Source organism: Dendrobates tinctorius, unplaced genomic scaffold (genome assembly GCF_039654945.1).
Source record: "Dendrobates tinctorius isolate UK_male_01 unplaced genomic scaffold, ASM3965494v1 ptg000430l, whole genome shotgun sequence".
Lineage (NCBI taxonomy): Eukaryota > Metazoa > Chordata > Amphibia > Anura > Dendrobatidae > Dendrobates > Dendrobates tinctorius.
Window position 1 is genome coordinate 141,631 of NW_027362093.1, and position 72,089 is coordinate 213,719.

General features: G+C 47.6%; 1 protein-coding gene across 1 annotated transcript; it reads right to left on the minus strand.

Annotated features, from left to right (window-relative positions):
* Positions 1 to 26,536: 26,536 nt before the first annotated feature.
* Positions 26,537 to 44,262, minus strand: LOC141076801 (uncharacterized). The gene is made up of 4 exons (XM_073564111.1): positions 44,253 to 44,262; positions 36,418 to 36,515; positions 35,092 to 35,182; positions 26,537 to 29,107 (listed from the first exon to the last, which is right to left on the minus strand). Exons 1-4 carry the CDS (start codon positions 44,260 to 44,262, stop codon positions 26,994 to 26,996), a joined length of 2,313 nt encoding a protein of 770 aa, XP_073420212.1. The 3' UTR covers positions 26,537 to 26,993.
* Between the last annotated feature and the right edge of the window lie 27,827 nt (positions 44,263 to 72,089).

Consider the following 72,089-nt stretch of genomic DNA (forward strand, 5'->3'; position numbering starts at 1 on the left):
TGGCCCTAACGATCTGATCATCAATGGAGGTGGAATGGTACAGTACTGAACTTTGGGGCAGGGCTGTGGAGTCGGAGTCGGTGCTCATTTTGGTGGAGTCGGAGTTGGAGTCGGTATAAAATGGACCGACTCCGACTCCTAAAATATATAATAAATTGGGTACAGTAGTTCAATGCAGAATGTGCTGAATATTTTTTCATAGGAATTTGGGAAAGTTATGAAATGTCCTATAAATGGCTGTTCTATTCCTGATCTAAGGCTACATTCACACACAGCATTGTTGCTGCGTTTTTTGAGAATACGTTTTTCAGCTGCAAAAGCAGATCAGATTTTTAAAAAAAACGCATCACCTGAAAGCTTTTTGAGCTCATAGATAATGTTTTCAATATCAAAAGCAGATTAGAAATCTGCTCTATCTATATATCCATTTATCCATATCTGTCTATCCATATCTTATCGGTACCAAAAAGAATGAAAGCCGGGTAGCACACAGACTGACACTTCCTGCCAGGAAAAGGAGGAGGAAAGAGCGTCTCAAACATCATTAACAAGATATTTTGTAAGTGACAAAGTTACTGTAACAATGACAGCAGATGTGTCTAAAAGACAGCTCATCCAGCTTGTTGTGAAGGACGGTGTACCATTATCATTATTTGCACGACCAGCTTTTACAGCTCTTAATGGAGAAATGGCCACAAACTTGGTGTTTCTCTGGAAAGAGAAAGTATTAGAAAATTAGTGATTGAAGAAGCCCTTAAACAAAAGGAAGATCTTAAAAAGACTCTCAAAAGACGCTTCATGTTCCTTACACTGGACGCCTGCACACGTCACAGAGTGAACTATTTTGCCATCAATATTCGATAGGTTTGTGACAACAAAAATTGTTACCAACACGCTGGCAGTAAAAGATACTAGAGCTCATCACAGCAGCCAGTTTCTCCAGGCCTTAGTGGAAAAAGTTCTGCAAGATTACGAACTCAAAAAAGAACAGGTTCTTGCTATTGTAACGGACAATGCTTCAGACATAAGTACAATTACACTGATGAATGAGAGTAATGAACAGCAGCTAGAGGAACATTTAGGATTCAGTATGTTTGAGATGGAAGGCCACAGTGCTGTTCATGTAACTGAGGAACAAACAGATATTACTACAGAAGAACAGCAAAATTATACTGTAGAAATAGATGATCTTGTTGAAGCTGCTTCAAAACACTTTCCTATTCATCACATGCGCTGTGTTGTGCACACGCTGCAGCTGGCAATAAGAGACAGTCTGCAAGAGGGACATGCTGGAAATCTGATTGGAAAAGTGAGGAAATTGGTTATTGCCGCCAGAACCCCTAAAATTGATTCCATCTTGAAGAGACGTGCTGGAAAATGGCAATTGTTGATCAACTAAAACCGTTTCTTATAGATATGGTGAACCCTCAGGTAACCCTAAATGAAGGTCAATGGACACAGGTGGCTGAATTGAAGGAATTGCTTAATCACCCATTTAATGTGACTAAAAAATTACAAGCTGAGGATTTAACTCCTGGCATTTTCATGAGGGAGCGGAAGAAATTGCTATTTTGCTGTTTAATCGCAGATGGCATTTCTGCTTCAATGAAATGGAGAGACACAGCTATTGGAAAATACAATTTTTCTGGCAGCTGTTTATGTGGACCCAAGTCATCGCATATTGCTTGATGATCAACAGCTTACTAAAGGAAAAGAAGCTCTGACTGAGGTAGCAGTTAGGAAGAGTGGCCTACAGGAGGACTGCCAGGCGCAAGAGGACTCGGGTCCTGACAGTGCTACTGCTGCCATATCTTCATCCTCATCAGATGAGGAGTTTGACTTTGGCAAGTATTTGTATGACATGGAGCAGGCAAAGCATTGCCGCAAGGAAAAAGATTTCACTCTGTCTCCTATAGCAGCAGATTGACCATATTTCAGCAAAATGTTTCACTTGCTCTCAAAGAAAAAGAAAAATTCAACCGTTCATCAAAACTGACTGTGCATGAGGCAATTCCTTTACACCCGGAAATTGTTAGAGATGTTGCCCATGTGGTTACGGCTTTGCCTCCAACCCAAGTTACTGTAGAGAGGTTGTTCTCTAGCCTTAAAATTATTAGGTCAGATTTGAGGTCATCTATGAAGGAGGATCTGATGGAGGCAATTCTTTGTCTTAGAACAAATTCATAGACTGCACAAATGTTATTTAGTATGTTTTTGTTGAAAACTGTTTTTTCCACTTATAGTTTACTACATAGTGTTATATATATATATATGTAATCGATATGACATAGTGTATTACATGTTTACAATTTATTACAATTTTTTGTGTTCTAAAGTTGTATTCCAATAAATATTATGTTCTATCTAAATATCTTGATTATTGTATCATAAAAATGATTTAATGTCTGATGTTCACATTGTACTAGAATACATTTTTCACTTAAATATAAGCAATATATGTGGGAGTCGGAGTCATGGAGTCGGAGTTGGAGTCGCTGTAAGGGAAATTGAGGAGTCGGAGTCGCAGGTTTGGCTTACCGACTCCACAGCCCTGCTTTGGGGTACATGTTTTTTCTATTAGTCACCTACTGACTAACCTTCAGGGGGTGAATTATGGGTATAGTTTTATATTTGGAATTAACCCTCAACTGGTGAGGTGGGTTTTTTGTCACGCAACTGGTGATGTGGGGTTTCCTATACCCCAGTGTTTAGAAATCTCTTATTTTTACAGAAAATTCAAGGATCACGTTTGTTTTAATCGTTTTCATTTTGGCGATTGATTACACATGAGTAGTGTTGAACTTTCCGATACCGCAAGTATCGGGTATCGGCCGATATTAGCTGTATCGGAATTCCGATACTGACTTCCGATACTTTTTTCATATCGGATACCGGAATCGGAAGTTCCCATAATGCTATCAGCCCGCTCACTTTGATTCAGCCAATGGGAATCCTCAGAAGTGTGGGCACATCCTGTTAGGCATGTAGGCATGTTAACTATTGGCATGGCTGTGATTGGCTGCTGAAATGATGTCATGATGCACTATAAAAGCCACCGCCGCCGCCATTTCTGGTCACTCTGCTGTGAATTCAGTTAGGGACAGGCTGCTGTTGAAGACTGTGAGGGACAGTTAGAAATAGCGATTCTCAAAACAATATTGTGCTTTACCCAGGCTACATAAACCACCACTGTAGCTTTCTTTTGCCTAGCAGCAGTGTTCACAGCTATCTGCAAGGGCTGTGTGAGTGCAGCTCACGCTGTGGAGTGGGTCCTTCAGCCACGTCTGGTTGTAGGCCGCCCAGCGTGCCTCACTGCTGCCTCATACATATTTTTCTTTTTGAGCTGCTTATTTAAAAAATTCTATCTAGTGTGCTTCCATCCGTATCCATATACGTTGGTTGCAAACAATAGTAGTAGACAGCGGAGCCTTTCTGCAGCCTTTCAGTGCTAGTGCCCACTTAGCTGCACTCTTCACCGCTGTCTGAGAGGTCTCTGACTGTGTGTGAGTGCAGCTCACGCTGAGTAGTGTGTCCTGCAGCTACGTCTGGTTGTAGGCCGCTCACTGCCTCACACATATTTTTCTTTAATTGCAGCTCATTTTTTCTTCTCCTATTAGTGTGCATCCATCCATATCCATCTACATTGGTTGGTTGCAAACACTATATAGGAGTAGATAGAGGATCCTTTTTTCTGGCTTGTGCCCTTCAGCTGCAGCCAGATCAGTATTACCCAATTTTTCTGGAGCCTCATCTTTTGCATTGTAGGTTACCTGCCTGCATTGTAATAGCTCCAGAAAGTTGGTGATACTCTGACTTTCAAATCATTGGTCACATCCTTTTAGTTTTTCCCCCCCCAAAAAAAAACAACAAAGTTCACCAAACACTACATTTGAAAGTTGTGTAGGCCACATTAGCTCCCATTAAAGTGTAGTCAACACACACACTTCATAAAATTAGTTTTTCTTATACCTGTAACCAGCTGTTCTGGAATAAACACACTAAGGCCCCCCTTTGTACTTTTCTGCCTATCTTTCTCAGTCTAGCAAGATGAAGAAGGCAGAGAGTAAGGCACGTGGCCGTGGAGTTTCATCAGGGAGAGGACTTGGGGATTCTACAGGGATAGGACGTGGGGATTCTGCAGGGAGAGGACGTGGGGATTCTGTGCCTGCTGTTGGCACCAGTGAGTCAGCATCCCCCAGTTTTAGCAGGCAACAGTCCTTTATGCGCAACTTTGTAGGACCTCACCGTACCCCACTGCTGCGGGAGGAACAAATTGAAGCCGTTGTCGGATGGATGGCAGCTAACGCATCGACTTCAATTACTTCCACATCCTCACAGGGCCAGAGCACCGAAGAGCAACCATCTGTCTCTTCACCACCTGCCAAAGTGCCCAGGCAGTCAGAGAGCCCTGGACAGGAGCCATCACAGTCGCTACTTCTGTTCTCGGAATCTGTTGGTTTGGAAAGAGGGGGCCAGCCAAGCAGCATTCCAGAATGTGAAGAAGAGGGAGTATGCAGTGATGCGCAACTTCTTTGTCCCTCTGAATCTGAAGAGGCGGGTGGGCCAGTGCCTATGTTCAGCACACCTCAGTACGCATCAGATGATGACGAGACTCAGTTACCACTTTCTGGTGCATACGGTGCTGGCGAGACAACCCAGGAGAAGCAGATGTTTGAAGAGGGGAGTGTAGATGATGAGGTCCTTGACCCATAATGGCGTGAGGAACAGGAAGGTGGTGGGAGCAGCTCTGAGGAAGAGATTCCCCGAACGGCCAAAACCGGAGGGAGAGGGAGGGGGAAGACTTGGTTGCCTGTAGCCTCCACTTCGGCACCCGTTAGGAGCATTCCACTTTCAAAAGGCAAAACGGGCGCTCCCAAGACTTGCAGTGCGTGGTCCTTTTTTGACACAGTTGCAGATGACATTTGCTTTGTCAAACGCAAGCTGTGTCATCAGAGAGTCAAAAGAGGAAAAAATGTCAGCAACCTCAATACCACTAATATGTAGAAACAAGTGCGGACCAAGCACGAGGTGGAGTTACACAGACACACTGAAGACGTAGGCCAACGTACAGCACCACCTACCACCTCTTCAGCTCGTGTTGGGGCCTCTTCCTCCAGCTCACACACAGCTGGTTCGGCTTCCTCACAGGATCGCCAAGGAAGAACCTCTGGCACTGTTGTCCGGAGACCCTGTGACATTCCACCCACAGCACCACGTTCCAAGTCATCCTCACACTCCCAGGCCACTCGGCAGCCATCGGTAGCACAGGCATGGGAGAAAAGGTGACCATACTCGGCAAACCATCCCCGAGCACAGGCTCTGAATGCTGGCATTGCCAAACTACTGGCCCTTGAAATGCTGTCATTCAGGCTGGTGGAGACTGACACCTTCTGGGACTTCATGGCATTGGCAGTCCCACAATACACCGTGCCCATCCGCTTTTATTTCAGCAGGCGAGCCGTCCCTGCCCTGCAGAAACATGTGGAGGCAAACATAAAACATGCGCTACTAAACGCCGTCAGTAGCAAGGTCCACCTGACCACTGATTCGTGGACCAGTAACCATGGACAGGGACGATACCTTTCCCTCACTGCCCATTGGGTCAATGTTGTGGAGCCGGGTACAGATCTGGAGAGTGGCACTCTACATGTTCTGCCAACTCCACGGATTGCAGGAATCCAGTCTGTACATATTGACTCCTCCTCCTACTCAAGTTCCTCTGAAACAGCGCAGCAGGAGCCTGTTACGACCGATATGAGCACAGCCATGGCCAAACGTCAACAGGCCGTACTCAAATTAATTTCTTTGGGGAATCGAAGCCACACAGTGCAGGAGCTCTGGAATGCCATCAAGCAGGAGAGCGACGTGTGGTTTGTGCCAGCGAATCTCCAGCCGGGCTTGGTAGTGTGTGACAATGGCTGAAATCTGGTGGCAGCTCTTGGCCTAGGCAACCTCACTCACATCCCATGTCTGGCACATGTGCTCAACTTGGTCGTGCAGAGCTTTCTGAGGGACTATCCGGATCTTGATGCACTGCTGCACAAGGTCCACATAGAGTGCGCTCACTTGCGTCGTTCCAGCACGGCAAGATCGTGCCTTGCTGCTCTGCAGCGCCGATTACGCCTTCCGGAACATCGCATCATATGTGACCTACCCACCAGGTGGAATTCAACATTACATATGTTGGAGCGGTTGTGTGTGCAGCAGGCAGCAGTCATGGAGTACCAGCTGCATCAGGCACAAACAAGTCGCAATGTGCGCCGGTCACACTTCAGCACCACTGAGTGGGCCTCTATGAAGGACATCTGCCTCGTTTTGCGTGCCTTCGTTGATTCCACTTGGATGGCGAGTGCAGATGATGCACTAGTCAGCATGACTGTCCCCCTTATCTGCCTGCTTCAAAAAACACTGCAAGCACTAAGGGATGAGGTTTTGGAAGAGGTGGAGGATGAGGAGTCCCAAATGCCATCTGCTTCTGGACAGTCTGCGCTACGTGCTTCCTCACAAAGGCCTAGGCAGGGGACACTTTGTGAGGAGGATGAGGAGGAGTCGATGGAGGAGGAAGACATCTCTCCACAGGAGGGAGGTACACAAAGCTCTAGTCAGTATGTACAGCGAGGGTGGGGTGATGCAGAGCAGTCAGAGATCACGCCTCAAGCAGGGGACAGCGGTTCTTTGGCAGTTGGGAGTCTGCAGCACATGGTTGACTTCATGCTGCAGTGCCTGAGAAACGACGGCCGCATCGCCCACATTCTCTACACGGCTGATTATTGGGTGTACACCCTCCTAGATCCTCGCTACCGGGACAACTTGCAAACCCTCATACCAACATTGAACCGGGAGCGTAAACTGCGGGAGTACCAAGACACACTGGTGCAGTCCATCATGTTTTCCATTCCACCCGACAGCAGTGGTGCTAGTGCTTTACAAAGCACCTCTGTGCGTCGAGCCAGTGGAGGAAACTCGGCACAAAGAGGGAGCAGAGGCAGCGCCTCAGCACAAGGCAAGACCAGTATGGCCCAAATGTGCCAAAGTTTTGTGTGTCCGCCACAATTGTCTACACCATCACTGACGGCTCCAGTCAGCAGGAGGCAACGTTTCTGTCAGATGGTGACAGACTACATGTCTCGCCCTGTGACTGTACTCCCAGATGGCTCTTCCCCCTTCAAGTTTTGGGTCTCTAAGCTGGATACATGGCCAGAGCTTAGCCAGTATGCATTGGAGGTGCTGGCTTGCCCTGCTGCCAGTGTATTATCGGAACGCGTCTTTAGTGCCGTAGGTGGTGTACTAACAGACCGTCGCACGCGACTTTCTTCCGATAACGTCGACCGGCTTACTTTTCTGAAAATGAACAAGGCCTGGATCTCCCCAGAATTTGCCAGTCCTCTTCCCGACTAAATAATTGGTTGGTAACTGTATCCAGGTCTCCTGTTGTGTTCATGTTTCTACCACCTGAACTATAATCCCTGGGCTTCAACACAGCCAGTTGTCGCTCAGATGTGTCGTCTGCACAGAGAAAAACACTAGCTCCTGTGTTAGTGGGGTTCAGTAACGCCAGCTGCTCCCCTGCTGTGTGGATGGCAAAGTCTCCTGCTCCATCCACATTCAAACTACTACTGATTTTTAACCCTGCTCCACTTAGGCCTCTGGCTCCACTGTCTCTAGTATTTCTCCTGGCCTCCAACCCCGCCAGTGACAGCTCTTAAGTGGCGTCTGCATAATCCACACTTGTTCCAGTGTTACTTGGCCTCAGTCACGTCAGTTGATTCCCTGATGTGTGACCGGCAAGGTCTCCTGCTCTGTCCACATTCCCATTACTAGTAGTGTGAATGAGGACAGAGCAGGAGTCCTTGCCGGACACACATCAGGGGATCAACTGACGGGAATGAGCCCAAGTAACACAGGAACAAGTGTGGATTGTGCTGACGCCACTTCAGAGCTGTCACTGGCGGGGTTAGAGGCCAGGGGAAATACTAGAGACAGTGAAGCTGGAGGCCATAGTGGAGCACGGTTACAATCAGTAGTAGTCTACTACCTCTATAAAACGTGCTGCAATTGGCCTTAGCCTGGGCTCCAACAACGTCAGTTGGTGTTGAGAAGTGCCGTCTTCGCAGAGAAAAACACTCGCTACTGTGTCTGTGGGGTTCAGTAATGCCAGCTGTTCCCCTGCTGTGTAGACGGCAAAGTCTCCTGCTGCCTCCACATGCCAACACCATCAGGCCTCAGCCTGCTCCATGCCTCATCCTGGGCTCCAACAACGCCAGTTGGTGTTCAGAAGTGCCGTCTTCGCAGAGAAACACACACTAGCTCCTGTGTTAGTCGGGTTCAGTAATGCCAGCTGTTCCCCTGCTGTGTAGACGGCAATGTCTCCTGCTCCATCCACATGCAAACTACTACAGATCTGTAACTGTGCTCAACTTAGGCCTCTGGCTCCACTGTCACTAGTATTTCCCCTGGCCAACAACCCCGCCAGTTACAGCTCTGAAGTGGCATCTGCACAATCCACACTTGTTCCTGAGTTACTGTGGCTCAGTCCCGTCAGTTGATCCCCTGATGTGTGTCCGGCAAGGTCTCCTGCTCTGTCCACATTCCCATTACTAGTAGTGTGAATGAGGACTGAGCAGGAGAGCTTGCCAGACACACATCAGGGGATCAACAGACGGGACTGAGCCACAGTTACACAGGAACAAGTGTGGATTGTGCAGACGCCACTTCAGAGCTGTAACTGGCGGGGTTGTTGGCCAGGGGAAATACTAGAGACAGTGGAGCCGGAGGCCATAGTGGAGCACGGTGACAATCAGTAGTAGTCTACAACCTCTATAAAACCAGCTGCAAGTTGTCCTCCGCCTGCTGCATGCTTCATCCTGGGCTACAACACAGCCAGTTGTAGCCTGGAAGTGCCGTCCGCACAGATATAAACACTCGCTCCTGTGTTAGTGGGGTTCAGTAACGCCAGCTGTTCCCCTGCTGTGTGGATGGCATAGTCTCCTGCTGCCTCCAAACTCACACAACGCTTTTTCTCCTCGCTCCAAGTAGGCCTCAGCCTGCTCGGAGCATTGATCCTGGGCTACAACACAGCCAGTTGTAGCCTGGAAGTGCCGTCCGCACAGATTTAAACACTCGCTCCTGTGTTAGTGGGGTTCAGTAACGCCAGCTGTTCCCCTGCTGTGATGATGGCAAAGTCTCCTGCTGCCTCCAAACTCACACTACAACGCTTTTTCTCCTCGCTCCAAGTAGGCCTCAGCCTGCTCTGAGCATTGATCCTGGGCTACAACACAGCCAGTTGTAGCCTGGAAGTGCCATCCGCACAGATTGAAACACTCGCTCCTGTGTTAGTGGGGTTCAGTAACGCCAGCTGTTCCCCTGCTGTGTGGATGGCAAAGTCTCCTGCTGCCTCCAAACTCACACTACAACGCTTTTTCTCCTCGCTCCAAGTAGGTCTCAGCCTCCTCGGAGCATTGATCCTGGGCTACAACACAGCCAGTGGTAGCCTGGAAGTACCTTCCGCACAGATTGAAACACTCGCTCCTGTGTTAGTGGGGTTCAGTAACGCCAGCTGTTCCCCTGCTGTGTGGATGGCAAAGTCTCCTGCTGCCTCCAAACTCACACTACAACGCTTTTTCTCCTCGCTCCAAGTAGGCCTCAGCCTGCTCGGAGCATTGATCCTGGGCTACAACACAGCCAGTTGTAGCCTGGAAGTGTCGTCCGCACAGATTGAAACACTCGTTCCTGTCTGTGGGTTTCAGTAACGCCAGCTGTTCCCCTGCTGTGTGGACGGCAAAGTCTCCTGCTCCATCCACATTCAAACTAACTACTGATTTTTTTAACCCTGCTCCACTTAGGCCTCTGGCTCCACTGTCTCTAGTATTTCCCCTGGCCTCCAACCCCGCCAGTGACAGCTCTGAAGTGGCGTCTGCACAATCCACACTTGTTCCTGTGTTACTTGGCCTCAGTCACGTCAGTTGATCCCCTGATGTGTGTCCGGCAAGGTCTCCTGCTCTGTCCACATTCCCATTACTAGTAGTGTGAATGAGGATAGAGCAGGAGACCTTGCCGAACACACATCAGGGGATCAACTGACGGGACTGAGGCCAAGTAACACAGGAACAAGTGTGGATTGTGCTGACGCCACTTCAGAGCTGTCACTGGCGGGGTTGGAGGCCAGGGGAAATACTAGAGACAGTGGAGCCAGAGGCCTAAGTGGAGCATGGTTACAATCAGTAGTAGTCTACAACCTCTATAAAACGTGCTGCAAGTTGGCCTCAGCCAACTCCATGCATCATCCTGGGCTCCAACAACGCCAGTTGGTGTTCAGAAGTGCCGTCTTCACAGAGAAACACACATTAGCTCCTGTGTTAGTGGGGTTCAGTAATGCCAGCTGTTACCCTGCTGTGTAGATGGCAAAGTCTCCTGCTGCCTCCACATGCCAACCCTAGCAGGCCTCAGCCTGCTCCATGCCTCATCCTGGTCTCCAACAATGCCAGTTGGTGTTCAGAAGTGCCGTCTTCACAGAGAAACACACACTAGCTCCTGTGTTAGTGGAGTTCAGTAATGCCAGCTGTTCCCCTGCTGTGCGGATGGCAAAGTCTCCTGCTGCCTCCAACATCACACTACATGTTATTTTCCACTTGTTCCAAGTAGGTCTCAGCCTGCTCGGAGCATTGATCCTGGGCTTCAACACAGTTGTCGCTTGGAAGTGCCGTCCGCACAGATAGAAACACTCGCTCCTGTGTCTGTGGGGTTCAGTAACGCCAGCTGTTCCCCTGCTGTGCGGATGGCAAAGTCTACTGCTGCCTCCAACATCACACTACTACTGACTTTTAACCGTGGTCCACTTAGGCCTCTGGCTGTACTGTCTCTAGTATTTCCCCTGGCCTCCAACCCCGACAGTCGCTGCTCTGATGTGCCATCTGCACAATCCACACTTGTTCCTGTGTTATTGGGACTCAGTCACGTCAGTTGATCCCCTGATGTGTGTCCGGCAATGTCTCCTGCTCTGTCCCCATTCCCATTAATAGTTGTGGGAATGTGGACAGAGCAGGACACCTTGCCGGACACACATCAGGGGATCAACTGACGTGACTGAGCCCCAGTAACTCAGGAACAAGTGTGGATTATGCAGACAACACTGCAGAGCAGCAACTGGCGTGGTTGGAGGCCAGGGGAAATACTAGAGACAGTAGAGCCAGAGGCCAAAGTGGAGCACGGTTACAATCAGTAGTTGTGTACAACCAACATAAAACTCCAAGTTGGCCTCAGCCTGCTGCATGATTGACTGCTGGGCTTCAACATCGCATGTTGCTGCTCAGAAGTGTGTTTGCCACGGGTACTCCCTCCTGCCCAGCCGGGTTCCAGCACCGTCAGCTGTTTCTCGGCAGAGCCTTTCCCTAGGTGCCTCCTTCTTGGTATCCGAGTTCCAGCAACGTCTGCTGGTCCTTGGTAGTGCTTTTTAGCACAGGTAACGCCTGCTTAGAAACCGTGTTCCAGCACCGTCAGCTGGTCCACGGTTGTGCCATTGGCTCTTGTTCCTTTTGCTGCCCCTCCGGGTTCCAGCACCGTCAGCTGGTTCTCGGCAGTATCTTTGGCATGGGTACTCCCTCCTGCCCAGCCTGGTTACAGCACGCCTGCTGTTTCTGGGTAGTGTCAACGTCACTTTGCCACTGATACGTTGTCCTGTCGTGTTGCGGTCGGGTTAGCCGAGTCTATGGTGCCTGCAGTTTCAGTGCTTCCTATATGGGCTGCGGGTTCTGGTAAAAAAAGGCTGGTTCCATAGTGCCAATAGGACAAGCACCCCCTGTAGGACTGTGGTTTTCGGTAACTGCGGCCGGATCGCGGCATTGCAACTTTGTTTTTCATAGGTATCTTCTGCTACCCATCCGGGTTCCAGCAAGATCAGCTGGTTCTCGGCAGTGCCTTTGGCTGAGGTGCCTCCTTGTCGGTATCCGAGTCCAAGCAACGTCTGCTGGTCCTTGGTAGTGCTTTTTAGCACAGGTACCTCCTGCTTAGTAACCATGTTCCAGCACCGTCAGCTGTTCCACGGTTGTCCCATTGGCTCTTGTTCCTTCTGCTGCCACTCTGGGTTCCAGCACCGTCAGCTGGTTCTCGGTCGCTCCATTGAGTATTGTAGCTTCTGCTACCCATCCGGGTTTCAGCACCGTCACCTGGTTCTCGGCAGTGCCTTTGGCCTAGGTGCCTCCTTGTTGGTATCCGAGTTCCACCAACGTCTGCTGGTCCTTGGTAGTGCTTTGGAGCACAGGTACCTCCTGCTTAGTAACCGTGTTCCAGCACCGTCAGCTGGTCCACGGTTGTGCCATTGGCTCTTGTTCATTCTGCTGCCCCTCCGGGTTCCAGCACCATCAGCTGGTTCTCGGCAGTGTCTTTGGCAAGGGTACTGCCTCCTGCCCAGCCTGGTTACAGCACGCCTGCTGTTTCCGGGTAGTGTCAACGTCACTTTGCCACTGATACGTTGTCCTGTCGTGTTGCGGTCGGGTTAGCCGAGTCTATGGTGCCTGCAGTTTCCTATGTGGACTGCGGGTTCTGGTAACAAAGGCTGGTTCCATAGTGCCAATAGGAAAAGCACCCCCTGCAGGACTGTGGGTTTCGGTAACTGCGGCCTGCTCGCGGACGCGACACTTTGTTAATCATGGGTACCTTCTGCTACCCATCCGGGTTCCAGCAACGTCAGTTGGTTCCCGGCAGAGCCTTTGGCCTAGGTGCCTCCTTGTCGGTATCCGAGTTCCACCAACGTCTGCTGGTCCTTGCTAGTGCTTTGGAGCACAGGTACCTCCTGTTTAGTAACAGTGTTCCAGCACCGTCAGCTGTTCCACGGTTGTCCCATTGGCTCTTGTTCCTTCTGCTGCCCCTCCGGGTTCCAGCACCGTCAGCTGGTCCTCGCTAGTTTCATTTGCTCTTGCAGCTTCTGCTACCCATCCGGGTTCCTGCACCGTCAGCTGGTTCTCGGCAGTGCCTTTGGCCTAGGTGCCTCCTTGTCGGTATCCGAGTTCCACCAACGTCTGCTGGTCCTTGGTAGTGCTTTGGAGCACAGGTACCTCCTGCTTAGTAACCGTGTTCCAGCACCGTCAGCTGGTCCACGGTTGTGCCATTGGCTCTTGTTCATTCTGCTGCCACTCCGGGTTCCAGTACCATCAGCTGGTTCTCGCCAGTTCCTCAGCCTTCTTGTAACTTCTGCTACTTTTCAAAGTTCAAGCTTGTGGAAATGGTTTTTGATTCTCACTCTGGATCTCCCTGACAATGACCCTGAAGACGACGACCCTGAAGACCACACAGAAGAATACCTAAAAGATGACCCTGAAGATGACCAAGAGGACAAAGAACAGGAAGACAACCACCAAGATGCAGAACAACAAGAGACAGAAGACCAAGAAGCATAAAAACCAAAAGCAGAAGAACATTAAGCATAAGACTAAAAATCTGAGAAAATGAGATTGTCAAATTTATAAGCAGAAGAAGACTAAGCAGTGTATGGTGGTGAGTCCGTTCCTCCTCGTGGTGCCCCTGGAAAAGGCCTGCTGCTGCAGGCCAAACTGAACGCGGACAAATCCTGTTGTAAATCTTTTGTGACAGGCTGAACGGAAGGTGTAATCTTCAAACTTTTATAGATAACTACAGGAATGCCTGACACAAATAAGAATATGATGAAGAAGAATAGGAAGAAGATGAAGAAGTAGAATATGAAGAAGAATAAAAGAAGAAGATGAAGTAGAATATGAAGAATAGAAGAAGAAGATACTGCTGCTGCTGAAGATGATGAAGGAGAAAGTGTGGGAGAAGTAAAAAAGAAGGTGAAGAGCATGGAAGTAGTGAAACATACATATCTGACAAAAAATTAAAGACTTTAACATAGTCAATATCTTTTTAACTACGAACGTCTTTAAAAAAAAAAAAAATTCCTGCTATTCCATTTGATTGGGCTAAACCTCTATGGCTTTAATGTCTCCTACACCTCCCACAATACATTCTACATTATTATGTTGTTTTTCTTCATGTAGAATTAACCAACAGGGAAAGAAAGGGTTTTTTTTATTCCGATATTTCTGTTCCATTGACTTGAATGGGACTTCCGGGATCGGAATCGGCGATACCCGATACTTTTTTTAGATCGGCCGATCCATTCCGATCCGATATTTTTCAGTATCGGGTGGTATCGCTCAACACTACACATGAGTATAACAAATTTTCGACACCAAGTATCACGAACAATCAGAAACTCAGTTATAAATTTGTGTAAAAATAAAGTTTTCAAACTTTGAAAATGTGTAAAAAGAATTGCATGAGTGGTGATGTGGGGTTCAGCAAGGCCAAGACAACACTTAACGACAGCTAGCTCTGTTGTGTGGCCAAAAGAGAGAGGCCTTGACGACATCCTGTTGACAAGGAAATGGATGGTAGCTAGTGAGACATATCCTCATACCCGCATTTTTCAATGAATGTCAGCCGAACAAAAATTCCCTGGGGTGTGTCAAACCCCACCTCACCAGTTGAGGGTTAATACAGTTTAGTTTTATCCTTTTGGCAGCAAACATGAGGAATGACAAAAGACAATCCATTTAAGAAGATTCAAGTTTGGTTAAAACTGATCCAACATTCAAGACTCTATAGAAACAGGGTCTGTTCCTTTTGATTGGCGGCAAGCAAATGTGGTACCAATATTCAAAAAGGGGTGTAAAAGGGAACCTGGAAACTATAGGCCGGTAAGCTTAGCATCTGTTGTGGGTAAAATTTTTGAAGGTTTTCTAAGGGATACCATTATGGAATATCTCAATGTTAATAAATGTTTAACTCCATATCAACATGGATTTATGAAGGATCGCTCCTGTCAAACTAACCTGATCAGCTTCTATGAGGATGTAAGCTCTGAAATGGACCCAGGAGAATCATTGGATGTCATTTATCTCGACTTCTCTAAAGCATTTGACACTGTCCCACATAAAAGATTGGTAAGTAAGATGAGAAAGCTTGGGCTAGGGGAAAATGTGTGTAGATGGGTAGGTAGCTGGCTTAGTGATAGAAAACAAAGAGTGGTTATTAATGGGGCATACTCAGACTGGGCAAGGGTTACTAGTGGGAGACCACAGGGTTCTGTATTGGGCCCCCTACTATTAAATATATTTATTAATGATCTAGTGGATGGCTTACACAGTAATATATCAGTATTTGCAGATGATACAAAACTATGTAAGGTAGTTGCAACTACAGACAGATTTGAGTAAATTGGAGAATTGGGCTGAAAAATGGCAAATGAGGTTTAACACAGATAAGTGTAAGGTTATGCACATGGGAAGGAGAAACAGATGCTACAATTACTTACTAAATGGGAAACTGCTGGGGATATCAGACATGGAAAAAGACTTAGGCATCTTAGTCAATAAGAAGCTAAATTGGAGTGCCCAGTGTCAGGCAGCTGCCACCAAAGCAAATAGGGTCATGGGATGCATTAGAAGAGGTCTGGGGACACAAGATAAAAACATAATTCTCCCTCTGTACAAATCACTCGTCAGACCACACTTGGAGTATTGTGTGCAATTTTGGACGCCGATGCTCAAGAAAGACAATACTGAACTTGAAAGGGTTCAAAGGCGGGCTACTAAAATGAAAAAAGGAGTTGGTTCACTACAATACCCAGAAAGGTTATCAAAATTAGGTCTATTTACTCTAGAAAAGAGAAGACTTAGGGGAGACTCAATATATATGTACAAGTATATCAGAGGGCAATACAGAGATCTCTCCAATGAACTGTTTGTACCAAGGACTGTGACAAGAACAAGGGGGCATTCTCTTCGTTTGGAGGAAAGACAATTTCTGCACCAGCATAGAAGAGGGTTCTTCACGGTAAGAGCAGTGAGGCTCTGGAATTCTCTTCCTGAGGAAGTAGTGATGGCCAACTCACTGAATGAATTTAAGAAAGGAATGGACGCTTTTCTTGTGAATAACAGTATAGAAGGTTACGAATAACAGAATATTATAGGTAGATAGTTGACCCAGCTTAGGGGAAGGAATTTTTTTCCCTATGGAGAAAATTGGCTTCTACTCTGTGGGTTTTTTGCCTTCCCCAGGATCAACAATGCAGAACAGCTGCACTAAAAATAGGCTGAACTAGATGGACATAAGGTCTTCCTTCAGCCTTCAAAACTATGTTACTATGTTATTATGAACATAAAAAAGGCTTCTCCCCTATGTGACGTCTCTGATGTTTATTAACAGTTGATTTCCAAGTAAAATATTTCCCACATTAAAAAAATGAAAATGGCTTCTCCTCTGTGTGAGGTCTCTGATGTCTAACAAGAATCACTTTCCGGTTAAAACATTTCCCACATTCTGAACAGGAAAAAAGGCTTCTGCCCTGTGTGCGTTCTTTGATGGCGTTCAAGAGCCATTTAAAACATTTCCTACATTCTGAACATGAATATGGCTTCACTGCTGTGTGAATTCTCTCATGTGTAACAAGACTTGAATTCTGAGTAAAACGTTTCACACATTCTGAACATCAAAAAGGCTTCTCTCCTGTGTGAGTTCTTTGGTGCTTAACAAGATTGACTTTCAGGCTAAAATATTTCCCACATTCTGAACATGAAAAAGGCTTCTCCCCTGTGTGAGTTCTTTGGTGCTTAACAAGATCCCCTTTCTGGTTAAAACATTTCCCACATTCTGAACAGGAAAAAGGCTTCTCCCCTGTGTGAGTTCTATGGTGATTAACAAATTGTGATTTACGTGCAAAACATTTCCCACATTCTGAACAGGAAAAAGGCTTCTCCCCTGTGTGAGTTCTATGATGAGTAACAAAATGTGATTTACGTGCAAAACATTTCCCACATTCTGAACAGGAAAAAGGCTTCTCCCCTCTGTGAGTTCTCTGGTGCTTAATGCAATTTGATTTATTGCTAAAACATTTCCCACATTCTGAACAAGAAAAAGGCTTCTCCCCTGTGTGAGTTCTATGGTGAGTAACAAGCAGTGATTTGTGTGCAAAACATTTCCCACATTCTGAACAGGAAAAATGCTTCTTTCCTTTAGGAGCAGTTTGTTTTTTAATGCCTCTTTTGTGACTTTGATTTTCCTTAGTAGTCAGTAATGAATCAGAAGATGGGACCTGTTTCATAGGATCAGATGACAGATCTTTGCTGTGAATGGATGATGAGATATCTGGACTAATGGCATTCACTTCAGTTGTATCCTGTGAGATCTCAAGATCATCAGATTTACAAATTGAAGATGTCAGCTGTCCCTCCAATCTCCTGGTACAGTTATCTGCTAAGATAAAAAACAATTTTCTTTAATAAAATATCATTGAGTTTTATATTTTTGAACATTTCTACTTAAAGAAGTTGCCCACTACTGTAACTTTGTTTTTCATATATCTTGCTATTATGTGCCACTAAAAACCCACTGTGTTTATTTTAGCAATATTATCTATTATCATCCTCTCGCAGCACATTTTCAGTGCTGGCTCCAGCTCTCATGGGGTAAATCGACAACTTTCTTTCTCCCGACTTACTGTGCTCTAATACTACAAGTTCCATGATGCATTGCACTGGCCTCTAAGCCAGCACCTAGCACACCCACTCCAAAACACACCCAAACCCCTCCCTCCTCTATCTTCAATCTGAAGCATCTTATTGTAAGGGTCTGTGAACACGTTGTGGATTCTACTGCGGATCCGCAGCAGATTTGGCCCTGCGGATCCGCAGCCGATTCTCCTGCGTTGTACAGTACCATTATAGTCAATGTAAAACAAAAAACGTTGTGCACATTCTGCAGAAAAACTCACTCGAGAAGTTCATTGTGGATCTCTGAATGATCCATTGTTGTCCTAAATGACTAATAGTGATAAATATAATCATATAATTTGTAATGTAAAATGTCTATGTTTCTGGAACATTCTAGAAAATCCCTTTGTCACACAGCTGCAGCCCCCCTCCTTTTTGGTTTCTCACTTCTTAGCAGCTGGCTGTGTGTGTGCTCTCCGCTTGCATCTTAAACATGATACTGTCCATTTCCTCTCAAAGTCCCTCCATCCCCCCTCCCTGCAGCAGCTAAGTGGAAAAGATGTTCCTTTGTTTAAAACCAGGGGCTTGAATGCAGCTATGGGAAGTATTAAAACAATTCATATTGCGGAAACCATACGCAGCAGAGATATAAAACCCACATTTCTGCGAAGGGCACAAGGCCAGCTTACTAATTCCTAATTTTGACAGTTATAACCTCTCCAGAACCTGAGATATGGATTGCTCCCAAACGGAGTGTCTTAAGTATGGCATGCTTGGTGTCTTCGGATTCTATTTGGTAAATCACAAACAGTGATGCCCTATGTGTGTTGGTACGGGTTTTTCTCGTTTATAGTTATTCTAAGTTTTGCAGCCAAATCATAACTTGGAGAGAGGGAGGTTGGACCTCTCCAGACCGCCCATTTCATGAGGTCACAGACCCTAGTCTATAGGTATTCCCTAGCAAATTCCAGTCAGTTGGAGCTACAGAGTCCGTGCTGACAAGAACCCCCAGATGAGTGGAGACGTGTGGCTCCTCCTTCTCCCCCCACATGGTCTGCCTGATATCGACTGAACACATGTGAGTGTTACTTTCTGCCATTTAATCCCTTTGTTTTATATTTGTATTGTACATATTTAATGTCTCAACTTTATAGCAACTTTTATCTGTATAATTACTGCCCTTTCGGGAATAAATGATAAAATTCTATTAGTTTTCCTCCATGCTCTAAGAAACGAACTATGCGCCTTTTTTAGATATTCGCTACTAATTTGGGGTTTGCCGCGGACCCTCTTAATTAACTCTTTGATTAAGTAAAGCGTGGCTGGTGGCAGTGTGGTGTGCACGGCTGGCTAGGCTAGCTGGCAGTACAGACGGGTCTTACATGCTGAATGAGGGGCTGCAGCCACAGCATTGATAATTCCCTTACTGCAGTAGTCCAGTGGCCCGTGCACAAGCAGCCCGTCCAGCGACTAATTATCCTAGGTGCAGTTCCCTGACTGACCTGAGGGTAAGGAGGACGCTGGAGAGCTGCGAGTTCCGAAGTGTAACTGAGAAAGTGGGATATACATAAATCCCCACAGTTCTTGGAAGGTTGTTAGCAGTGGTGGGGCATCCAAAATACCCCCCTGCGGTAAATTGTTAGAGCAAGATTAGCTTGCTGCATTTTTGTCACGTGGTGCCGGTGGTGGGATAACTAAGATAAGCCCCCACTGTGCCTGTGATAGCCGTGTGTCGGCAGTGTGTCACGTCCCTCCGTCCGCTGACCTGCTGGTGCCAGTGGTGGGATCGTGACGTTTTGGTGGCACCGGCCGCACCGTTCGTCACAATTTGGTGGCAACGGCGTGCCTCCTGCTTGCTGTTCATCACATATTGGTGGCAGCGGTGGGCTGTTCATCACATAATTTTTAAGAATTCAGCTGGAAACAGCCATGTATAAGGACATTGTTCTGGCATAAAAGGCATGGAATCGCATCATAAGAAAAAAACAGACTTGAAGGAATGGGGAGGGAACAGAATGAAAGCTGTTACCAGGCGCCAATCAATAGGATTATATGTAAATAAAATTGTACAAAGTGCTGAGTGCCAGAGTCGGTGAATAAAAGTTATTAATGTGCACATACATTATGGTAAGGACTTGTGGAAATATTTGCAATTAATATGTAGATGAACGAATACCGACACTGTGTGAAAGGGTGTCAGGACAAAGGGAGAAATAATGAGGAGAAAAAAATAAAATGTGAAAAAAATGAATGAAAAAAATAAGGATAATGTAAAAAGTGAAAATGCAAGTACAAGTGAGTCTAAGAAGATGAGATACAGTAGGACTGTCAAATACTGAGCTCAATTCCCTCAATATCCATGGGTGAATGCCATCTGGGCCAGAGGATTTGCCACTGTTCAGTTTGCTCAGACGCTGGCGACCATCTCTTGTGTTACACTAGCTACAGTAGGGTTCAGTATAACAGCAGTCCAGTATGACTAACCCGATTAATCCCTGCTTTTGGTATAAATTAAATTACGTGTCACACAATTTACCAGTTGGTGCAGTAATAATAATAATAAATTTTATTTCTATAGCGCCGACATTCCGCAGCACTTTACATTTCAGAGGGGATTTGTACAGACAATAGACATTACAGCATAACAATAATCACATAGATTATAACAAATACCAAGAGGAGTGAGGGCCCTGCTCGCAAGCTTACAGTCTATGAGGAAAAAGGGAAACACGAAAGGTGGGTGGCAACAGTTGCCCTGATTGTATGGACCAGCCATAATGTTAAGTGGGTAACAGTACGGATGCAGAGGGATAATGGATGCATAAAGCATGTGGGAACATGATGCGGGAAACCTGGTTATGGTAAAACTTTTGGCTGTGCCACACAGGGATAGATTAGGTTAATGTGTTGAGGCGGTAGGCCAGTCTGAATAAATGCGTTTTCACGGCACACTTAAAATTGTTATTCTAAGAAAACCACCAGACTCCGAATTCATGATCTGCGGGTTTTTGAGTCTGTGTATTAGAATGATGATCACAATAATAGCTGTGTGGAGATCAATCAGTGAGGGCAATCATTCTGTGAAGAGACAGGTGGGAATCCGGTGGCCCTTATCTAAGGGTGAGGCCAGGACATGTTGTACATGCATTTCTCCTTGAAAGCCTGAGAAATATGGGTCGTTCGAGACATTGTTCAAAAGAACAGAGTACTTTGATTAAAAAGTTGATTGGAGATGGTAAAACTTATAAAGAAGTGCAGACAATGATCGGCTGTTCAGCTAAAATGATCTCCAATCCTTTACCATGGAAAGCCAAACCAGAGAGACATGGAAGAAAACGGAAGACGACCATTCAAATGGAAGGAAGAATAGCCAGAATGGCAAAGGTTCAGCCAATGATCGGCTCCAGGATGATCACAGTCTCATGTTACCTGTGAGGACTGTGACAGAAGTGCAATGCATGCCGTAAAGAAGAGGAGGTCAGGTTGCGCTGTACGTCACAGACACGAAGTGAGGCAGCCACGACGAGCGATGCATCCTCAGCCACAACTGTACCCCTGACCAGCAGCCGCGGGTCAGCAGTTCACAGAGGTGGCAGGGGCTACCTGGCCTGGATTACGGTGTTTAGCTATTTGCAGAGGTGGTGCAGAGTTTAAAATCTAATTTTTTGTTGCTAATACTGTGCTCCTACACTATCTGAGCAACATGACTGCGAAAAAGGGAAACCGTGATGGAAGGGGAATTAGACTTGGTGTTCACGGTGTACGTCGGGTAGCTGGTAATGTTTGTGAAAGCACTAGTGAAGCAACATCACATCCTATTCAAAGACAACTGATAACATGTTACTGGACAGGCTACACCACTACCTTTCTTTGGCAGACGTCCAGCAGTATGCCTTAACGATGATACCCAGAAAGAGCATGTACTCGAGTGGATGGCAAGTGTAGATTCAATTGGCCTCTCCTCCTGTTCCTCCTAAATCACACCCAGTACAGTGCACAGATGTGGCACCAAATTTCCCCTTGCTTCCCCCCGCATCCCAACTATCCAACTGTTCAACTGCCTGTACGGAACCACAGATGGGTGAGTATGAAGAGCTGTTCACACATTCTATGCAGTTTTCATCAGAAGTGTACTCAAAAGCTTCGCAGAGTCAAGAGGAAGGAAATCTGCACCGATGCCCAAAATTTTTTTAGCTGGATCCGGGGCAGGGCAAAATAGGGTCCGAACAGCATCCTGACCCTCATCAGCAGATGTTAACCCCAGGGGGGCATGGTCCTGATGAGACTCATATCTGAGGTTCATGTGGACTGTACTGTGCTGTCAGGGCAAGAAGAGGAGGAGGGTGACTCCACTGGCGAGGAATGTGATAACACAGAGGATGATGATGATGATGATAAGGTGTTAGATCCCAGTTGGTGTGAACAAAGAGATACACAGGTGAGTAGGTCATCTGAGGAGGAAAAAGAGGTTAGGTTGCGCTGTATGTCACAGACACATAGTGACACGGGTGAGTAGGTCATCTGAGGAGGAAGAAGAGGTGGTTAGGTTGCGCTGTATGTTGCAGACACGTAGTGAGGCAGCCACGACGAGCGATGCATCCTCAGCCACAACTGTGCCTCTGACCAGCAGCGTCTGCGGGTCTGCAGTTCACAGAGGTGGCAAGGGCACTGCAAATTATGAGCCAACTCACGTAATCTGCCAACTTTGCAAAAAACATTGAGCCGAGGTAAAAAGTGCAATAATTTGGCTACTACATGTATGAACTTTCACATGCGCAATCAACATAAGGGCTCTAAACGTGAACCAGGAAATTATAGGCCAGTAAGTCTAACCTCCACTGTTGGTAAAATATTTGAGGGGTTTCTGAGGGATGTTATTCTGGATTATCTCACTGAGAATAACTGTTTAACTCCACATCAGCATGGGTTTATGAGGAATCGCTCCTGTCAAACCAATCTAATCAGTTTTTATGAAGTAAGCTATAGGCTGGACGTGGTATATCTTGATTTTCCAAAGCGTTTGATACCGTGCCACACAAGAGGTTGGTACACAAAATGAGAATGCTGGGTCTGGGGGAGAATGTGTGTAAATGTGTAACTGGCTTAGTGATAGAAAGCAGAGGGTGGTTATAAATGGTATATTCTCTAACTGGGTCGCTGTGACCAGTGGGGTACCGCAGGGGTCGGTGTTGGGACCTATTCTAATCAACATATTTATTAACAATCTGGTAGAAGGTATACACAGTAAAATATCGATATTTGCAGATGATACAAAACTATGTAAAGCAGTCAATACAAGAGAAGATAGTATTCTGCTACAGATGGATCTGGATAGGTTGGAAATTTGGGCCGAAAGGTGGCAGATGCGGTTTAACAATGATAAATGTAAGGTTGCTGTGCATTACCATTGTGTGAACAGCGCCACATACAAGTCTTCATTGTGCATTAATATACCAAGCATCCGTCCCTCCATACATTGGTAGTTTGTGAACGGTTGTCTCATCGGTATTCTTGCACCTGTGTTGCCCCCATCCTAACTATATGGGCTCACTCACCCTGATAGTGCATTTGTTTGGAGGTCTGGGCAGGTCAGCATCTCTGCCTTTTTGCTGTGGTTTTGAACATTTGACATTTGCCTGAATTTTTATATCTACACGATTTACACAAATTATATTTTCTTGTCTTAACTCTATACTATTTAACATTATAAGTTGTGTATTTCTGTAATTATCTGTATGTATACATGATTAATTACCTCTTCTGTCTCTGTAAAAACAATCCCCTTTAACCCCTTTCTGACATCGGGTGTAAATGTACGCTGATGTCGGTCTACTTCCTTTGATGTGGGCCCTGCCGCTTTTCTCGCTCATGATGGGCCATAAGTGGTCAGCGCTCATAGCAAGTGAGCAACTCTGCTACATACAGGTGATCTGATCATTGCATGTATGTAGCAGCGCTGATCGGGTTATAGCAGCTTCTAGCCTCCAATTGAGACTATAGAAGCATGCCTGTGGAGACATGGGGTGGTCAGCGGGCGCCCCAGTCCTCTGGCCGAAACCACATGGATCAGGGATCATCCCACTGAACGCTACTCAGACAACACACGGTGAGGGTAAAACAGTGTGGCAATGCTTTATTGAACCACAAAACAGGCAGATAACACATAGAACAGTCCCAGCAAAATACCCAACAGAGTGCACATTACAGAGTCTTATCCTTCCGCTGATTCGCTCCCAGGATCGCTACCCCACCTGTGGCACGCACAGAGAGGAGGTAATGACAAGCGTAGGAAGATGACAGTCCATACAAGGTAAAAGGCCAGTTGATCCGAGGATGACAACCTGGCTTCTCCAAACTTATCTATGGTTTAGCGATGATCAATGGAGCAGATCTGTATTCTTCCAACCAAGGCTGAAAATCCCTAGGTTGTTTCCTATAGAATGATAATTCCGTGTCCCTCGTAATGGAGCCATGATGTAAAATGGCTGCTGTCCTGTCTCTGGTCCTTTTGAGATGTATAGATGTCTTGGCAGAATCTCTCTGACTGTTTCTCTCAGTCTCTTTATACAGAGGCATGTAACCTATTTTTAGACTTAACAAGTGTCCCTCATTCAGTATTTACATAAAGGGTAAGAATGGAGATGAGATTATTATAGCATTACTTGATTATTTAAACTATTTGCATAGTTTTTCCCTCTCTGCTTTAGAAGTCAACAAGCTAGCTCCATAACACAATGCATAATTAGCATATCAGCAAACATCACTAGTGATCAAGGATAAGCGCACAATAAAAGTCAATATTACCGGCTTACACAAAGAAAAGTCTGCTTTCTTGACCAACCAGAAATCAACTCAACACTTAATTTTGAAATTATTCACACAATTGGATACTCCAAAAAATTATTTTTGACTCCAAAATATGGTATAAGAATTGTTTTATTATTTATTAAACAACATATTAAAAATATATATTAATACATTAATGAAAAAGGGAAGGTACATCTAAAATGAGGAACTAACAGAAGCAATAGGTTTATCCACAAAAACCACCATAATTCAATATTAATGATATTAACATATGCTCCTAGACCAATATGGTGCAATGCAAGAAATCATATAGATTTGTAACAGCCTAAGGCTAAAGCGGCTATAATTACTATGGACTTCAGTGCAATACTCAGAAAGCTACCAGTTAAGCCCTCTTGACCGCCACTTAGTGCACTAAAAAGAGGATTAGACGCTGATCTTATAAACACATGTATAAGGCTGCCAAACCGACATGCCACAATTAGTATTAATGTAACAGCATACTATCCTCCCCAATCGAGCACCAGCCTTAAGCACAGTATCCTAAAATAAGCATACCTAATGGTGTGTGGAATCCCCCGGGCATTCCTCTGCCCCGACGCGCGTTTCGCTACCGCTTCTTCGGGAGGCGCGGTCATGATGGGGGTGTGCTAATTTAAATAGTCAATATCTCTATCATGATTGGAGGAATGATGTGGGCTACAGCGCATGTCCAAATTCTTCGATATCACCCAGGGCTAAACGCCCAATCATCATTTCATATCATTACGGCGCATGCGTCAGTTTACCGTCCCTGCTCTCAAACAGGGGAGGTATCCGGCGATCACGTGATCCGTGATGCCGCGTCATCAATTAAGATGACGCGGACCTCACCTAAGAGCACTAAGGAACGCCTTCTACCTCTCCAGCTAGGATCCGAACCACGCATGCGCATCACTAAGATGATGATAGATGGACAAGTTTTCCCTGAGTGGTACATATTGGACCGTCTGAAAACTGAGTTTAGTCTAGGACAATTTGTCTGCAATTCTATTTACCGTATATACTTGTGTATAAGCCGACCCAAGTGTAAGCTGACCCCCTAGTTTTGCCACAAAAAAGTGGGAAAACTTATTGACTCACGTATAAGCCTAGGGTGGAAAATGCAGTAGCTACTGGTAAATTTCAAAAATAAAAATAGATACCAATAAAAGTAAAATTAATTGAGACATTAGTAGGCTAAATGTTTTTGAATATCCATATTGAATCAGGAGCCCCATATAATGCTCCATCCAGTTCATGATGCTCCATACAAAATACGCCCCATATAATGCTGCAAAAAGGTTAATAAAGGCCCCATAAGATGCTCCATAGAATAATATGCCCCATATGCTGCTCCATAAAAGTTATGGCCCCATAAAATGCCCCATAGATTATGCCCCATATGCTGCTCTATAAAGGTTATGGCCCCATAAGATGCTACATAAAGGTTGTGGCCCAATATGCTGCTCCATAGATTATGCCCCATAAGATGCTTTATAGATTATGCCCCATATGCTGCCCAATAAGATGCTCCATAGAATACGCCCCATAAGATGCTCCATAGAATATGCCCCATATGCTGCCCCATAAGATGCTCCATAGATTATGTCCCCATATGCTGCCCCATAAGATGCTCCATAGAATAGGCCCCATATGCTGCCGCTGCTGCAAATAAAAAAAAGACATACTCACCTCTCGTCGCTGGGGGCCAGGTGCTGGTGTGCTGAGCAGGCAGGGACACTGGCAAACTATGGGGAACATGTGCCGGTGTCACCGCTGGCTCAGGACCCGGCACCTGAGATGTTCACCTGTCCCCGTTCCAATGCTGCTCGCTGCTGTCTGCCGAGTACTCTGTCAGTGGCGTTGAGGCAGCAGAGGGAGCGCAATAGCTATGACATCACGCCCTCTGCTGCCTGAACGTCACTGACAGAGGATTCGGCTGACAGCGTCAAGCAGCGTTGGAACGTGGACAGGTGAATGTAGCATATACTTACTCCCTTGTGGCGCGGTCTCTGCAGCCCCGTTCTCCCATGACTGCCTTCAGCGGTCACGTGGTACCGCTCATTAAAGTCATGAATATGTGCATATTCATGACTTTAATGAGCGGTACCACGTGACCACTGATGGAAGGCGCCTGAGAGCGTGGGACAAGCAGGGGGGCTGCAGAGACACGCCAGGGGGGTCAGTATGATCTGACACCACCCGCTCCCCCTTCTCCGCTGACCCCCTGGCGTATATGACTCATGTATAAGCCGAGAGGGGGACTTTCAGCCCCAAAAAATGGGCTGAAAATCTCGGCTTATACGCAAATATATACAGTAACAGCAGTTACAATACCAAACTAGACAACCAAACAAGAGACAACCCATTTAAGAAGATTCAATTTTCGCTAAAACTATTCCAACACTAAGAACATAAAAAAGGCTTCTCCCCTAAGTGACACCTCTGATGTTTATTAACAGTTGATTTCCAAGTAAAATATTTCCCACATTAAGAAAAGGAAAAAGGCTTCTCCTCTGTATGACTGCTCTGATGTCTAACAAGAAGCGCTTTCCGGTTAAAATATTTCCCACATTCTGAATATGGAAAAGGTTTCTCCCCCATGCGAGTTCTTTGGTGCCTAACTAATTCTGATTTGTTGACAAAATATTTCCCACATTCTCAACAGGAAAAAGGCTTCTCCCCTGTGTGAATTCTCTGGTGATTAACCAATTGTGATTTCCGGTTAAAACATTTCCCACATTCTGAACAGGAAAAAGGCTTCTCCCCTGTGTGAGTTCTATGGTGACTAATAAGATGCTCTTTCTTGTTAAAACATTTCCCACATTCTGTACAGGAAAAAGGCTTCTCCCCCGTGTGAGTTCTATGATGATTAACCAATTGTGATTTTTGGTTAAAACATTTCCCACATTCTGAACAGGAAAAAGGCTTTTCCCCTGTGTGAGCTGCATGGTGATTAACCAATTGTGATTTCTGGTTAAAACATTTCCCACATTCTGAACAGGAAAAAGGCTTCTCTCCTGTGTGGATTCTCTGGTGCTTAACACAATCTGATTTATTGTTAAACCATTTCCCACATTCTGAACAGGAAAAAGGCTTCTCCCCTGTGTGGATTCTCTGGTGCTTAACACAATCTGATTTATTGTTAAAACATTTTCCACATTCTGAACAGGAAAAAGGCTTCTCCCCTGTGTGAGTTCTCTGGTGACAAATAAGATGCTCTTTCTTGTTAAAACATTTCCCACATTCTGTACAGGAAAAAGGCTTCTCCCCCGTGTGAGTTCTATGATGATTAACCAATTGTGATTTTTGGTTAAAACATTTCCCACATTCTGAACATGAAAAAGGCTTCTCCCCTGTGTGAGTTCCATGGTGATTAACCAATTGTGATTTTCGGTTAAAACATTTCCCACATTCTGAACAGGAAAAAGGCTTTTCCCCTGTGTGAGTTCCATGGTGATTAACCAATTGTGATTTCTGGTTAAAACATTTCCCACATTCTGAACAGGAAAAAGGCTTCTCTCCTGTGTGGATTCTCTGGTGCTTAACACAATCTGATTTATTGTTAAAACATTTCCCACATTCTGAACAGGAAAAAGGCTTTTCCCCTGTGTGAGTTCCATGGTGATTAACCAATTGTGATTTCTGGTTAAAACATTTCCCACATTCTGAACAGGAAAAAGGCTTCTCTCCTGTGTGGATTCTCTGGTGCTTAACACAATCTGATTTATTGTTAAAACATTTTCCACATTCTGAACAGGAAAAAGGCTTCTCCCCCGTGTGAGTTCTATGATGATTAACCAATTGTGATTTTTGGTTAAAACATTTCCCACATTCTGAACAGGAAAAAGGCTTCTCCCCTGTGTGAGTTCCATGGTGATTAATCAATTGTGATTTTCGGTTAAAACATTTCCCACATTCTGAACAGGAAAAAGGCTTTTCCCCTGTGTGAGTTCTCTTGTGACTAATAAGATTCTCTTTCTTGTTAAAACATTTCCCACATTCTGAACAGGAAAAAGGCTTCTCCCCTGTGTGAGTTTTTTGGTGCCTAACCAATTCTGATTTATTGATAAAACATTTCCCACATTCTGAACAGGAAAAAGGCTTCTCCCCTGTGTGAGTTCTTTGGTGCCTAACCAATTCTGATTTATTGATAAAACATTTCCCACATTCTGAACAGGAAAAAGGCTTCTCCCCCGTGTGACTGCTCTGATGTCTAACAAGAATCGCTTTCTGGCTAAAACATTTCCCACATTCTGAACAGGAAAAAGGCTTCTCCCCTGTGTGAGTTCTTTGGTGCCTAACCAATTCTGATTTATTGATAAAACATTTCCCACATTCTGAACAGGAAAAAGGCTTCTCCCCTGTGTGAGTTCTATGGTGATTAACCAATTGTGATTTCCATTTAAAGCATTTCCCACATTCTGAACAAGAAAAAGGCTTCTCCCCTGTGTGAGTTCTATGGTGAGTAACAAGCAGTGATTTGTGTGCAAAACATTTCCCACATTCTGAACAGGAAAAACGCTTCTTTGTTTTAGGAGCAGTTTGTTTTTCAATGCCTCTTTTGTGACTTCGATTTTCCTTAGTAGTCAGTAATGATTCAGAAGATGGGACCTGTTTCATAGGATCAGATGACAGATCTTTGCTGTGAATGGATGATGATATATCTGGAGTAACAGCAATCACTTCAGTTGTATCTTGTAGGATCTCAAGATCATCAGATTTAAAAATTGAAGATGTCAGCTGTCCCTCTGATCTCCTGGTACAGTCATCTGCTAAGATAAAAAAAACAATTTTTTTTTAATATAAAACTCAAGGATATTTTGCTTTTGAACATTTCTACTTAAACTGTCCATAAAAATGGCATCTCCTATTCGGTGTGCTGGGGAGTTCTGTAACGCGGCTCCCCCTTTTCAGCGACGCGATCGGCATACACTGTCTGATCCTTAACGGATCGGCTTGGGGATGACCAAAGTCTATGGGGTTGGTACAAGTTCCGTTTGTCGACTTAGTCCATCGGCATTGCCATTTTGTTTGCCGGGTCTGTAGTGGATGGTGAAGTCTAGAGATTGTAGGGCTAAACTCCACCGCAACAATCTGGCGTTGTCTCCAGAGACCCGATTAAGCCACACTAGGGGTCCGTTAGGAGGGAAAACTGTCGTCCATACAAATATGGTTGTAACTTCTTGAGTGCCCATACTACTGTTAGGCACTCCTTCTCGATGGCCGCATAGATTACTTCGCGGGGCAACAGTCTCCGACTCAGGTAAGCTACCGGGTGGTCTTGACCGTCCGGCCTGACTTGGCTCAGCACTGCCCCCAATCCAAACATAGAAGCGTCTGTGTGAACAAGGAAACGTTTAGTTGGATCGGGTGTGGCCAATACCGGGGTATTTGTGAGGGCGTCCTTTAGCTGGCGGAAGGCTTCCTCACACTCGGGGGTCCAGGTTACCTGGCGGGGGAGGTTCTTATGGGTCAGATCAGTGAGGGGCTTGGCTACACTGCTGCAATTGGGGACAAATTTCCTATAATACCCGGCGGTCCCTAGAAACACCATGACATAGGTTTTAGTGCGTGGGGTGGGCCATTTGGCTATGGCCTCAATCTTGGCTGGTTCTGGTCGCTGTTTCCCACTTCCCACCCAATGTCCTAAATACTGAACCTCTGCTTTACCCACGTGATACTGGCCTTGTGGATCCTGTCCAATACTGTCTCTAGGAGATTTAGATGCTCATCCCATGTCACTCTGTAGATGGCGATGTCATCCAGGTAGGCACAAGCATAGTCCTGGAGACCATCCAGAAGCCGGTCAGCCAGCCTCTGGAAGGTTGCGTGGCATTCTTCATCCCGAATGGCATAACTCGAAACTAGAATAAGCCGAACGGGGTGACAAATGCAGACTTGGGAATAGCGTCAGGACTTAGGGGGATCTGCCAATAGCCTTTGCATAGATCGATGGTGGTCAAACACTTTGCCCCGCCAGCCGGTCTAACAACTCATCCACACACGGCATGGGATACGCATCAGTCACCGTTTTCTCATTTAGCTTGCGATAGTCTACACAAAACCGGGTAGTCCCATCCTTCTTGGGCACTAACACTACGGCGGATGCCCAGGGACTGACTCTTCAATGACCCCTAAACCCTAAACGCAACATCTCTTGTATCTCGTTGCATCCCTTCTCGTACAGACTCAGGGACGTGGAAGGGGGGTTGTCTCAGGGGGGTCTGATCCTGGGTCTCAACCTTGTGTTGTGCCAGGCGGGTGTACCCCAGTCTCTCTGAAAACATCTTCTGTCGCTGCCTCAACAATGTCTCCACCTGCTGTCTCTCCCGGGACCCTAGGTTTTCTCCCATGTATACTTGGTCCCATGTTTTAGACCGAGTCCTCTCCCCTAAGACATCAGGCAAGGGGGAGTCCTGCTAAATCCTCTGCCTCGGGTGCACAGATGGCCACTACCTCTTCAGGGCGCTCCCGGTAGGGCTTCAACATATTCACGTGGAACATGCGGATAACCCTGGGGTCGTCTCAATCGGCGACATTGTAGGTGGTGTCGGCTATTTTCCCCACTACCTGGTAGGGCCCCTGCCATGCAGCTTTGAACTTGTTCTGCCTAGATGGTTCTAACACCAGGACCTTCTGTCCTATCTCAAAGATGCATTCTCTGGCCCTCCAATCGTACCATACGCGCTGGCGCCGTTGGGCCGCCTGCATGTTCCCACGTACAGCCTGAGTCAGCTCCTGTAGGCGGTCCCGGAATTCCAACACATAGGGCACAATAGGTATCCCTTCTATGGTTCCCTCCCCTTCCCAGTGTTCTCGCACTAAGTCTAGGGGTCCCCTTACCCACCTCCTGTATAACAGTTCAAACGGGGAGAACCCTGTGGATTCTTGGGGCACCTCCCGATAGGCAAACAGGAGGTGTGGCAAGAATTTCTCCCAGTTTCTGTAGGTCCTGGTAAAAGTCCCAATGAGTTGTTTTAATGTTCCGTTAAAACGTTCACACAACCCATTGGTTTGCGGGTGGTACGGGGCGCTTCTAATGGACTTTACGCCGCACAGCTTCCACAGTTGGTTGGTCACCTCTGCTGTAACTGGGTACCCTGGTCGTAGATAACTTCCCGGGGAAATCCAACCTGTGAGAAAACCTGGAGCATGGCAGCTGCCACTGTCTCTGCCAGTATGTTAGGTAATGCAACCGCCTCTGGATACCATGTGGCATAACCTACCACTGTCAATATATACTTTTTCCCTGATGGACTGGGTTTGGCTAACGGCCCTATCAGATCGACCGCTACTCAGCTAAATGGCTCCTCCACAATGGGGAGGGAGTGTAGTTCGGCCTTGCAGTGATCTCCCCTCTTGCCAATGCGCTGGCAACTGTCACAGGTCTGGCAGTACTGACGAACATCATAGGTTACGCCCGGCCAAAAGAAGTTTTGTGTCAGACGATGCCTGGTGCGACTGACGCCGAGGCGCCCGGCCAAGGGTATGTCATGAGAGATTCGCAGTAGCTCCTGCCTATACTTCTTGGGAACTACTAGCTGTCGTTTTATAGTGGGGCTCGTCCTTGTGTGGCGCTGCTCTGTAACCCGGTAGAGGAGTCCCTGATGCCATGCAAACTGTTCCCCTTCCTGTGCCTTCTCACGATACCCCTGTAATGAGGAATGCTCAAGTACCTCCCTTTTAAACTCGGCTGGGGTGGCCCAAGAAATGTGTCTGGCTATGGGGGCACACTGCTGCTCAAAGTCCTGCAGAAAGGCATCAATGTCTTCCTCTGCCTCCCCCAACTGTCGGAAGGCATTATACTGGATTTTTTTGTGGCTTACTGCTGACGGTACCTGGGCAGAGGTTAGAGCTCTCCTGCTCGCTGACTCTCCTCTCTCCGCTCTGCCATCTCCATCTTGGCTAGCTCTATCTTGGCTGGCTCTACTTTGGTCCGCTCTGCCATCTTCATTTTGGCAAGCTCTATCCTGGTCCGCTCGGCCATCTTTTCCTTCAGACCAATACGCACAACAGCCATCACCTCTCGTACGATCTCTACTGCAGGGTTTGGGCCATAGAACGCCAGTCTGCTCTTTACCTCCCTCTGGAATTCAGTTTCTTCCACATTCACATTGGGGGGTGCTGCACTGTTGTGTTTCATGATGGCTGCTATCAAATCCGCTTTTGTTTTGTTGCTGGCGATTAATCCTCAAGCTTCCACCAGGTCTTTTAATGTATTCCTCTTTAACTTCTGGTAGTTGATTTCCATTCAGTCCTTTACTCCTATAGACGGGGTGTCATATCCCACTGCTGCAACCAGTGTAACGGGGTCTTCTGTGCTGTAATACCTCTTACATTATCACCCCGTTTCTCAGGAGGTTCACTCTGGTTTTCCTCACTTCTGAATGAAGGACGCTGGTTCAAAAGGCTTTGTAACATGGGAACATATAAAAGATCACTGCTACTCCATGTATTTCCAGTGTGACAACATTTTACTCATCAGTCTCAGAATATATATACATACAGAGGGCAGGACAACCAATGTGTGTCGTGCCAGTAGATAACAGGCTCCAATTAAGACGCCAGACGTACATTACAATAGCCGTGGGATTTACAAAGGTGGGGGGAGGTCAGAAGTGGGATGTCTTGTTTACCTCTGCCCCGGGGGTCACAGCCAGTTGGTTGCTGCTTTAAGGGCATACATCTCCTATTCGGTGTGCTGGGGGGTTCTGTAACACCCACTATTATTACCCACAATGCCCATCATTGCCAGCCTTATGCCTCCATGACGGCTTTACAATCTTCCACACAGAACCACGTTTTTGAACTGTTTTGACATTCAAGCATTTGGATTATTTAGTGACAGACACATTTGAGTAGAGCTGACTTAACAATTTCCGGGGGTAGGTGGGGGGAGGTCTCCAGAGACACAAGCTGGGCACAATATATTGGGCACTACAATGACATTTTTGCTGTGAAACTTCTACTATGAGTTTCTGGAAATCATCCATGTAGGGAAAATGGTCACTATATCCATAGATGAGTCCCACAACAGCAGAATCCCCCTGAAGTGACCCCATTTTGGAAATGACACCCCTCTGGGAATTGGAAATTACACCTTCTGTGAATTCATCTATGGGTGTAGTGACCATTTACCTATCTACCTATTTTCCAATGTAAAATCTGGGGTTAAAACAACATTTTAGTGGTAAAAATATACCATATTTTTCAGACAATAAGACGCACTTTTTCCCAAAATTTTTTTGGGGCAAATGTGGGTGCGTCTTATAGTAGGAATATACTTACAAATGCTGCATGGAGGGCTCTGCCGGCATCTTGTCAAAGCCTGGAGACCCCCGCAGTTCCATTGCTGTAATGCAATGGTCTCCGGAAAAATGGCCACTGTAGGCGGCGCATGCTCAGATTCAGATCTTGTCCCGAGATCTTGTTGCCGAGATCTGAAACTGAGCATGCACCGCCCCCAGCTGCTATTTTTCCAGAGGCCACCGCATACAGCTGCTATTTTCCCGAAGGCCACCGCACAGCAGCAATGGAGCTTCAGGAGCCTCCAGCTTTGACAAAATGGCAGAGGTGCCCCCTACGCAGCAAAGAGCGCCACCGCCCCAGCACAGAGCGCTGTGACCACTCTTGCACCTGTACTGATTCCCCAGGTAAGCTGAATTCGGACTGTAAGTCGGACCCCCATTTGGCACATTTTTTCCCCTATTTTCCTTTTGAAAATTTGGGGTGCGTCTTAGGCTACTTTCAGACTAGCGTTCTGAGGCGCAGAGCAGGGCTGCCGCTAAGCTCCTCCCCTGGCTGCGCCTCCTCCGGTCAGCTCCTCCTATGGGCGCATGATGCTGCATGCAACTAGCGTACCCTACATTTAGCGTTGGGTACGCTGTCCATGTGCAGATATGATTTTGCCGGCGATTGTGCCCTTTTGGCTCTGCGCCGAGCACACAAAAACGCACTGTGTTGCTTTTTTTATTTCCACGGTTCTACGTTATAAACTTCTGTGAAGCACCTGTGGGTTCAAGGTGCTCAATACACATCTGGATAAGTTCCCTAAGGGGGTCTAGTTTCCAAAATGGGGTCACTTGTTGGGGGTTTCCACTGTTTAGGCACATGAGGGGCTCTCCAAAAGCGACATGGCCACCGCTAATTATTCCAGCACATTTTGCCTTCCCTTCCGAGCCCTGCTGTGTGCCCAAACAGTAGATTTCCCCCACAATATTATAGGCATTATCAACAATAAACGCTATTATATGCATTATGTAATAATGGGGGGCAGGTCAGTGAGGGATCAGGGACCTGTCATAAGCCAATACAGATGAATATGTAATCAGAGCACCACATAAAGCCCCGCCCACAGCCCCGCCCCAGAGCACGAGAATCTCATTAACCGAAAACTACAAATACAGATTAAACAACAGTAAACCAGAGTTGCCCTCATTTATGGTGGACCATTGGAGCTACTATGGATCCTGACCAGAAGATTAGAGAAAATAATATTGCTCCCCATTTCAGGAGAGATTGTGCAGTAATCTGAATTCCTTAGGATCAAAAACAATGTAATTGGTTGTAAATTCTATAGAAAAGGGCTTTCAATGCCCAAAGTCATTTGAACAGTTTTGGGTGGAGAAGAATGTTGTGGTCTAGAGGCAAAATGGTGATCATGGTAATATGGCCGGACTACATCACCGATAAAGCAGCCACAGCCGGTGACTGAGAGGAATCTGTGACTTCTCTGCATTCAGTGGTTACTACTCACCTGGGTAGTCATATGTGGAAATCTCCTCTTTACACCACTCATCACCCCTCACATATGTCTCTGTAGGATTAATATGGGTCAGATCTTCACCCTGAAACAAATATTGTAAAAGTCACCGACAGATGGAGAAGTCCCATCTATGATCAGCTCTAATCCTGCCATCTCCACCGTTCTCATTACACAAATGTGGCGCCCCCAGGAGTATGGTCGCCACAGTGGCATTGCCTTCCTCCTAGGGAGTGTGATGTCATGCTTGGAAGCAATAAAGGATCTCTCTAGCAGCTAACCACAACACACAACACAGTTTCCATTCCAGGCCAGCAGAGGGAGCTCTGAACCAAATCTGGGGGAGGAGCTACTCTCTGGGGGCCAGGAAGGAAAATTAGGGAGTTCTTGTGAGGAGGGCAACGTGTGTGGACATGGAGGAGAAGAGCTGAGGGATTGAGCAGAGAGTTCAGGCTCATTCCCAGCTATAGCGCATGGTCTGAAGCCCGGTCTCCAAGGCTGTACAGACACTGATGGTCCTGCAACAGAAACCGGAGGAATAGGAAGCTGTAAATGCTCTATTCCCACATAAGACTCGGAGGCACAACAGCGACATGTGAGCCAGAAGAGGAAGGCTACAGCTGTCTGCCATACGAGGGAGTTCTAAAGAGAATAAGCAAGTGGAACTTCGGTGTAACACAGTGCTGCAAGTACCTAAAAATAAGTGCTAGGAAGGAGACTACACAACCCATCTGCATAGAGAGATTCCTAAGTTGCTCCCAGGCTAGCCAGCTCCTGTGCCATCTGTAATCTGGACCCTGGACTGCATTTGCCAAGCAAAGTAAAGGTAAAGAAACTGCACCCTGTTGTGTCCTTCCCTTCTTCCTGCAACTCCGTCAGCACTGCTTCATCCCTGTGCCAGACACTGCATCCTCTTCCTCAATACCTATCCTCACTGCCCTGGGATTACTGCCCTACCTGTGGAGGGCCACAACATCATTGCTGCACCACACCATCTGTCCCAGAGAAATTGTCTGCAGCGTCGGCTTAACATCTTCACTGCCGAACACCACAGGTGGCATCACGAATCATTCACTCATAAACTTTATTCAATCACTTAACCCCTTCTACATGGGCGCCCAGGGACACGGACCGGGTCACCGCTGCTGTGACATTCCCCTTTGAGAGACCAGCCCGGTACCGAGTACCCCACTGCCCTGGCAGGGTGACCCACAAGTATAAAACATATAATACTGGTGGATAAAACAACACTGAGCATAAGACCTTCACAGCCGTCTACACATCATAGGGGAGATCTCCTGACACCTTCTCTCCATCTACCTGATGATCCTGAGGAGCACTGGGATCTTCTTGGTTACAGTCCTGTGGAAGAAGAGGACGGGGACATCTCTCTGGTGTTGTCCTCTTACTGGATAGATCTGGAGGAAACACATACAGGGACTGAATTCATTCTCTACATACAGATAATTATAGGCCGTGTGTATTTAGTCCTGTCTATTACCTGGTGATGTGAGGGGCTGGGGAACCTCCATTATGACGTCCTTGTACAGATCTCTGTGTCCTTCTACATACTCCCACTCCTCCATGGAGAAATAGACAGCGACATCCTGACACCTTATAGGAACCTGACACATACAATGATACCGTCATCCCCCGATCCCTTCATAGTGTTACTGTATAATGTCCCAGCATTCCCAGCAGTGTCACCTCTCCAGTCAGCAGCTCAATCATCTTGTAGATGAGTTCCAGGATCTTGATGTCCTCATGGATCAGGGGGTGAGGTGGAGGCCCCGTGATTGGGCTCAGGGGTCTTCCCCATCCCTCAGACACAGGGTCCTGACAGCGATCACTAGAGGTCTTCTTCACCACTGTGTAATCCTGGTAATGGAGAGACACATTAATAAATCTCACTACAGACATTTCCAGAGTCCTCACCTCTCCAGTTCTGTCCATCTGTTATTCCCATAGATAAGAATGATGTAATGTGACGTCATCAGAATCTCTCACCTCTCCAGTGAGACGGAAGAGGATCTCTAGGGTGAGGTGTAATATCCTCTCCGCCATCTTGTCTCTGTCCATATCCATCCTTGATGGGTAAATCAGGAAAAATTCTCTTTTGTAGAAGATCTTCACTGAGAGGATCCGATATTGTAGAGACCTGAATGAGAAGATGATCCGATGTAACATCATAAGAATCCTGTGTAATAATACAATTACTGGAGATAATAAGGGAAACATATGAGGAGATTTATTATCTTACAGGGTTTAGTTTTCTCCCCTGACATCTACTAATAAAACCTATATATTTAGGCCACAGACAACAAGCAGTTTCCTCCTCGGAGTCGGCAGCTGAACACGTTCCTCATAGACTCATCTTCCATAACGCTAATTCTCCTCTCATTACCGACACTGGAATCGGCATTAGCAATACTGCAGGAGAGATTCATTACACGCGACATGAGAAATAACTCCTTCATGGTGAGGACGACATCTTCATCTTCTACTGCGGCTCTAGAGACAGATTTGGCCAGAGTCGGTCACTGCCTCCATCCCCACCGGCCGTCTATATGAAGGTTTCCCGTCTTTCCCGCACTGGAATCTTCTATCACGTTAGATCTCAGCTCTGAGTCACACACAGAAGTTTGAGGCTTTTATAAAAGATTTTTTGTTTCCACAAACACAACAGACAGAAATGATCTGATCCCAAAGTCTCCATGTACAGTGATTTATGGGGATTATTTCTGGCCTTAGGCTTTCCTATATTACAAGAAAAACTCCAGAAAAAGCCGATATTAAAATGTTTCTAAAGAAAATTGGCTCCAACAATTCTTGTAAAAATAAAAAGAAAAACATAAAAAAGCAGAAGACACATTTTATTATATTTTAACAAGTGAAACATTTTTTTTTTTACAAATTAACTCTTTTGTGCCCCAGAACATAGATGTACACCGCAGGGACGGCACAGATGAGGCTTCAACAAAAACCCTGACAGTTTAACCACTTGCTGCTGTGAAAAGCAAACATGACATCTAAGAAGGTATGACAGAGTTTGGCTGAATGCCCCCCGCCTCCAAGTACTCGATAGTATGGGGCGGCCTAGTTACTGCGATACTTACATGCCTAATAATGGGGTCTGGGCTGCAATGTATGAAGGTCTATTAGGCCGGGCCAGAGGCAGCGTCCAATAAGTTACCTTATAACGCCCCCATACACATTACACTAAAGTTCCATGAAAGCACTGATTTCGGGGGGTTTGGCCGACCATATAATGTATTTGGGGGCCTCCCGACAGATGATGTCAGGGCAGAGAAGGATCTGACATCCTGAATTTCAGAGGATAATCCGTTTGTTCTTCCTGTAGATAATCCTCCTCTAGAGGAGTCTGGAGGCGACTCTCTCATACAGACCACAGGAAAGCTGGAATATTTGTGTGTATGGGGGAGTCGGGAGAGATCGCCGTCTGCCAAATGTCCGCTCAGCCAACTCTGATCTCATGTGTATGGGGCGTTAGTATTACACTGACAGGCAGTGATGATACACGGCACTACAGTAGTACAGGGCATCACCGGAGCCATCAGAGGCTTGTATGTTGTATGATCGCACTGATCAGAGGGGTTTAAAAAAGGCTTAAAGTGGAAAAAATATCACAGTTTCAGCAACAAGAAATATCCGTCACTATATGGAAAGCAGAGTCACTGCACAATGTTAGTTACGTCACGGCCATAACTACTTTATTATACTCTATTATCCTGTACACAGTGGAGTAGATAGAAATCACAGATCCCACAGCAATAGCTGGAATTGGACCATCCAACGTAAAGAAAAACTATCTATATACACTGTTCAAAAAAATAAAGGGAACACTTAAACAACAGAATATAACTCCAAGTAAATCAAACTTCTGTGAAATCAAACTGTCCACTTAGGAAGCAACACTGACTGACAATCAATTTCACATGCTGCTGTGCAAATGGAATAGACAACAGATGGAAATTATTGGCAATTATCAAGACACCCTCAATAAAGGAGTGGTTCAGCAGGTGGGGACCACAGACCACATCTCAGTACCAATGCGTCTGGCTGATGTTTTGGTCACTTTTGAATGTTGGCTGTGCTTTCACACTTGTGGTAACATGAGACGGACTCTACAACCCACACAAGTGGCTCAGGTAGTGCAGCTCATCCAGGATGGCACATCAATGCGAGCTGTGGCAAGCAAGTTTGCTGTGTCAGTCAGCGTAGTGTCCAGAGGCTGGAGGTGCTACCAGGCGACAGGCCGGTACACCAGGAGATGTGGAGGGGGCCGTATGAGGGCAACAACCCAGCAGCAAGGACCGCTACCTCCACCTTTATGCAAGGAGGAACAGGAGGAGCACTGCCAGAGACCTGCAAAATGATCTTCAGCAGGCCACAAATGTGTATGTGTCTGCACAAACGGTTACAAACTGACTCCATGAGGATGGTCTGAGGGCCCGACGTCCACAGATGGGGGTTGTGCTCACAGCCCAACACCGTACAGGACACTTGGCATTTGCCACAGAACACCAGGATTGGCAAATTCACCCCTGGCGCCCTGTGCTCTTCACAGATGGAAGCAGGTTCACACTGAGCACATGTGACAGACGTGACAGAGTCTGGAGACGCCTTGGAGAGCGATCTGCTGCCTGCAACATCCTTCAGCATGACTGGTTTGGCAGTGGTCAGTAATGGTGCGGGGTGGCATTTCTTTGGAGGGTCACACGATGTTGGGCTGTGAGCACAACCCCCATGGAGACACAATTGTGCCTTTACCTGGAGATAAATTCCCAGTGGGGGCAATTTCCAAAATGCAATAACTTAAGTGGGGAATTCAGCTCTTTTCGCACTTAAGGGATCTGTATATGGAGTCTACAAACTACAGTGGGGAAAATAAGGATTTGTTACGCTGACAATTTTGGGCTAAAGTCACATTTTTGTGAGGAAAAAAGTAAAATTGTCATTTTTTCCTTCCACATTGCTTATATTCCTGTCACACTATCCGAATTCAGATATTGTCCTGTCAGAAAGGAGAATACAGGGAGCGAAAGGGTTAATAGGACTCACAGGAGGAACCGGCCCAGAAAGCAGAAGATCCAGGAGTGTCCACCTCATATATGACTGCTCTGTGCACAGGACCTGTGATGAGGTCACAGGAGGGGAGGAGTCAGGGGTCACATGATCAGGGGCCTCAGTGTGTGCAGGACTCAGTGTGCTGGAGCGCTCCCGATAATCAGCTGCGTGTGTCGCGCTGTGTGATAGTCACAGCACCTGCATGGAGGGCGACACATGCAGCTGATTATCGGGAGCGCTCCAGGGATCCGGGGTCCCGATGCAGCTATTCGGTAAGAGATATTAGCCAATAACAACTTCTCCGACGATATTCGCTCATCTCTAGTAATAACAGCTCAAAGAAATTCACCAAACTTTTCATTAAGTTTAATAGTAAGACCCTATTAAATATTGAGCACCAGCGGGATGAAGCATTGACAGCGGCATGTAAAAGTGTGGGCGCCCCGGGTCAAAATGACCATTATTGTGAGCAGTAGTAAGATGAAGATGAAATTATCTCCAAAAGGCCGAACCTCTAAGATGACACATGGCCTTTGTATGTTAGGCTAAAATAATAATAAAATATATATATATATATATATATATATATATATATATATATATATGAGAGAGAGACACACATTTATTACAATTTCATAATTGCAAAAAGGAGAAAGGGCATGCAAAACTTTGGGCACCCTTGGAGATTTGTGTACTGAGATAATTTTGACCAAGATTTCACACCTTAATTAGCATGTTAGGGTTATGGTGAGATCACATGGTGACCAGGAGCTACAGTCTGAGGAAAGGGCTAAAAAGCCTTCACTAGACCCCTGTACAGCTGTATAATGAGGCCCAGGCTTTATAGTGAAGGGACAGGAGTGAGGGCCTGCTCCCAGGAGCTACAGTCTGAGGAAAGGGCTAAAGAGCCTTCACTAGACCCCTGTACAGCTGTATAATGAGGCCCAGGCATTATAGTGAAGGGACAGGAGTGAGGGCCTGTGCCCAGGAGCTACAGTCTGAAGAAAGGGCTAAAGAGCCTTCACTAGACCCCTGTACAGCTGTATAATGAGGCCCAGGCTTTATAGTGAAGGGACAGGAGTGAGGGCCTGTGCCCAGGAGCTACAGTCTGAGGAAAGGGCTAAAAAGCCTTCACTAGTCCCCTGTAAAGCTGTATAATGAGGCCCAGGCTTTATAGTGAAGGGACAGGAGTGAGGGCCTGAGCCCAGGAGCTACAGTCTGAGGAAAGGGTCAAAAAGCCTTCACTAGACCCCTGTACAGCTGTATAATGAGGCCAGTCTTTATAGTGAAGGGACAGGAGTGAGGGCCTGTTCCCAGGAGCTACAGTCTGAGGAAAGGGCCAAAAAGCCTTCACTAGACCCCTGTACAGCTGTATAATGAGGCCCAGGCTTTATAGTGAAGGGACAGGAGTGAGGGCCTGTGCCCAGGAGCTACAGTCTGAGGAAAGGGCTAAAAAGCCTTCACTAGTCCCCTGTAAAGCTGTATAATGAGGCCCAGGCTTTATAGTGAAGGGACAGGAGTGAGGGCCTGATCCCAGGAGCTACAGTCTGAGGAAAAGGCTAAAAAGTCTTCACTAGACCCCTGTACAGCAGTATAATGAGGCCCAGGCTTTATAGTGAAGGGACAGGAGTGAGGGCCTGATCCCAGGACCTACAGTCTGAGGAAAGGGCTAAAAAGCCTTCTCTAGACCCCTGTACAGCTGTATAATGAGGCCCAAGCTTTATAGTGAAGGGACAGGAGTGAGGGCCTGTGCCCAGCAGCTACAGTCTGAGGAAAGGGCTAAAAAGCCTTCACTAGACGCCTGTACAGCTGTATAATGTGGCCCAGGCTTTATAGTGAAGGTATAGGAGTGAGAGCCTGTTCCCAGAAGCTACAGTCTGAGGAAAGGGCTAAAAAGCCTTCACTAGTCCCCTGTACAGCTGTATAATGAGGCCCAGGCTTTATAGTGAAGGGACAGGAGTGAGGGCCTGTTCCCAGGAGCTACAGTCTGAGGAAAGGGCTAAAAAGCCTTCACTAGTCCCCTGTACAGCTGTATAATGAGGCCCAGGCTTTATAGCGAAGGGACAGGAGTGAGGGCCTGTTCCTAGGATCTACAGTCTGAGGAAAGGGCTAAAAAGCCTTCACTAGTCCCCTGTACAGCTGTATGATGATTCCCAGGCTTTATAGTTGTGGCGCCCCTGAGGCTCAGTCGCCACAGAGGTACTGCACCTCCTCTCTCTCTTCATGAGGTGTGGTGCCCCACCACCCAGGTAAGGTGGGAACTCCTTTCCATACTCCAACACCTGCACCCCACACAACAAGGTAGTTCTGCACAACCACAAGCGGCTTTGTACTTAGAGAGTAGCAGAGCACCTTTGGTGGTTCCCTGCTTGGAACACTGGACGTGCTGGGAGGTGGGTGGAGTTAAGATACATAAAAAGAGTGGGAAAGTGTAGGATTACAGAGCAGTCCGAGGTCAGTCAGACAGAAGGTCGGCGGAGTAGGAGGTCACTCTGAGAGGAGTGAGGATCCCTGGAAGAAGGGATGGAGGAAGGAGTGCTGCAGCTGCCTCAGTGACCTGAGCCAGCTGGCATGGGAAAGGAAAGGAGGAGAAAGACGTGAACTAAACCCTAAGCTTCCATAAGAGAGAGATTAGTACAGAACGAAGGAGTATAGAGAACAGAGAGGAGAAGTGGGTTGGAAGAGGAACCCTGCCTACAGGTTCTCAGCGCAAGGCTGGGGCCCGGACCCCGAGGTTGTATGGACACTTATGGTACTGCAGCAGACACCGGTGGAGTAGCTGGCTGTAAATGCACTACTCCCATCTAAGACTTGGGGAACAACAGCGACTGTATAGAGAGCCGGGACTCAGGAGAAGGGAGTCCGCGAAGCAGGCTACAGCTGTCTGCCGTACAAGTAGAGTTCTTGGGAACATCAGTCAGGAAGAACTCCAGTGTAACACGGTACTAGGAGATCTTCACACTTTAAGGCGCTATAGAGGAGTCGTTCAGGAAGGTACATGTTGGCGGAGTGCTAGAGAGGAGAGTGCTAACTTGCCCGGGGGGGGGGGGGTTGATTGAGTCTCTGACCCGGAGGACATGGTACGGAAGCAGGCACTACAGACTGTGAGAAAAGCTTTGGAACTACATTCCCTGGTGTCCTCCATTCCTTCCTGCGTCCGCCTGCCTGGCACTGCTACATCCCCTGCGCCAGACACTACACCATCTAAGTGTCATCACATCTACACTGCCCTTGGGCTACAGCTTCACCTGTGGGGAGCTATGCCATCTAAGCTGCAACACACCACCAGCCCCAGAGGATCTGCATATCCAACGAAAGAAAACTATGATTAAAAGGCTTTTTTTACTAATATAAAGAGAAACTTTATTGTTTAGAACCATAGATAAAATATTACATATCACCAATTAGGGGATTAAGGGGAAGTAAACATACATATATGTATATTGTGATTACACATCTAAAAAGACGCATATAACCAGCACCTGAAGGTGTAACCTATACACCTCCAATTATATGACTATCAAAAATTGACAGTTTTGCTGAAAAATAGTACATCAATCTCAAAGTGGACACTACAATATTATGTCCTCATATCCTACAGCTAATTTAGAAAATTCATATTATAGATGACTATTATATCATGCCTCCACCGCCGAGAAGCTAACCGTTATATATAATGGACGTAATCACTTATAATAATAGATCTTATATGGTGTGGTACCTAAATGTAGCCACTTATCCTGGCTAATCACCCATAATGTTATCTACAATACCGCCAGCAAGTGGCCACTAAACATACCATAGTGATTATCACCGGCAACAGCCGCTATGTACAAAAAATCACATCACACCATAATGGCCATTACCAGCAATGGCCGCTACATATGTAGATTAACGTCCTTACTAAACTAATTATTACCGGCAGTGGTGGTCTGGAGGTGCACAGGTGCCTGGGTAGCGCGTCCGCCCCGACGCGCGTTTCGGACCCGCCTTTTTCAAGGGGCCTAGCCGGTATGTACACCGGCGTCCTTAAATAGTGTACCCGGACGCCGTGAAATCGGCGTTACCGGAAGTCATGTCCGCGGCCCGGAAGTGACGCGCTCTGTCACCGAGGCAACCACAACACCGGTCAGCATCGGCGTCACACAGTGGGAGTGGCCGGGGCGGGCCAACCCCATCATGTAGAGACGCCACATGCAGACAGGGGCAGCGGTGACAAGGGGACAGGCGCGTACAGGGCCGCTGGCACCGACCCATAGCTACACGGAAAACATACAAAGAACACATTTATTGTAATATACACATACTACCTATTATACACAGGATCAGCAACCATCTATAAGGACACTACCATATATATTTTTTCTATAAGATATAACAATTATTACACCATCAACAATAATCCTTGCATATCATTATTAGACTAAGGATATATATAATATAAACATCATGATCCTTGCTGACTTCTTCATTTCTTGGCAACAATTATTCACCCACAAGGGGCTAGAATATATATGATGTCCATAGATATATGGTTCACTTTGTCCATCCTTATAGATCCCAACACTAAAGTAATAAAATAAAACATTAAAAGAAAAATTAAAAGAGTGATATCACAAATCATAGGCGATGTTTACCCACAGAGCAGTATTCATAGGAATGGGGCATAACTGATGTTTTCATTGAGTCCAGATGGATGGACTGATCCAATTGTCCATATCCATCTGGACTCAAGTTGGGCCAACTTCTTGGAAATCCCACCCCCACGGATCCCTGTCTCGACCATGTCGATACCCCTCACCCTAAGGAGGCTGCCATCGCAGCCATGGTATCTCCGAAAATGGCGTGGAATGGTCTTTAATGATGTTATATCCTCCGCGGTCGCTGCAGCCTCTATGCCCAAAACATGTTCCCGCACTCTAACCTTTAGCTGTCTAGTAGTCATACCCACGTAGATCATATTACATGGGCAGACAGCATAATATACTACATTTTTACTAGTACATGTGATTTTTTTTTATTTTAAACTCCCGGGATCCATTTTGGGTAACAAAAACTTCTGTGCGATCAATGTTTGGGCAAGCGACGCAGCGACCACACGGAGTACTACCACAACGACCAGCCATTTGATCTAAGAAGGTGACCATTGGCTCACCCACATGGTGGCTTTGCACCAACTTATCGCGCAAATTCCTTGATCTTCTGGCCGCGACAGAAGCCCTATCCGGCAGGAGACTCGACAAGACCGGATTAGCCTTCAATATATGCCAGGATTTATCTAGAATCTTCCGCATACGCGGGAAGTGTGAATGATAATTGGTAGCAAACCTCACTTTACCCGATTCTTTCCTGGATTTTGTACCATATAGGAGTGTGTCTCTTGACGAGTATCTGGCCCTAGTAAATGCCTTTTTGATCATTCGGTTACTGAAACCTCGTTCAAGCAGCCTTTCCTTTAAATCTTCCGCCTGCCTGAAAAAGTCTTCATTGGTCGAGCACAATCTGCGTAATCGCAGGAATTGTCCGGTGGGAACCGACTGGACCATATGTCCCGGATGGGAAGATGATGCGTGGAGTAACATATTGGTAGCAGTTGGCTTACGGAAGATATCCGTTTGTATCTCACCCCTATGATCTTTCTTCAAGACTATATCTAGGAAATCTATTGATACCGGATCATATTTATAGGTAATGTAGATATTTAAATCATTATTATTTAAGGATAGCATAAAGGACTCGAGGTCAACCCTAGACCCCTGCCAGATCAACAGTATGTCATCGATGTACCGCGTCCAAGAGAGGACGCGGCACATCGGCATCTGCTGATCTGGCAGGGAGAGGTCTCTCTCCCACAGCCCCAGGAACAGGTTAGCATAAGCAGGGGCAAAAGATGCCCCCATAGCTGTTCCCTGGAGCTGTAGGAAGAAAGACTCCTTATGCAACTTTTAAGCGAGCATAATACTAAAATTATTACTCAATTAGATGGATCTATTCAAAATCTTGAAGAAGAACTCAAATCTATTGGTACGGTTGAAAAATTGAAAACCTTTCATAGTAATATGGATAAGACTTTGGAAACTGTTGTAAAGAAGATACAGGCTACACAGTTGAATAAAATTAACCGTGATCGTCGAGATTACGAAAATAATACAGTATATTTATGGAGGAAGTTTCCATCACATGGCCATCAATTAGGTCATACTCCATCTCAAACGTCAGTTTCATCTCTAAGTGACATGTCAGAAAGATCAGGGTCATCTATGACTACTGGATCAGGATTGATGAGACTTAATCAAAGAGAACGCACGTTTCATCCATACAGACGTCATGATCGCTCTCCCGTATCTACTAGATATGGTAACAAGGTAATTAACCTTAGTGATCATAAATTTACTGTGATTGATTTGAAGTTATTGGAGAAGGGCCTTTCATTTTCTCTATCTGCATCCTTTGATGCATTTTTGGCAATTAAGGATTTACATCTGTTTGCCCGTTCATTGATTTACAAAAAACATTTTTTTGATGGCAACCTCTCGAATTTATTTCCAACAGAGGAAGAACAAATAGCGTTGCAGACATTGGAGGATCTAGCCACCGAACACAGTGTTCCAGAGGGAGGTAAGGTTCCACCCTCGATACGGCCCAAATCTAAGAGGTTTCCCCTTATATCATAATGTCCCAATGTGGACTTATTTGTACAAATTGTAAGTAAAGAATTTTTAGAAATTCCAAAATATATTCGTGGTGATAACCTTACAAAAGAAGAACGGGGACGTCTGCGTGTCCTTCAAGACTTAAGGGATGTAGTTTTTAAACCGGCGGACAAGGGGAGCAATGTAGTAGTTTGGCCAAAGGTGTTATATGAAAAAGAAGCCTTTCGCCAGTTAGATAATAAAATCTGCTATAAAAAAACTCACATTTAACCCCTTGTCCGCCTATTCCCTACAACTACATACTATTATTAATAAAGCAAGGGAAGCAGGAAGCATCACTAAGGAGTTGGCTGATGCCCTGATGGTTGTGGAGCCAACTATCCCGACTTTTTATTTACTCCCTAAAGTCCACAAGGACGCGCAGACGCCCCCAGGCCGGCCCATTATATCGGGTAGAGGTAATTACCTGGAGCATGTAAATAGGTGGATAGACTCCAAACTGCAACCGCTAGTGGAGGGGTTGCCATCATTTCTTAAAGATACGGTGAGCTGTTGAGACGTGTGGATGGCTTGCATTTGGAAGATGACATGATGCTGGTGACAGGAGATGTTGAATCCCTGTACACCAGCATCAGGCATGAGGATGGCATTAGGGCTACAACATTTTTTCTTGGTATGTCCAATTTACCTGTGGAGATTAAAGAGTTGGTGATCGAGTTATTGCGTTTTACTTTGACGCATAACTTTTTCGTTTTTAAGGGGTCTTTCTTCCTACAGCTCCAGGGAACAGCTATGGGGGCATCTTTTGCCCCTGCTTATGCTAACCTGTTCCTGGGGCTGTGGGAGAGAGACCTCTCCCTGCCAGATCAGCAGATGCCGATGTGCCGCGTCCTCTCTTGGACGCGGTACATCGATGACATACTGTTGATCTGGCAGGGGTCTAGGGTTGACCTCGAGTCCTTTATGCTATCCTTAAATAATAATGATTTAAATATCTACATTACCTATAAATATGATCCGGTATCAATAGATTTCCTAGATATAGTCTTGAAGAAAGATCATAGGGGTGAGATACAAACGGATATCTTCCGTAAGCCAACTGCTACCAATATGTTACTCCACGCATCATCTTCCCATCCGGGACATATGGTCCAGTCGGTTCCCACCGGACAATTCCTGCGATTACGCAGATTGTGCTCGACCAATGAAGACTTTTTCAGGCAGGCGGAAGATTTAAAGGAAAGGCTGCTTGAACGAGGTTTCAGTAACTGAATGATCAAAAAGGCATTTAATAGGGCCAGATACTCGTCAAGAGACACACTCCTATATGGTACAAAATCCAGGAAAAAATTGGGTAAAGTGAGGTTTGTTACCAATTATCATTCACACTTCCCGCGTATGCGGAAGATTCTAGATAAATCCTGGCATATATTGAAGGCTGATCCGGTCTTGTCGAGTCTCCTGCCGGATAGGGCTGCTGTCGCGGCCAGAAGATCAAGGAATTTGCGCGATAAGTTGGTGCAAAGCCACTATGTGGGTGAGCCAATGGTCACCTTCTTAGATCAAATGGCTGGTCGTTGTGGTAGTACTCCGTGTGGTCACTGCGTCGCTTGCCCAAACATTGATCGCACAGAAGTTTTTGTTACCCAAAATGGATCCCGGGAGTTTAAAATAAAAAAATATATCACATGTACTAGTAAAAATGTAGTATATTATGCTGTCTGCCCATGTAATATGATCTACGTGGGTATGACTACTAGACAGCTAAAGGTTAGAGTGCGGGAACATGTTTTGGGCATAGAGGCTGCAGCGACCGCGGAGGATATAACATCATTAAAGACCATTTCACGCCATTTTCGGAGATACCATGGCTGCGATGGCAGCCTCCTTAGGGTGAGGGGTATCGACATGGTCGAGACAGGGATCCGTGGGGGTGGGATTTCCAAGAAGTTGGCCCAACTTGAGTCCAGATGGATATGGACAATTGGATCAGTCCATCCATCTGGACTCAATGAAAACATCAGTTATGCCCCATTCCTATGAATACTGCTCTGTGGGTAAACATCGCCTATGATTTGTGATACCACTTTAATTTTTCTTTTAATGTTTTATTTTATTACTTTAGTGTTGGGATCTATAAGGATGGACAAAGTGAACCATACATCTATGGACATCATATTATATATTTTAGCCCCTTGTGGGTGAATAATTGTTGCCAAGAAATGAAGAAGTCAGCAAGGATCATGATGTTTATATTATATATATCCTTAGTCTAATAATGATATGCAAGGATTATTGTTGATGGTGTAATAATTGTTATATCTTATAGAAAAAATATATATGGTAGTGTCCTTATAGATGGTTGCTGATCCTGTGTATAATTGGTAGTATGTGTATATTACAATAAATGTGTTCTTTGTATGTTTTCCGTGTAGCTATGGGTCGGTGCCAGCGGCCCTGTACGCACCTGTCCCCTTGTCACCGCTGCCCCTGTCCGCATGTGGAGTCTCTACATGATGGGGTTGGCCCGCCCCGGCCACTCCCACTGTGTGACGCCGATGCTGACCGGTGTTGTGGTTGCCTCGGTGACAGAGCGCGTCACTTCCGGGCCGCGGACATGACTTCCGGTAACGCCGATTTTGCGGCGTCCGGTTACACTATTTAAGGACGCCGGTGTACATACCGGCTAGGCCCCTTGAAAAAGGCGGGTCCGAAACACGCGTCGGGGCGGACGCGCTACCCAGGCACCTGTGCACCTCCAGACCACCACTGCCGGTAATAATTAGTTTAGTAAGGATGTTAATCTACATATGTAGCGGCCATTGCTGGTAATGGCCATTATGGTGTGATGTGATTTTTTGTACATAGCGGCTGTTGCCGGTGATAATCACTATGGTATGTTTAGTGGCCACTTGCTGGCGGTATTGTAGATAACATTATGGGTGATTAGCCAGGATAAGTGGCTACATTTAGGTACCACACCATATAAGATCTATTATTATAAGTGATTACGTCCATTATATATAACGGTTAGCTTCTCGGCGGTGGAGGCATGATATAATAGTCATCTATAATATGAATTTTCTAAATTAGCTGTAGGATATGAGGACATAATATTGTAGTGTCCACTTTGAGATTGATGTACTATTTTTCAGCAAAACTGTCAATTTTTGATAGTCATATAATTGGAGGTGTATAGGTTACACCTTCAGGTGCTGGTTATGTGCGTCTTTTTAGATGTGTAATCACAATATACATATGTGTATGTTTACTTCCCCTTAATCCCCTAATTGGTGATATGTAATATTTTATCTATGGTTCTAAACAATAAAGTTTCTCTTTATATTAGTAAAAAAAGCCTTTTAATCATCGTTTTCTTTCGTTGGATATGTTATATTTGGTGATAGGCATAACTAATCCGAGTGGACACATGGGGACTCAAACTAATTATATATAATGATTGTTACCATGTGTCCTAGTCATACTTGGTATATTTACCAGAGGATCTGCATGCAGCGTCGGCCTAACATCTCACTTGCCGAACACCACAGGCGGCGTCACAAACTATTCTATTTAAACTACATTACAGACTACCATTGATTTGGGGACCCAGGGCCACGGACCAGGTCACCGCCGCTGTGACACATCCCTCTGACACCGGCAAGGTACCGAGTACCCCACAACCCTTGGTGGAGGGCGACCCATAGTGAACGGACAGGAGTGAGGGCCTGTTCCCAGGAGCTACACTCTGAGGAAAGGGATAAAAAGCCTTCACTAGACCCCTGTACAGCTGTATAATGAGGCCCAGGCTTTATAGTGAAGGGACAGGAGTGAGGGCCTGTGCCCAGGAGCTACAGTCTGAGGAAAGGGCTAAAAAGCCTTCACTAGACTCCTGTACAGCTGTATATTGAGGCCCAGGCTTTATAGTGAAGGGCAGGAGTGAGGGCCTGTTCCCAGGAGCTACAGTCTGAGGAAAGCGCTAAAAAGCCTTCACTAGACCCCTGTACAGCTGTATAATGAGGCCAAGGCTTTATAGTGAAGGGACAGGAGAGAGGGCCTGTGCCAAGGAGCTACAGACTGAGGAAAGGGCTACAAAGCCTTCACTAGACCCCTGTACAGCTGTATAATGAGGCCCAGGCTTTATAGTGAAGGGACAGGAGTGAGGGCCTGTGCCCAGGTGCTACAGACTGAGGAAAGGGCTAAAAAGCCTTCACTAGACCCCTGTACAGCTGTATAATGAGGCCCAGGCTTTATAGTGAAGGGACAGGAGTGAGGGCCTGATCCCAGGAGCTACAGTCTGAAGAAAGGGCTAAAAAGCCTTCACTAGACCCCTGTACAGCTCTATAATGAGGCCCAGGCTTTATAGTGAAGGGACAGGAGTGAGGGCCTGTTCCCAGGAGCTACAATCTGAGGAAAGGGCTAAAAAGTCTTCACTAAACCCCTGTACAGCTGTATAATGAGGCCTAGGCTTTATAGTGAAGGGACTGGAGTGAGGGCCTGTTCCCAGGAGCTCCACTCTGATGAAAGGGCTAAAAAGCCTTCACTAGACCCCTGTACAGCTGTATAATGAGGCCCAGGCTTTATAGTGAAGGTATAGGAGTGAGGGCCTGTGCCCAGGAGCTACAGTCTGAGGAAAGGGCTACAAAGCCTTCACTAGTCCCCTGTACAGCTGTATAATGAGGCCCAGGCTTTATAGTGAAGGGACAGGAGTGAGTGCCTGATCCCAGGAGCTACAGTCTGAAGAAAGGGCTAAAAAGCCTTCACTAGACCCCTGTACAGCTCTATAATGAGGCCCAGGCTTTACAGTGAAGGGACAGGAGTGAGGGCCTGTGCCCAGGAGCTACAGTCTGAGGAAAGGGCTAAAAAGCCTTCACTAGACCCCTGTACAGCTGTATAATGAGGCCCAGGCTTTACAGTGAAGGGACAGGAGTGAGGGCCTGTGCCCAGGAGCTACAGTCTGAGGAAAGGGCTAAAATGCTTTCACTACACCCCTGTACAGCTGTATAATGAGGCCAAGGCTATATAGTGAAGGGACAGGAGCGAGGGCCTGTTCACAGGAGCTACAGTCTGAGAAAAGGGCTAAAAAGCCTTCACTAAAACCCTGTACAGCTGTATAATGAGGCCCAGGCTTTATAGTGAAGGGACAGGAGTGAGGGCCTGTTCCCAGGAGCTACAATCTGAGGAAAGGGCTAAAAAGTCTTCACTAAACCCCTGTACAGCTGTATAATGAGGCCTAGGCTTTATAGTGAAGGGACTGGAGTGAGGGCCTGTTCCCAGGACCTCCACTCTGAGGAAAGGGCTAAAAAGCCTTCACTAGACCCCTGTACAGCTGTATAATGAGGCCCAGGCTTTATAGTGAAGGTATAGGAGTGAGGGCCTGTGCCCAGGAGCTACAGTCTGAGGAAAGGGCTAAAAAGCCTTCACTAGTCCCCTGTACAGCTGTATAATGAGGCCCAGGCTATATAGTGAAGGGACAGGAGTGAGGGCCTGTTCCCAGGAGCTACAGTCTGAGGAAAGGGCTAAAAAGCCTTCACTAGTCCCCTGTACAGCTGTATAATGAGGCCCAGGCTTTATAGTGAAGGGACAGAAGGGACAGGAGTGAGGGCCTGTGCCCAGGAGCTACAGTCTGAGGAAAGGGCTAAAAAGCCTTCACTAGTCCCCTGTACAGCTGTATAATGATTCCCAGGCTTTATAGTTGTGGCGCCCCTGAGGCTCAGTTGCCACAGAGGTACTGCACCTCCTCTCTCTCTTCATGAGGTGTGGTGCCCCACCACCCAGGTAAGGTGGGAACTCCTTTCCATACTCCAACACCTGCACCCCACACAACAGAGTAGTTCTGCACAACCACAAGCGGCTTTGTACTTAGAGAGTAGCAGAGCACCTTTGGTGGTTCCCTGCTTGGAACACTGGACGTGCTGGGAGGTGGGTGGAGTTAAGATACATAAAAAGAGTGGGAAAGTGTAGGATTACAGAGCAGTCCGAGGTCAGTCAGACAGAAGTTCGGTGGAGTAGGAGGTCACTCTGAGAGGAGTGAGGATCCCTGGAAGAAGGGATGGAGGAAGGAGTGCTGCAGCTGCCTCAGTGACCTGAGCCAGCTGGCACGGGAAAGGAAAGGAGGAGAAAGACGTGAACTAAACCCTAAACTTCCATAAGAGAGAGATTAGTACAGAACAAAGGAGTATAGAGAACAGAGAGGAGAAGTGGGTTGGAAGAGGAACCCTGCCTACAGGTTCTCAGCGCAAGGCCGGGGCACGGTCCCCGAGGTTGTATGGATACTAATGGTACTGCAGCAGACACCGGTGGAGTAGTTGGCTGTAAATGCACTACTCCTATCTAAGACTTGGGGCACAACAGCAACTGGATAGAGAGCCGGGACACAGGAGAAGGGAGTCCGCGAAGCAGGCTACAGCTGTCTGCCGTACAAGTAGAGTTCTTGGGAACATCAGTCAGGAAGAACTCCAGTGTAACACGGTACTAGGAGATCTTCACACTTTAAGGCGCTATAGAGGAGTCGTTCAGGAAGGTACATGTTGGCGGAGTGCTAGAGAGGAGAGTCCTAACTTGCCCGGGGGGAGGTTGATTGAGTCTCTGACCCGGAGGACATGGTACGGAAGCAGGCACTACAGACTGTGAGAAAAGCTTTGGAACTACATTCCATGGTGTCCTCCATTCCTTCCTGCGTCCGCCTGCCTGGCACTGCTACATCCCCTGCGCCAGACACTACACCATCTAAGTGTCATCACATCTACACTGCCCTGGGGCTACAGCTTCACCTGTGGGGAGCTATACCATCTAAGCTGCAACACATCACCAGCCCCAGAGGATCTGCATGCAGCGTCGGCCTAACATCTCACTTGCCGAACACCACAGGCGGCGTCACAAACTATTCTATTTAAACTACATTACAGACTACCATTGATTTGGGCACCCAGGGCCACGGACCAGGTCACCGCCGCTGTGACACATCCCTCTGACACCGGCCCGGTACCGAGTACCCCACAGCCCTGGGTGGAGGGCGACCCATAGTGAACGGACAGGAGTGAGGGCCTGTTCACAGGAGCTATATTCTGAGGAAAGGGATAAAAAGCCTTCACTAGACCCGTGTACAGCTGTATAATGAGGCCCAGGCTTTATAGTGAAGGGACAGGAGCGAGGGCCTGTTCCCAGGAGCTACAGTCTGAGGAAAGGGCTAAAAAGCCTTCACTAAGCCCCTGTACAGCTGTATAATGAGGCCCAGGCTTTATAGTGAAGAGACAGGAGTGAGGGCCTGTGCCCAAGAGCTGCAGTATGAGAAAAGGGCTAAAAAGCCTTCACTAGACCCCTATACAGCTGTATAATGAGGCCAAGGCTTTATAGTGAAGGAACAGGAGTGAGGGCCTGTGCCCAGGAGCTACAGTCTGATGAAAGGTCTAAAAAGCCTTCACTAGATCCATGTACAGCTGTATAATGAGGCCCAGGCTTTATAGTGAAGGGACAGGAGTGAGGGCCTGTTCCCAGGAGCTACAGTCTGAGGAAAGGGCTAAAAAGCCTTCACTAGATCCCTGTACAGCTGTATAATGAGGCCCAGGCTTTATAGTGAAGGGACAGGAGTGAGGGCCTGTGCCCAGGAGCTACAGTCTGATGAAAGGTCTAAAAAGCCTTCACTAGATCCCTGTACAGCTGTATAATGAGGCCCAGGCTTTATAGTGAAGGGACAGGAGTGAGGGCCTATTCCCAGGAGCTACAGTCTGAGGAAAGGGCTAAAAAGCCTTCACTAGATCCCTGTACAGCTGTATAATGAGGCCCAGGCTTTAAAGTGAAGGGACAGGAGTGAGGGCATGTGCCCAGGAGCTACATTCTGAGGAAAGGGCTAAAAAGCCTTCACTAGACCCCTGTACAGCAGTATAATGAGGCCAAGGCTTTATAGTGAAGGGACAGAAGTGAGGGCCTGTGCCCAGGATCTACAGTCTGAGGAAAGGGTTAAAAAGCCTTCACTAGACCCCTGTACAGCTGTATAATGAGGCCCAGGCTTTATAGTGAAGGGACAGGAGTGAGGGCCTGTGCCCAGGAGCTACAGTCTGAGGAAAGGGCTAAAAAGCCTTCACTAGACCCCTTTACAGCTGTATAATGAGGCCCAGGCTTTATAGTGAAGGGACAGGAGTGAGGGCCTGTGCCCAGGAGCTACAGTGTGAGGAAAGGGCTAAAAAGCCTTCACTAGACCCCTGTACAGCTGTATAATGAAGCCAAGGCTTTATAATGAAGGGACAGGAGTGAGGGCCTGTTCCCAGGAGCTACAGTCTGAGCAAAGGGCTAAAAAGCCTTCACTAGACCCCTGTACAGCTGTATAATGAGGCCCAGGCTTTATAGTGAAGGGACAGGAGTGAGGGCCTGTGCCCAGGAGCTACAGTCTGAGGAAATGGCTAAAAAGCCTTCACTAGACCCCTCTACAGCTGTATAATGAGGCCAAGGCTTTATAGTGAAGGGAAGGAGTGAGGGCCTGTGCCCAGGATCTACAGTCTGAGTAAAGGGCTAAAAAGCCTTCACTAGACCCCTGTACAGCTGTATAATGAGGCCCAGGCTTTATAGTGAAACGACAGGAGTGAGGGCCTGTGCCCAGGAGCTACAGTGTGAGGAAAGGGCTAAAGAGCCTTCACTAGACCCTTGTACAGCTGTATAATGAGGCCCAGGCTTTATAGTGAAGGGACAGGAGTGAGGGCCTGTGCCAAGGATCTACAGTCTGAGGAAATGGCTAAAAAGCCTTCACTAGAGCCCTGTACAGCTGTATAATGAGGCCCAAACTTTATAGTGAAGGGATAGGAGTGAGGGCCTGTTCCCAGGAGCTACAGTCTGAGGAAAGGGCTAAAAAGCCTTCACTAGATCCATGTACAGCTGTATAATGAGGCCCAGGCTTTATAGTGAAGGGACAGGAGTGAGGGCCTGTTCCCAGGAGCTACAGTCTGAGGAAAGGGCTAAAAAGCCTTCACTAGATCCCTGTACAGCTGTATAATGAGGCCCAGGCTTTATAGTGAAGGGACAGGAGTGAGGGCCTGTGCCCAGGAGCTACAGTCTGATGAAAGGTCTAAAAAGCCTTCACTAGATCCCTGTACAGCTGTATAATGAGGCCCAGGCTTTATAGTGAAGGGACAGGAGTGAGGGCCTGTTCCCAGGAGCTACAGTCTGAGGAAAGGGCTAAAAAGTCTCCACTAGATCCCTGTACAGCTGTATAATGAGGCCCAGGCTTTAAAGTGAAGGGACAGGAGTGAGGGCCTGTTCCCAGGAGCTACAGTCTGAGGAAAGAGCTAAAAAGTCTTCACTAGACCCCTGTACAGCTGTATAATGAGGCCAAGGCTTTATAGTGAAGGGACAGAAGTGAGGGCCTGTGCCCAGGAGCTACATTCTGAGGAAAGGGCTAAAAAGCCTTCACTAGACCCCTGTACAGCAGTATAATGAGGCCAAGGCTTTATAGTGAAGGGACAGAAGTGAGGGCCTGTGCCCAGGATCTACAGTCTGAGGAAAGGGTTAAAAAGCCTTCACTAGACCCCTGTACAGCTGTATAATGAGGCCCAGGCTTTATAGTGAAGGGACAGGAGTGAGGGCCTGTTCCCAGGAGCTACAGTCTGAGGAAAGGGCTAAAAAGCCTTCACTAGACCCCTGTACAGCTGTATAATGAGGCCCAGGCTTTATAGTGAAGGGACAGGAGTGAGGGCCTGTGCCCAGGAGCTACAGTGTGAGGAAAGGGCTAAAAAGCCTTCACTAGACCCCTGTACAGCTGTATAATGAGGCCAAGGCTTTATAATGAAGGGACAGGAGTGAGGGCCTGTTCCCAGGAGCTACAGTCTGAGCAAAGGGCTAAAAAGCCTTCACTAGACCCCTGTACAGCTGTATAATGAGGCCCAAGCTTTATAGTGAAGGGACAGGAGTGAGGGCCTGTGCCCAGGAGCTACAGTCTGAGGAAATGGCTAAAAAGCCTTCACTAGACCCCTCTACAGCTGTATAATGAGGCCAAGGCTTTATAGTGAAGGGAAGGAGTGAGGGCCTGTGCCCAGGATCTACAGTCTGAGTAAAGGGCTAAAAAGCCTTCACTAGACCCCTGTACAGCTGTATAATGAGGCCCAGGCTTTATAATGAAACGACAGGAGTGAGGGCCTGTGCCAAGGATCTACAGTCTGAGGAAATGGCTAAAAAGCCTTCACTAGAGCCCTGTACAGCTGTATAATGAGGCCCAGGCTTTATAGTGAAGGGACAGGAGTGAGGGCCTGTTCCCAGGAGCTACAGTCTGAGGAAAGGGCTAAAAAGCCTTCACTAGACCCCTGTACAGCTGTATAATGAGGCCCAGGCTTCATAGTGAAGGGACAGGAGGGCCTGTGCCCAGGAGCTACAGTCTGAGGAAAGGGCTAAAAAGCCTTCACTAGAGCCCTGTACAGCTGTATAATGAGGCTCAGGCTTTATAGTGAAGGGACAGGAGTGAGGGCTTGTGCCCAGGAGCTACAGTCTGAGGAAAGGGCTATAAAGCCTTCACTAGACCCCTGTACAGCTGTATAATGAGGCCCAGGCTTTATAGTGAAGGGACAGGAGTGAGGGCCTGTGCCCAGGATCTACAGTCTGAGTAAAGGGCCAAAAAGCCTTCACTAGACCCCTGTACAGCTGTATAATGAGGCCCAGGCTTTATAGAGAAGGGACAGGAGTGAGGGCCTGTGCCCAGGAGCTACAGTCTGAGGAAAGGGCTAAAAAGCCTTCACTAGACCCTGTACAGCTGTATAATGAGGCTCAGGCTTTATAGTGAAGGGACAGGAGTGAGGGCCTGTGCCCAGGAGCTACAGTCTGAGGAAATGGCTAAAAAGCCTTCACTAGACCCCTCTACAGCTGTATAATGAGGCCAAGGCTTTATAGTGAAGGGAAGGAGTGAGGGCCTGTGCCCAGGATCTACAGTCTGAGTAAAGGGCTAAAAAGCCTTCACTAGACCCCTGTACAGCTGTATAATGAGGCCCAGGCTTTATAATGAAACGACAGGAGTGAGGGCCTGTGCCCAGGAGCTACAGTGTGAGGAAAGGGCTAAAGAGCCTTCACTAGACCCTTGTACAGCTGTATAATGAGGCCCAGGCTTTATAGTGAAGGGACAGGAGTGAGGGCCTGTGCCAAGGATCTACAGTCTGAGGAAATGGCTAAAAAGCCTTCACTAGAGCCCTGTACAGCTGTATAATGAGGCCCAGGCTTTATAGTGAAGGGATAGGAGTGAGGGCCTGTTCCCAGGAGCTACAGTCTGAGGAAAGGGCTAAAAAGCCTTCACTAGACCCCTGTACAGCTGTATAATGAGGCTCAGGCTTTATAGTGAAGGGACAGGAGTGAGGGCCTGTGCCCAGGAGCTACAGTCTGAGGAAAGGGCTATAAAGCCTTCACTAGACCCCTGTACAGCTGTATAATGAGGCCCAGGCTTTATAGTGAAGTGACAGGAGTGAGGGCCTGTGCCCAGGATCTACAGTCTGATTAAAGGGCTAAAAAGCCTTCACTAGACCCCTGTACAGCTGTATAATGAGGCCCAGGCTTTATAGTGAAGGGACAGGAGGGCCTGTGCCCAGGAGCTACAGTCTGAGGAAAGGGCTAAAAAGCCTTCACTAGACCCCTGTACAGCTGTATAATGAGGCTCAGGCTTTATAGTGAAGGGAAGGAGTGAGGGCCTGTGCCAAGGATCTACAGTCTGAGGTAAGGGCTAAAAAGCCTTCACTAGACCCCTGTACAGCTGTATAATGAGGCCCAGGCTTTATAGTGAAGGGACAGGAGTGAGGGCCTGTGCCCAGGAGCTACAGTCTGAGGAATGGGCTAAAAAGCCTTCACTAAACCCCTGTACAGCTGTATAATGAGGCCCAGGCTTTATAGTGAAGGGAAAGGAGTGAGGGCCTGTTCCCAGGAGCTACAGTCTGAGGAAAGGGCTAAAAAGCCTTCACTAGACCCCTGTACAGCTGTATAATGAGGCCCAGGCTTCATAGTGAAGGGACAGGAGTGAGGGCCTGTGCCCAGGAGCTACAGTGTGAGGAAAGGGCTAAAGAGCCTTCACTAGACCCTTGTACAGCTGTATAATGAGGCCCAGGCTTTATAGTGAAGGGACAGGAGTGAGGGCCTGTGCCAAGGATCTACAGTCTGAGGAAATGGCTAAAAAGCCTTCACTAGAGCCCTGTACAGCTGTATAATGAGGACCAGGCTTTATAGTGAAGGGATAGGAGTGAGGGCCTGTTCCCAGGAGCTACAGTCTGAGGAAAGGGCTAAAAAGCCTTCACTAGACCCCTGTACAGCTGTATAATGAGGCCCAGGCTTTATAGTGAAGGGACAGGAGTGAGGGACTGTTCCCAGGAGCTACAGTCTGAGGAAAGGGCTAAAAAGCCTTCACTAGACCCCGTACAGCTGTATAATGAGGCACAGGCTTTATAGTGAAGGGAAGGAGTGAGGGCCTGTGCCTAGGATCTACAGTCTGAGGAAAGGGCTAAAAAGCCTTCACTAGACCCCTGTACAGCTGTATAATGAGGCCCAGGCTTCATAGTGAAGGGACAGGAGGGCCTGTGCCCAGGAGCTACAGTCTGAGGAAAGGGCTATAAAGCCTTCACTAGACCCCTGTACAGCTTTATAATGAGGCTCAGGCTTTATAGTGAAGGGACAGGAGTGAGGGCCTGTGCCCAGGAGCTACAGTCTGAGGAAAGGGCTATAAAGCCTTCACTAGACCCCTGTACAGCTGTATAATGAGGCCCAGGCTTTATAGTGAAGGGACAGGAGTGAGGGCCTGTGCCCAGGATCTACAGTCTGAGGAAAGGGCTAAAAAGCCTTCACTAGACCCCTGTACAGCTGTATAATGAGGCCCAGGCTTTATAGAGAAGGGACAGGAGTGAGGGCCTGTGCCCAGGAGCTACAGTCTGAGGAAAGGGCTAAAAAGCCTTCACTAGACCCCTGTACAGCTGTATAATGAGGCTCAGGCTTTATAGTGAAGGGAAGGATTGAGGGCCTGTGCCAAGGATCTACAGTCTGAGGTAAGGGCTAAAAAGCCTTCACTAGACCCCTGTACAGCTCTATAATGAGGCCCAGGCTTTATAGTGAAGGGACAGGAGTGAGGGCCTGTTCCCAGGAGCTACAGTCTGAGGAATGGGCTAAAAAGCCTTCACTAAACCCCTGTACAGCTGTATAATGAGGCCCAGGCTTTATAGTGAAGGGACAGGAGTGAGGGCCTGTGCCCAGGATCTACAGTCTGAGGAAAGGGCTAAAAAGCCTTCACTAGACCCCTGTACAGCTTTATAATGAGGCCAAGGCTTTATAGTGAAGGGACAGGAGTGAGGGCCTGTGCCCAGGAGCTGCAGACTGAGGAAAGGGCTACAAAGCCTTCACTAGACCCCTGTACAGCTGTATAATGAGGCCCAGGCTTTATAGTGAAGGGACAGGAGTGAGGGCCTGTGCCCAGGAGCTACAGTCTGAGGAAAGGGCTAAAAAGCCTTCACTAGACCCCTGTACAGCTGTATAATGAGGCCCAGGCTTTATAGTGAAGGGAAGGAGTGAGGGCCTGTGCCAAGGATCTACAGTCTGAGGAAAGGGCTAAAAAGCCTTCACTAGACCCCTTTACATCTGTATAATGAGGCCCAGGCTTTATAGTGAAGGGACAGGAGTGAGGGCCTGTTCCCAGGAGCTACAGTCTGAGGAAAGGGCTAAAAAGCCTTCACTAGACCCCAGTACAGCTGTATAATGAGGCCCAGGCTTTATAGTGAAGGGAAAGGAGTGAGGGCCTGTTCCCAGGAGCTACAGTCTGAGGAAAGGGCTAAAAAGCCTTCACTAGACCACTGTACAGCTGTATAATGAGGCCCAGGCTTTATAGTGAAGGGACAGGAGTGAGGGCCTGTGCCCAGGAGCTACAGACTGAGGAAAGGGCTAAAAAGCCTTCACTAGACCCCTGTACAGCTGTATAATGAGGCCCAGGCTTTATAGTGAAGGGACAGGAGTGAGGGCCTGTGCCCAGGGGCTACAGTCTGAGGAAAGGGCTAAAAAGCCTTCACTAGACCCCTGTACAGCTGTATAATGAGGCCAAGGCTTTATAGTGAAGGGACAGGAGTGAGGGCCTGTGCCCAGGAGCTACAGACTGAGGAAAGGGCTAAAAAGCCTTCACTAGACCCCTGTACAGCTGTATAATGAGGCCCAGGCTTTATAGTGAAGGGACAGGAGTGAGGGCCTGTGCCCAGGAGCTACAGACTGAGGAAAGGGCTAAAAAGCCTTCACTAGACCCCTGTACAGCTGTATAATGAGGCCCAGGCTTTATAGTGAAGGGACAGGAGTGAGGGCCTGTGCCCAGGAGCTACAGACTGAGGAAAGGGCTAAAAAGCCTTCACTAGACCCCTGTACAGCTGTATAATGAGGCCCAGGCTTTATAGTGAAGGGACAGGAGTGAGGGCCTGTTCCCATGAGCTACAGTGTGAGGAAAGGGCTAAAAAGCCTTCACTAGACCCCTGTACAGCTGTATAATGAGGCCCAGGCTTTATAGTGAAGGGAAGGAGTGAGGGCCTGTGCCAAGGATCTACAGTCTGAGGAAATGGCTAAAAAGCCTTCACTAGACCCCTGTACAGCTGTATAATGAGGCCCAGGCTTTAAAGTGAAGGGATAGGAGTGAGGGCCTGTTCCCAGGAGCTACAGTCTGAGGAAAGGGCTAAAAAGCCTTCACTAGACCCCTGTACAGCTGTATAATGAGGCCCAGGCTTTATAGTGAAGGGACAGGAGTGAGGGCCTGTTCCCAGGAGCTACAGTCTGAGGAAAGGGCTAAAAAGCCTTCACTAGACCCCGTACAGCTGTATAATGAGGCCCAGGCTTTATAGTGAAGGGAAGGAGTGAGGGCCTGTGCCTAGGATCTACAGTCTGAGGAAAGGGCTAAAAAGCCTTCACTAGACCCCTGTACAGCTGTATAATGAGGCCCAGGCTTTATAGTGAAGGGACAGGAGGGCCTGTGCCCAGGAGCTACAGTCTGAGGAAAGGGCTATAAAGCCTTCACTAGACTCCTGTACAGCTGTATAATGAGGCTCAGGCTTTATAGTGAAGGGACAGGAGTGAGGGCCTGTGCCCAGGAGCTACAGTCTGAGGAAAGGGCTATAAAGCCTTCACTAGACCCCTGTACAGCTGTATAATGAGGCCCAGGCTTTATAGTGAAGGGACAGGAGTGAGGGCTTGTCTGCCCAGGATCTACAGTCTGAGTAAAGGGCTAAAAAGCCTTCACTAGACCCCTGTACAGCTGCATAATGAGGCCCAGGCTTTATAGTGAAGGGACAGGAGTGAGGGCCTGTGCCCAGGAGCTACAGTGTGAGGAAAGGGCTAAAGAGCCTTCACTAGACCCCTGTACAGCTGTATAATGAGGCCCAGGCTTTATAGTGAAGGGACAGGAGTGAGGGCCTGTGCCCAGGAGCTACAGTCTGAGGAAAGGGCTAAAAAGCCTTCACTAGACCCCTGTACAGCTGTATAATGAGGCTCAGGCTTTATAGTGAAGGGAAGGAGTGAGGGCCTGTGCCAAGGATCTACAGTCTGAGGTAAGGGCTAAAAAGCCTTCACTAGACCCCTCTACAGCTGTATAATGAGGCCCAGGCTTTATAGTGAAGGGACAGGAGTGAGGGCCTGTTCCCAGGAGCTACAGTCTGAGGAATGGGCTAAAAAGCCTTCACTAAACCCCTGTACAGCTGCAAAATGAGGCCCAGGCTTTATAGTGAAGGGAAAGGAGTGAGGGCCTGTTCCCAGGAGCTACAGTCTGAGGAAAGGGCTAAAAAGCCTTCACTAGACCCCTGTACAGCTGTATAATGAGGCCCAGGCTTTATAGTGAAGGGACAGGAGTGAGGGCCTGTGCCCCGGATCTACAGTCTGAGGAAAAGGCTAAAAAGCCTTCACTAGACCCCTGTACAGCTGTATAATGAGGCCAAGGCATTATAGTGAAGGGACAGGAGTGTGGGCCTGTGCCCAGGAGCTACAGACTGAGGAAAGGGCTGCAAAGCCTTCACTAGACCCCTGTACAGCTGTATAATGAGGCCAAGGCTTTATAGTGAAGGGACAGGAGTGAGGGCCTGTGCCCAGGAGCTACAGACTGAGGAAAGGGCTAAAAAGCCTTCTCTAGACCCCTGTACAGCTATATAATGAGGCCCAGGCTTTATAGTGAAGGGACAGAAGTGAGGGCCTGTGCCCAGGAGCTACAGTCTGAGGAAAGGGCTAAAAAGCCTTCACTAGACCCCTGTACAGCTGTATAATGAGGCCCAGGCTTTATAGTGAAGGGAAGGAGTGAGGGCCTGTTCCCAGGAGCTACAGTCTGAGGAAAGGGCTAAAAAGCCTTCACTAGACCCCTGTACAGCTGTATAATGAGGCCCAGGCTTTATAGTGAAGGGAAAGGAGAGAGGGCCTGTTCCCAGGAGCTACAGTCTGAGGAAAGGGCTAAAAAGCCTTCACTAGACCCCTGTACAGCTGTATAATGAGGCCCAGGCTTTATAGTGAAGGGACAGGAGTGAGGGCCTGTGCCCAGGAGCTACAGACTGAGGAAAGGGCTAAAAAGCCTTCACTAGACCCCTGTACAGCTGTATAATGAGGCCCAGGCTTTATAGTGAAGGGAAGGAGTGAGGGCCTGTGCCAAGGATCTACAGTCTGAGGAAAGAGCTAAAAAGCCTTCACTAGACCCCTGTAAAGCTGTATAATGAGGCCCAGGCTTTATAGTGAAGGGACAGGAGTGAGGGCCTGTTCCCAGGAGCTACAGTCTGAGGAAAGGGCTAAAAAGCCTTCACTAGACCCCTGTACAGCTGTATAATGAGGCCTAGGCTTTATAGTGAACGGAAAGGAGTGAGGGCCTGTTCCCAGGAGCTACAGTCTGAGTTAAGGGCTAAAAAGCCTTCACTAGACCCCTGTACAGCTGTATAATGAGGCCCAGGCTTTATAGTGAAGGGACAGTTGTGAGGGCCTGTTCCCAGGAGCTACAGTCTGAGGAAAGGGCTAAAAAGCCTTCACTAGACCCCTGTACAGCTGTATAATGAGGCCAGGCTTCATAGTGAGGGGACAGGAGTGAGGGCCTGTTCCCAGGAGCTACAGTCTGAGGAAAGGGTAAAAAGCCTTCACTAGACCCCTGTACAGCTGTATAATGAGGCCCAGGCTTTATAGTGAAGGGACAGGAGTTAGGGCCTGTTCCCAGGAGCTACAGTCTGAGGAAAGGGCTAAAAAGCCTTCACTAGACCCCTGTACAGCTGTATAATGAGGCCCAGGCTTTATAGTGAAGGGACAGGAGTGAGGGCCTGTGCCCAAGAGCTACAGACTGAGGAAAGGGCTAAAAAGCCTTCACTAGACCCCTGTACAGCTGTATAATGAGGCCCAGGCTTTATAGTGAAGGGACAGGAGTGAGGGCCTGTGACCAGGAGCTACAGTCTGAGGAAAGGGCTAAAAAGCCTTCACTAGACCCCTGTACAGCTGTATAATGAGGCCAAGGCTTTATAATGAAGGGACAGGAGTGAGGGCCTGTTCCCAGGAGCTACAGTCTGAGCAAAGGGCTAAAAAGCCTTCACTAGACCCCTGTACAGCTGTATAATGAGGCCCAGGCTTTATAGTGAAGGGACAGGAGTGAGGGCCTGTGCCCAGGAGCTACAGTCTGAGGAAATGGCTAAAAAGCCTTCACTAGACCCCTCTACAGCTGTATAATGAGGCCAAGGCTTTATAGTGAAGGGAAGGAGTGAGGGCCTGTGCCCAGGATCTACAGTCTGAGTAAAGGGCTAAAAAGCCTTCACTAGACCCTTGTACAGCTGTATAATGAGGCCCAGGCTTTATAGTGAAACGACAGGAGTGAGGGCCTGTGCCCAGGAGCTACAGTGTGAGGAAAGGGCTAAAGAGCCTTCACTAGACCCTTGTACAGCTGTATAATGAGGCCCAGGCTTTATAGTGAAGGGACAGGAGTGAGGGCCTGTGCCAAGGATCTACAGTCTGAGGAAATGGCTAAAAAGCCTTCACTAGAGTCCTGTACAGCTGTATAATGAGGCCCAAACTTTATAGTGAAGGGATAGGAGTGAGGGCCTGTTCCCAGGAGCTACAGTCTGAGGAAAGGGCTAAAAAGCCTTCACTAGATCCATGTACAGCTGTATAATGAGGCCCAGGCTTTATAGTGAAGGGACAGGAGTGAGGGCCTGTTCCCAGGAGCTACAGTCTGAGGAAAGGGCTAAAAAGCCTTCACTAGATCCCTGTACAGCTGTATAATGAGGCCCAGGCTTTATAGTGAAGGGACAGGAGTGAGGGCCTGTGCCCAGGAGCTACAGTCTGATGAAAGGTCTAAAAAGCCTTCACTAGATCCCTGTACAGCTGTATAATGAGGCCCAGGCTTTATAGTGAAGGGACAGGAGTGAGGGCCTGTTCCCAGGAGCTACAGTCTGAGGAAAGGGCTAAAAAGCCTTCACTAGATCCCTGTACAGCTGTATAATGAGGCCCAGGCTTTAAAGTGAAGGGACAGGAGTGAGGGCCTGTTCCCAGGAGCTACAGTCTGAGGAAAGAGCTAAAAAGCCTTCACTAGACCCCTGTACAGCTGTATAATGAGGCCAAGGCTTTATAGTGAAGGGACAGAAGTGAGGGCCTGTGCCCAGGAGCTACATTCTGAGGAAAGGGCTAAAAAGCCTTCACTAGACTCCTGTACAGCAGTATAATGAGGCCAAGGCTTTATAGTGAAGGGACAGAAGTGAGGGCCTGTGCCCAGGATCTACAGTCTGAGGAAAGGGTTAAAAAGCCTTCACTAGACCCCTGTACAGCTGTATAATGAGGCCCAGGCTTTATAGTGAAGGGACAGGAGTGAGGGCCTGTTCCCAGGAGCTACAGTCTGAGGAAAGGGCTAAAAAGCCTTCACTAGACCCCTGTACAGCTGTATAATGAGGCCCAGGCTTTATAGTGAAGGGACAGGAGTGAGGGCCTGTGCCCAGGAGCTACAGTGTGAGGAAAGGGCTAAAAATCCTTCACTAGACCCCTGTACAGCTGTATAATGAGGCCAAGGCTTTATAATGAAGGGACAGGAGTGAGGGCCTGTTCCCAGGAACTACAGTCTGAGCAAAGGGCTAAAAAGCCTTCACTAGACCCCTGTACAGCTGTATAATGAGGCCCAGGCTTTATAGTGAAGGGACAGGAGTGAGGGCCTGTGCCCAGGAGCTACAGTCTGAGGAAATGGCTAAAAAGCCTTCACTAGACCCCTCTACAGCTGTATAATGAGGCCAAGGCTTTATAGTGAAGGGAAGGAGTGAGGGCCTGTGCCCAGGATCTACAGTCTGAGTAAAGGGCTAAAAAGCCTTCACAAGACCCCTGTACAGCTGTATAATGAGGCCCAGGCTTTATAATGAAACGACAGGAGTGAGGGCCTGTGCCAAGGATCTACAGTCTGAGGAAATGGCTAAAAAGCCTTCACTAGAGCCCTGTACAGCTGTATAATGAGGCCCAGGCTTTATAGTGAAGGGACAGGAGTGAGGGCCTGTGCCCAGGATCTACAGTCTGAGTAAAGGGCCAAAAAGCCTTCACTAGACCCCTGTACAGCTGTATAATGAGGCCCAGGCTTTATAGAGAAGGGACAGGAGTGAGGGCCTGTGCCCAGGAGCTACAGTCTGAGGAAAGGGCTAAAAAGCCTTCACTAGACCCCTGTACAGCTGTATAATGAGGCCCAGGCTTTATAATGAAACAACAGGAGTGAGGGCCTGTGCCCAGGAGCTACAGTGTGAGGAAAGGGCTAAAGAGCCTTCACTAGACCCTTGTACAGCTGTATAATGAGGCCCAGGCTTTATAGTGAAGGGACAGGAGTGAGGGCCTGTGCCAAGGATCTACAGTCTGAGGAAATGGCTAAAAAGCCTTCACTAGAGCCCTGTACAGCTGTATAATGAGGCCCAGGCTTTATAGTGAAGGGATAGGAGTGAGGGCCTGTTCCCAGGAGCTACAGTCTGAGGAAAGGGCTAAAAAGCCTTCACTAGACCCCTGTACAGCTGTATAATGAGGCTCAGGCTTTATAGAGAAGGGACAGGAGTGAGGGCCTGTGCCCAGGAGCTACAGTCTGAGGAAAGGGCTATAAAGCCTTCACTAGACCCCTGTACAGCTGTATAATGAGGCCCAGGCTTTATAGTGAAGGGACAGGAGTGAGGGCCTGTGCCCAGGATCTACAGTCTGATTAAAGGGCTAAAAAGCCTTCACTAGACCCCTGTACAGCTGTATAATGAGGCCCAGGCTTTATAGTGAAGGGACAGGAGTGAGGGCCTGTGCCCAGGAGCTACAGTCTGAGGAAAGGGCTAAAAAACCTTCACTAGACCCCTGTACAGCTGTATAATGAGGCTCAGGCTTTATAGTGAAGGGAAGGAGTGAGGGCCTGTGCCAAGGATCTACAGTCTGAGGTAAGGGCTAAAAAGCCTTCACTAGACCCGTGTACAGCTGTATAATGAGGCCCAGGCTTTATAGTGAAGGGACAGGAGTGAGGGCCTGTGCCCAGGAGCTACAGTCTGAGGAATGGGCTAAAAAGCCTTCACTAAACCCCTGTACAGCTGTATAATGAGGCCCAGGCTTTATAGTGAAGGGAAAGGAGTGAGGGCCTGTTCCCAGGAGCTACAGTCTGAGGAAAGGGCTAAAAAGCCTTCACTAGACCCCTGTACAGCTGTATAATGAGGCCCAGGCTTTATAGTGAAGGGACAGGAGTGAGGGCCTGTGCCCAGGAGCTACAGTGTGAGGAAAGGGCTAAAGAGCCTTCACTAGACCCTTGTACAGCTGTATAATGAGGCCCAGGCTTTATAGTGAAGGGACAGGAGTGAGGGCCTGTGCCAAGGATCTACAGTCTGAGGAAATGGCTAAAAAGCCTTCACTAGAGCCCTGTACAGCTGTATAATGAGGACCAGGCTTTATAGTGAAGGGATAGGAGTGAGGGCCTGTTCCCAGGAGCTACAGTCTGAGGAAAGGGCTAAAAAGCCTTCACTAGACCCCTGTACAGCTGTATAATGAGGCCCAGGCTTTATAGTGAAGGGACAGGAGTGAGGGCCTGTTCCCAGGAGCTACAGTCTGAGGAAAGGGCTAAAAATCCTTCACTAGACCCCGTACAGCTGTATAATGAGGCACAGGCTTTATAGGGAAGGAGTGAGGGCCTGTGCCTAGGATCTACAGTCTGAGGAAAGGGCTAAAAAGCCTTCACTAGACCCCTGTACAGCTGTATAATGAGGCCCAGGCTTCATAGTGAAGGGACAGGAGGGCCTGTGCCCAGGAGCTACAGTCTGAGGAAAGGGCTATAAAGCCTTCACTAGACCCCTGTACAGCTGTATAATGAGGCTCAGGCTTTATAGTGAAGGGACAGGAGTGAGGGCCTGTGCCCAGGAGCTACAGTCTAAGGAAAGGGCTATAAAGCCTTCACTAGACCCCTGTACAGCTGTATAATGAGGCCCAGGCTTTATAGTGAAGGGACAGGAGTGAGGGCCTGTGCCCAGGATCTACAGTCTGAGTAAAGGGCTAAAAAGCCTTCACTAGACCCCTGTACAGCTGTATAATGAGGCCCAGGCTTTATAGAGAAGGGACAGGAGTGAGGGCCTGTGCCCAGGAGCTACAGTCTGAGGAAAGGGCTAAAAAGCCTTCACTAGACCCCTGTACAGCTGTATAATGAGGCTCAGGCTTTATAGTGAAGGGAAGGAGTGAGGGCCTGTGCCAAGGATCTACAGTCTGAGGTAAGGGCTAAAAAGCCTTCACTAGACCCCTGTACAGCTCTATAATGAGGCCCAGGCTTTATAGTGAAGGGACAGGAGTGAGGGCCTGTTCCCAGGAGCTACAGTCTGAGGAATGGGCTAAAAAGCCTTCACTAAACCCCTGTACAGCTGTATAATGAGGCCCAGGCTTTATAGTGAAGGGACAGGAGTGAGGGCCTGTGCCCAGGATCTACAGTCTGAGGAAAGGGCTAAAAAGCCTTCACTAGACCCCTGTACAGCTGTATAATGAGGCCAAGGCTTTATAGTGAAGGGACAGGAGTGAGGGCCTGTGCCCAGGAGCTGCAGACTGAGGAAAGGGCTACAAAGCCTTCACTAGACCCCTGTACAGCTGTATAATGAGGCCCAGGCTTTATAGTGAAGGGACAGGAGTGAGGGCCTGTGCCCAGGAGCTACAGACTGAGGAAAGGGCTAAAAAGACTTCACTAGACCCCTGTACAGCTGTATAATGAGGCCCAGGCTTTATAGTGAAGGGACAGGAGTGAGGGCCTGTGCCCAGGAGCTACAGTCTGAGGAAAGGGCTAAAAAGCCTTCACTAGACCCCTGTACAGCTGTATAATGAGGCCCAGGCTTTATAGTGAAGGGAAGGAGTGAGGGCCTGTGCCAAGGATCTACAGTCTGAGGAAAGGGCTAAAAAGCCTTCACTAGACCCCTTTACATCTGTATAATGAGGCCCAGGCTTTATAGTGAAGGGACAGGAGTGAGGGCCTGTTCCCAGGAGCTACAGTCTGAGGAAAGGGCTAAAAAGCCTTCACTAGACCCCTGTACATCTGTATAATGAGGCCCAGGCTTTATAGTGAAGGGAAAGGAGTGAGGGCCTGTTCCCAGGAGCTACAGTCTGAGGAAAGGGCTAAAAAGCCTTCACTAGACCACTGTACAGCTGTATAATGAGGCCCAGGCTTTATAGTGAAGGGACAGGAGTGAGGGCCTGTGCCCAGGAGCTACAGACTGAGGAAAGGGCTAAAAAGCCTTCACTAGACCCCTGTACAGCTATATAATGAGGCCCAGGCTTTATAGTGAAGGGACAGGAGTGAGGGCCTGTGCCCAGGAGCTACAGTCTGAGGAAAGGGCTAAAAAGCCTTCACTAGACCCCTGTACAGCTGTATAATGAGGCCAAGGGTTTATAGTGAAGGGACAGGAGTGAGGGCCTGTGCCCAGGAGCTACAGACTGAGGAAAGGGCTAAAAAGCCTTCACTAGACCCCTGTACAGCTGTATAATGAGGCCCAGGCTTTATAGTGAAGGGACAGGAGTGAGGGCCTGTGCCAAGGAGCTACAGACTGAGGAAATGGCTAAAAAGCCTTCACTAGACCCCTGTACAGCTGTATAATGAGGCCCAGGCTTTATAGTGAAGGGACAGGAGTGAGGGCCTGTGCCCAGGAGCTACAGACTGAGGAAAGGGCTAAAAAGCCTTCACTAGACCCCTGTACAGCTGTATAATGAGGCCCAGGCTTTATAGTGAAGGGAAGGAGTGAGGGCCTGTGCCAAGGATTTACAGTCTGAGGAAAGGGCTAAAAAGCCTTCACTAGACCCCTGTTCAGCTGTATAATGAGGCCCAGGCTTTATAGTGAAGGGACAGGAGTGAGGGCCTGTTCCCAGGAGCTACAGTCTGAGGAAAGAGCTAAAAAGCCTTCACTAGACCCCTGTACAGCTGTATAATGAGGCCCAGGCTTTATAGTGAAGGGACAGGAGTGAGGGCCTGTTCCCATGAGCTACAGTGTGAGGAAAGGGATAAAAAGCCTTCACTAGACCCCTGTACAGCTGTATAATGAGGCCCAGGCTTTATAGTGAAGGGACAGGAGTGAGGGCCTGTGCCCAGGAGCTACAGTCTGAGGAAAGGGCTAAAAAGCCTTCACTAGACCCCTGTACAGCTGTATAATGAGGCTCAGGCTTTATAGTGAAGGGAAGGAGTGAGGGCCTGTGCCAAGGATCTACAGTCTGAGGTAAGGGCTAAAAAGCCTTCACTAGACCCCTGTACAGCTGTATAATGAGGCCCAGGCTTTATAGTGAAGGGACAGGAGTGAGGGCCTGTTCCCAGGAGCTACAGTCTGAGGAATGGGCTAAAAAGCCTTCACTAAACCCCTGTACAGCTGCATAATGAGGCCCAGGCTTTATAGTGAAGGGAAAGGAGTGAGGGCCTGTTCCCAGGAGCTACAGTCTGAGGAAAGGGCTAAAAAGCCTTCACTAGACCCCTGTACAGCTGTATAATGAGGCCCAGGCTTTATAGTGAAGGGACAGGAGTGAGGGCCTGTGCCCCGGATCTACAGTCTGAGGAAAAGGCTAAAAAGCCTTCACTAGACCCCTGTACAGCTGTATAATGAGGCCAAGGCATTATAGTGAAGGGACAGGAGTGTGGGCCTGTGCCCAGGAGCTACAGACTGAGGAAAGGGCTGCAAAGCCTTCACTAGACCCCTGTACAGCTGTATAATGAGGCCAAGGCTTTATAGTGAAGGGACAGGAGTGAGGGCCTGTGCCCAGGAGCTACAGACTGAGGAAAGGGCTAAAAAGCCTTCTCTAGACCCCTGTACAGCTGTATAATGAGGCCCAGGCTTTATAGTGAAGGGACAGAAGTGAGGGCCTGTGCCCAGGAGCTACAGACTGAGGAAAGGGCTAAAAAGCCTTCACTAGACCCCTGTACAGCTGTATAATGAGGCCAAGGCTTTATAGTGAAGGGACAGGAGTGAGGGCCTGTGCCCAGGAGCTACAGTCTGAGGAAAGGGCTAAAAAGCCTTCACTAGACCCCTGTACAGCTGTATAATGAGGCCCAGGCTTTATAGTGAAGGGACAGGAGTGAGGGCCTGTGCCCAGGAGCTACAGTCTGAGGAAAGGGCTAAAAAGCCTTCACTAGACCCCTGTACAGCTGTATAATGAGGCCCAGGCTTTATAGTGAAGGGAAGGAGTGAGGGCCTGTGCCAAGGATCTACAGTCTGAGGAAAGGGCTAAAAAGCCTTCACTAGACCCCTGTACAGCTGTATAATGAGGCCCAGGCTTTATAGTGAAGGGACAGGAGTGAGGGCCTGTTCCCAGGAGCTACAGTCTGAGGAAAGGGCTAAAAAGCCTTCACTAGACCCCTGTACAGCTGTATAATGAGGCCCAGGCTTTATAGTGAAGGGAAAGGAGAGAGGGCCTGTTCCCAGGAGCTACAGTCTGAGGAAAGGGCTAAAAAGCCTTCACTAGACCCCTGTACAGCTGTATAATGAAGCCCAGGCTTTATAGTGAAGGGACAGGAGTGAGGGCCTGTTCCCAGGAGCTACAGTCTGAGGAAAGGGCTAAAAAGCCTTCACTAGACCCCTGTACAGCTGTATAATGAGGCCCAGGCTTTATAGTGAAGGGAAGGAGTGAGGGCCTGTGCCAAGGATCTACAGTCTGAGGAAAGAGCTAAAAAGCCTTCACTAGACCCCTGTACAGCTGTATAATGAGGCCCAGGCTTTATAGTGAAGGGACAGGAGTGAGGGCCTGTTCCCAGGAGCTACAGTCTGAGGAAAGGGCTAAAAAGCCTTCACTAGACCCCTGTACAGCTGTATAATGAGGCCCAGGCTTTATAGTGAACGGAAAGGAGTG

What these genes read in the sequence shown, in the direction of transcription:
- LOC141076801 (XM_073564111.1), bottom strand. An exon ending in GTGCTCCTCAGGATCATCAG is followed by an intron (nt 35,183 to 36,417) that starts GTAGATGGAGAG and finishes TATTTGTTTCAG; the next exon opens with GGTGAAGATCTGACCCATAT. An exon ending in TTCCACATATGACTACCCAG is followed by an intron (nt 29,108 to 35,091) that starts GTGAGTAGTAAC and finishes TTTTTATCTTAG; the next exon opens with CAGATGACTGTACCAGGAGA.